The following is a 71,391-nucleotide window of genomic DNA, read 5'->3' as shown; positions in this document are numbered from 1 at the left end:
TGCGTTGCACGGTGATTATGATCATTTTTGGCACAATATGTGGGGTTTTTTTTGTTTTAAAGTCTTAACAGGTTATTTAACTTTTTCTGGTGGAGGGTCTAACAAATGCTTGTTTCATGAACATGGTTCTTGCTTTGCAGGAATGTTCCACAGCTTTTATAGCCGATATTTTGATTGAATTGTGTAGTTGCTGTGTGCCTTGCATATTGTGTTAGTTGGAAAAATGGATCCATTTGCTGTCATTTTGCGAATGTGGCTGCAAAATAAATTTCCCAAAAGTGATATTTTCCTCTCTTGTGTTTTCTCAAGATGTATTTTTGCATGTTTGGGTGTAGGTGTAGCAGTAAGAAATTTGCTGGGTTATGGTTAAAATTTTACATTAAAACATATAATATTCAGCATAGATTTTGTGTATAATTTACAGAGCAGCTCCATTTAATATGCACAGTTTCACCGTAGTTCTACCATTTTAAATTAGTTCTTTGTACGATATTTCCCTGTTAATTTTGCAGTTAATGATCCACAAAAAGCATTTATTACTTGTAAAAGATACAGGAAATAGTGTATTTATATATCACATCTATGTGTGAAATTAACTTCTTTTTCCTGTAGATTTAACAGTTTTAATCTGAGATTCATTCACTGTAAATCAATTTACAAGTTGCATCTGTAAAGCGCTTTTACAGGAAGTCCCTGGTAACCCCAGCTGCCAGGGTTTTCCTGTAAAAACAGCACTTTTTTTTTTTTTTTTTTTTTTTTTTTTTACAGTGTATCTTCCCTTTGGCTTCACCTGCAGAAGTGCCAAGGTAGGTCTCCCCTGCGTAATTGCTTTTCCCTTTGTCCGGAGCACGCGCTGGGCTGTTCAAATCACGGACAAACAGTATCCCACATTCTTGATTTTTAGTTCACAAACACTTGTTGTAATGACTAACTACTCCTGACATTTTGGAGATGTTAGCTCTTTATACAGTAAAGTTACAGTGGGATACAAATAACATCAGGCTGATCCTGCCACAATTTGTTCCCCGTTCAAATCACGGACTAACTGGATCCCACAGCTGTTTATGTTTTTGAACCCATTTTGCACAGAGGCATTTTTTGAAAAATGTATTGATAGCAATGTTGAATATTATTACACAGGGGAAAAACAACTACATGTAAAATAATCACACTGTGATGCCTCTGCCTTTCTAAATGGAGGGACAGTAACTGCGTGTGTATATGTAAGCTGTAAAACCTGCAGATAGTCAGATTAACAGTATTTTGTCTCTATCTGCCATTCTGCAATTCATCTCATGTAAACAATAACGTGACGCACAGCGTGACGTGAAAAAAGGCACATCCCTTTGATGTTGCGTGATAAACTCTGTATTCATCGTCCATGCATAAACGGTTGGAGGATGCGTTTGTGCGTGTGTGTGCGTGGGGGGGTTCTTAATGAATTTTGAAGCCTCCTCAGGTGAAGAAAATCTGTGCTTTGCTCCATTATGTTTTATTTCTAGAGTGGCAGGGTAGAGCAGGGAGTATTCCACTCCTCTTTCCCTCAACTCCAACTTGATTTGTTTAAAGGACACACGCCGGTCCATGGTTAGTCGGGAGTAATCCGAAAAAAAAACATTATCTTCGCCCCACACCATAGAATCTGGCCTTTCTCTCTGGCCACCCGAAGAATGCATTCTTAAGCACATAATTACTTCAGTAACTTGAGAGAGCTGATCTAGATACAATATTGATGTCGAGCTTGTAGTTTTGGGGTCCCATGTTGGCTGAGAGAGTCCTGTGCCTCTACCTAGTCCACAAATAGAAAAAAAAATCTCTGGTGTTTGTTCACTGAGTCCTGAAAAATCTGTGGAGGGTCTCGTAGGCTGACAGATGTTGAGGTTTCCTTTTACTATGAAAAATAAACTGAGACCTGCTTTACAGTTAGGGTTTCCAGAGAGGATCTGCACACTCTGATACAGACATGCTCTGTTGAATAAGGGGTGACACCTTGCAGTGTGGTCAGAGTCAAAGACCAGCCATCTGTGATAAATGTCTGCTAACAGAATAGGTCTGGTGACTAACTTTGCTTCTGCAGATTTGTTGTTTGTTTGTATTGTTTGCTGCCCTGATTGGGGAGTCTCTTCTAACTGAGCTGGTCACACACTAAACCAACACATCACATAATGATGGTGACTGTGAAGTTCACCATGCAAGAAACGACAGAGTTTCTATGTTCATACACAAATTTGTAGTAACCAAATCAGTTTACAATTAAATGTTTTAATTTTTTCTAACAGAAAATAAATGCAATAAGTTAAAAAGCCATAAATATTTCTTTATTCCACTAATCTGATCAGACACGTTGGTGAAGAATTACAGAATTTCCCCATGTTGTTCTTTACGTGTGAAAACACTGCACTGAAACTGATGGGAAATACAAAAGGTTTCTTCAACCTGATAGTAAAGTGTCAGACACAACAGTGTCTATGAATTCTAACACTGAAATGACATCAGGAGCTCACAAAGCTTTTAAATTAGAGTAACACTTAAGGTCAGTGGATTAGATTGAGGAGAGGAAATAATTCCACTGATCTCTGTTAGTTTCTGATCTTTCTTCTTTTTAAACTTTTTGAAAGTAGATGGTGCAAACAAACTGTATCAGGCCTACCTCATAAGAATAAGAACATGTTACCTAATTATAGCCTTACTAGATCTCGTATTGTCTTTTTAAAGCCACACTTACAAACACAAAGTAAAAGAAGGTGAAGGAATTTATAAAAACAGAATTACAGATAAACTACTTACTGTTTTGGGCTCTCTGTCCTTCCCCTGGATGATAGGTTTGTGGTAGTGAAGCATGAATCTCTCTGGGGACTTTGTGTTTGAGTAAAAATTTGCCTGTTGTTCTTATGAACCCTGTGTCACATGTGTTTAGCTGGTTTCAGCTTCATGTTTGTTTTCTTTTTTGTCCCTGTCAAGTTTGTGCATCTTAGTCTCTGTCTCAGTGTTTGTTTCCTGTTTTATTTCTGTCTTATTTTGGCCCTTTGTGCATTTAGAATAGAATAGAATAGAATACTTTTATTTGTCAATTTCTTCAAATGTACTTGCCATACAAAGGAATTGAAATTACGTTTCACACTGTCCCATGCGTAGACATTGACAACAATAAGGTGCAGATGCACAACAAAAACAGCCCTAACAATAAAGTAATAAATAGTAATATAATAATATAAATAGTGCTAAAAGAAATACTAAAAATATATATATAGTTGCAGGTGTGTGCAATTGCAATGCAAGTCAGGAATGTTTTCAGTTCTTGGTTCAGAGAGTGTTTCCTTGTTGGAGAGTGTGCGTGGGTGAGGGGGAGTAGAGTCCAATCTGTCTTCCTATACTTCTGCCAATCTGGTGATTCTGCTGGCTGGGAGCCGGGAGGGAAGAGAGTTCAGCAGTCTCACAGCCTGGTGGATGAAGCTGTTGGTGAGCCTGGTAGTGCGGGAGTGGAGACTTCTGTATCTCTTTCCAGAGGGCAGGAGGCTGAACAGACAGTGCGCGGGGTGGGTTGCATCGTTGACAATTGTGATGGCTTTGCGGGTGAGGCGAGTGGTGTAAATGTCTTGCAGGGAGGGGAGTGGTACACCAACTATCCTCTCAGCTGTTCTCACAATGCGTTGTAGAGCTTTTCTGTTATAGTCAGTGCAGCTACCGCCCCACACAGTGATGCAGCTGGAGAGGATACTTTCAATAGCGCCTCTGTAGAATGTAGTCAGGATGGGTGGTGGAGCACTTGCCCGCTTGAGTTTGCGCAGGAAGTAGAGGCGCTGTTGTGCTTTCTTGGCCAGTGATGCTGTGCTGGTGGTCCAAGAGAGGTCCTCACTGATGTGCACCCCCAGGAACTTGGTGCTGCTCACCCTCTCCACCGCAGCGCCGTCGATGGTCAATGGGGGGTGACAGGTGTGGCCTCTCTGGAAGTTGACAATAATCTCCTTGGTCTTACTGACATTTAGCAGGAGGTTGTTGTCTCTGCACCACGTGGTCAGGAGCTCAACCTCTTTCCTGTAGTGGGTCTCATCGCCCTTGGTGATGAGCCCCACCAGCGTTGTGTCGTCCGCAAACTTCACAAGGTGGTTGGAGCTGTAGGTTGGTGTGCAGTCATGTGTCAACAGGGTGAAGAGCAGAGGACTGAGCACACAGCCTTGTGGAGCCCCCGTGCTCAGGGTGATGCTGTTTGAGACCTTGTTGCCCACACGCACCGCTTGAGGCCTCTGGCTGAGGAAATCCAGCAGCCAGTTGCAGAGGGAGGTGCTGAGGCCCAGTCTGTCCAGTTTACAGATGAGTTGTTGTGGTATTATGGTGTTGAATGCTGCGCTAAAGTCTATGAACAGCATTCTCACATATGAGTCTTTCTTGTCCAGATGAGTTAGGGCTGGGTGGAGGGCAGAGCAGATTGCATCCTCTGTGGATCGTTTCGCTCTGTATGCGAACTGGTGTGGGTCCAGGGTGGGAGGTAGGGTGGATTTGATGTGTGACATGACTAGTCGTTCAAAGCACTTCATAATAATGGGTGTCAGTGCCACGGGGCGGTAGTCATTGAAACAGGCTGGGGATGGTTTCTTTGGCACAGGTATGATGGTGGCAGTCTTGAAGCATGATGGAACAGTGGCTTGCCTCAGGGAGGTGTTAAAGATGTCTGTGAAGACATTCTTCAGCTCCTCTGCGCAGTCTTTCAGCACACTACCAGGGATGTTATCTGGACCCGCTGCTTTCCGGGCGTTGATGGTGATGAGTGTCCTCTTCACGCTGGCAGCAGACAGGCACAGAGGCTGGTCGTGTGGAGGTGGTGGTGTTTTCTGTGGGCGTGTGTTGTTCTGTGCTTCAAATCATGCAAAGAAGCTGTTCAGGTTGTTGAGCAGAGTGGTGTCGCTCTCACAGCTACGCGCTACAGGCTTGTAGTCTGTAATAGCCTGGATGCCTTGCCGTAGGCTTCTTGCGTCCTTGCTATCATTGAAGTGGGAGGTTATCTTGTGTGTGTAGTCCTGTTTCGCTTTCCTGATGCCACGGGACAGGTTGGCTCTCGCTGTTCTCAGGCCTATTTCATCCCCAGCTCTGAAGGCCTTGTCTCTGGCCTTCAGCAGCCTGTGGACATCTCCTGTTAGCCATGGCTTCCGGTTGGCTCGAGTTGTGATACTTTTCACTTGTGTTACATCATCAATGCATTTGGTGATGTATGAGCTCACCGTGTCTGTGTACTCCTCGATGTCTATGATGTTATTGTAGGTGGCTGCTTCCTTGAATATGTCCCAATCAGTTGACCCAAAGCAGTCTTGAAGAGCAGAGGTGGCCTCCTGTGGCCACACTCTTATCTCTTTCATAACAGGTTTGATGACCTTCACTCTCTGTCTGTATGCTGGCATTAGCATAACAGTGAGGTGATCAGAGGTGCCGATGTGGGGGAGGGGGATGGCTTTGTATGCTCCTTTTTCCTGTGTGTAGACCAAGTCCAATATGTTGTCTCCCCTTGTTGGAAAATGTACATGCTGATGAAACTTTGGGAGAACAGTTTTAAGATCAGCATGATTAAAGTCTCCTGCGAGGATGACGAAACCGTCTGGGTGTGCTGTTTGTTGCTCACTGATGGCCTGATACAGTTCGTTCAGCGCCGCATTTCTATCGCTGTTGTTGCTAGATGGAGGTATATAGGTAGCGACCAACAAGATCGAACTTACCTCCCTGGGCAAATAGAAAGGGCGACACTTCACGATCATGAACTCCGCCAGTGATGAGCAGTGTTTGCGTACTACAGTGGCATCACGACACCACTCGTCACGGATTTAAACACAGACCCCGCCACCTCGGGTCTTGCCTCCGTCTACGAGAGCCCTGTCGGCTCGGTAGCATGCTAGCTGCTCCAGTTGTATGGCCGAGTCCGGAATGTTGTCATTAAGCCATGTCTCGGTGAAAACTAGCACACAACAGTCACTTACTTTGCGATTCGCTGATCTCAGAAGTCGTATGTTGTCCATTTTATTGTCCAGAGATTGTACGTTGGCTAAGAGGATCGATGGTATGGCTGGGCGAGTTGGCTTAGCCTCAAGCCTGACTCGGACACCTCCGCGCTTGCCCCGCTTCCTTGTCCTAGCGCACCGCTTTCGACACCTCCTTGCCCGGGGAGGGTTAGCAGGCGAGTCCGGTGAGTTGCTAGGCCAGCTAGCAGGCTGTCGCAGAAATCCTATCTCCCTTAGCATCTCAACGTTAGTGTTCAAAACTTGGCAAATCTTGCTTCTCTGAATGTGTAAGAGAGCCTGACGACTGTACACATATTCCGACGTGGACTGGCGAGAAACACTTGCAGAAAGACACTTACTTGACGAACAAAACATCGCATTTTCAGGAGAGCGTGAGGTCGCTGCATTTACACGCGCCGCCATAAATGTGGATTTTCTGCTTCAGAAGATAAAGGTCAGTTTTGCGATTTATGAAGTTTGCCCTTTAATCTGGATTTTGGCTCAGCTTCCAGCTACACTGTGACATAACTATAGCAATGATGAGATACAGATCTCCAGTGAAGGTGTCACCATGATGAGCAAAGCAAGGCTTCATGAAAGATTTGAAGTGTTTGTGCCCCTCCCTTCCTTTCCTCCCCATCTCCAGCTGCCTCCCCCTTCCCGCTCCACCACAACCACCCACACATGCAGGACCTTGGAGTAGGGGTATGTCACCAGGGTGCAGAGGAGGCTACCCCCCTCTGTCCCCTTCTGGCTGCCTCTGCCTCAATTTTATCCCACAACTTAGACATTCACATTACTCACACTCTCATTACACATACATATAGGATCTTGGGGGTGGGCACGATACATGGAATCCAAATTACCATCAGGGTGTACACCTCACCCCTGGCGTCGTTGCCCACCTCTCAATTTTAAATACACGTAGACATTGAGGGCTAGCAGGAGGGACTATGCATTTACCTGCTGCTCTCTGGCAGGTAGCTCCATGCCCTCCTGGGTTTTAAATGCACCTTAGAACACACATGCATCAACACCACAATGAGCGGGTGGAGGGAGGTTTGGAGTCTTCTCTCACCCCCATTCTCTGCGGCCTGCTGGAGCAGGGGGGCTAGGAGGAGGAGTTGGCCGTCCGACTGCGGTCTGGAGGGTGGGGCCTCCCTGCTGCTGCGGAGTCGGGGCGGTCTGCCTCCCCCCACCACAGGGAAAAGGGTAACACCACCTGGGTCTGGGTGTAGTTCCCCCCTCCAGGGGCAAGGGTACCTAGACCTGGTTCGTAGAGTACGCTTGGGGAGTGTGATCGTGTGTACAGCGTCTCTTTATGTCTGTCTCCACGTTGGTTGAGTGTGGAGTAAGTGCATATGAGAGCATGAGGGTGGGAATGGATGTTTGTATCTGTGTGTGCCTGTATTTCTGTGTCTATATGTCAGGTTGGGTGTCAGGCGCCACCTCTCTGGGGACATCTTAGGCCCTCCAAGGTTTGGAGGCCTTTCTCCCCCCACCACCACTTCCCCTGCCAGTGGCAGACTCCCTCAGACATCGTTGGTGGTTCTTTGTGTCCGGGGATGGGCGTCCGGGTACACACCGGCTCACTCCTTGGCGGCCGCTTATCGGGGCCTGGAGCCTGGGGCTCGCTCGGGCCACTTCGGAGGTGGGGTGCCCCCGGCCTCTCGGCCTGGGGCTCGGTCACTCAGGCACAGCTGGCTGCCGGCGGAGCTCACGGGCGCGTCACTGCAACTCCCCCTGGCTTCTGCTCCGCGGCTGCTGAGTGAGCCCTCATCTGGGACTCTCCTCAGCTCTTACTGGGACAGTGGCGCGGCTGCCCCTCTGTTGGTCTTCCTTGGTCTCTTGTGTTCTGGGGGCCTCTGGATGTCTGGAGTTTTGATCTCCTCCATACCTGCTTCATTCCCTGAAGGACGGGGCTGTGGCCCCCCCACACCCTCTAGCAGATCATTACATGAAGGAACCTTTTAAAAAAAAAAAACAAAAAAAACAAGCGCGTCCATGCTCACAGGTGTACACACGGGTGATCACACCCACAAACTACACCCTTTTTGGCTCCTACCTCAAAGCACACTGTGTTCTGTTGATCTTATGTGCTGCACAATAATGTTTAATATTTAGTATTTACTGTCATATTCCCATATATCATTGTGATGTTGTTTATTCTATTACTCTTGTTCTCTTCTGCTTGTTTTCTTTTTTCTTTCTCAGCAGGTGATCCAGGTGATCGATATATGCATTTTTTTTTCTCTTTTTTTTTCTGCCTGTTCTGTTGGTTTATGTTTTTTGCCCTTCTCCCCCGTCCCTCTTCTCAGCTGTTTCTCTTTCCCTCTTTCTTTCTCCCCTTCTTTCCCCCAGTCAAGTCTGTCTCGTATTCAGTAAGTGAAAATAAAATAAACAATAAAAGGTGAATCAAATGGACCATTACAGCAAGGCTGGGATGGTCAATTTGGTAAAGTAAATCACAACAATTCTGATGGCAAAAGAGCCAAACGGGACAGGCAAAAAAACAACAAAAAAAAACCAAAAAAACAAAAAAACATTTTAGCGTTTTAAAGAGAGAGATTAGACATGATATTATGATGAAATTCTATCATTTCCTGTACTTTCCCAGATTACTTCAGTTCAGTATGGTTTATGGAACAGTAGTGATGTTTAATACTAAGTAACATTCAGACAGGTATTGGCAATACTGATCTGATATTTTTGTATCAGTATGCACTACAATTTCAACAAATGAGACTTTGTCTTTATTCCCGTCATTTAAACACAGACACAAAAACCTAGACATAAGTCACTTTCCAAAATTCAGCACCAGTGCTACACGCAGCCAACAGCTCCACATTTCATTTGTACCTGGATAGATAGTGCCTGCCTGCAGCACCAAAGGACTCCGCGAGCTATGTTTGTCTCGCCCCAGCAGCACCTGTCCCTCTCCTCCTCTTCAGTTTGCCTCATCATAAACTCATCATCATATTCTGTGTTATAATTTACTTTTGTTTCTGTTTGACAAGGTTTGCAGTCTACAATTTTTAAGCTACATTTGTCACAAACCGCGTCTCGGCTGTTAGTGGAGCTGAAATAGCTCCACACATGACTCCACTCATCAACCTAGTGAGCGAGCACAAGTGACCTGTGACGCATTTACACAGCTGTATTTCGCAGATCACTATGACAGGCGGAAGAAGAAGTAGTTCTTACCAATCATTTAGACAATCCTTGTAATACAGCTACTGTGTTCCTGTTACTCATAAAGTACAAATTTACCACAAAGTACCAAAATATATATTTTTATGAGAATCGATTCTAAAACATAAATATCTGGTATCGGAGTAATTGATATTTTGTATTATATTTATATTTAGTATTGATCCGCACTCCACTAGTTTATGGCAGTGGTGTTCTTTCAGGGCATGCAAGGCAAGCAGTGCTTGTCTAGTGAAATCAAAAGCAGACATTAATTAAAGCAAATTAAACCATCTTGTTTCACTACACATAGCATTCTGTCATTAAATTTCTCTCATGGCTGTTTGCATTCATGCATTACTGCCATCTTGTGACCACAGATGGTTATTGTTACTAGAAACAGAATTATTTCTGCGTGGTAAGAGTATGGAGTAGGCGTTCTCAGGAAAGTGTCCATGGCTGGTTGACGACGGCTGGAATTTCTCAAGCTTAGAGCCAGCAGCTTACAGTTCTTTGTTTGGGCTTGTGCACTGGGGATAAACCTCTGGGGCCCGTTCTTCGTACGTCGCTTACTACATCCAAGATCAAATGACACATCCAAGATCAAATCATCGCGCTAACCGTGAGCTCGCTAATCCGGTTCCCCGAACACACCTGCTGTTGACGATTACTACAGCTGGACGCAGGAATGTGACATCACTGGGTGTCGTAAAAGGGGCTACACATCGATAGTAGAAACATTGATCGGCAACCCGCTGATTGGTCGGCGAAAATGTCCAAGGGGCGTGCTCGGTATTTTCCGGCAGCAGAGCAAGAACTCATGAGTGAGGGAGTTCAGGAGTTTCAGAGTTTAATTAAAACGCAAGAGAACACTGCAAAGGCTGCAAAAGCAAGGAGAGAGGGCTGGCAGAAAGTTGCTGACAAATCAAACTCGTAGGTAATTTAATAATAATAATAATAATGGATTGGATTTATATAGCGCTTTCCAAGGCACCCAAAGCGCTTTACGATACCACTATTCATTCACTCCCACATTCACACACTGGTGGAGGCAGCTACGGTTGTAGCCAGGCTGCCATATCGCGCCATCGGCCCCTCTGGCCAACACCAGTAGGCGGTAGGGTAGATCTATCATATGACACTATATTGTCCAATATCATATGGCATTATATTATATTATAATATGTTATATTATATCCCCTTTCACATTAGAGCCACAACAGGACCCACAAGAACATGGGAACAAGTAAAAGTGGAATACAGGAGTATTCTACAGAATGGTAATATTTATCTCTTAGATTGCTTTGCGTCTCTTGGCAAGGTAATACTGGCCTGTAATACTCTGTTAGTTTGTTCATAACAGCAACCAAGAAAAGGGCAGAGGAAAAAAAGACAGGTGGTGGTCCTGCACCCCCTCGTCAACAAGTTGGTTAAGTAAATAATATCCTCACGGGAAAATCGATATCTCTCTATGAGCACACTGTCGCGCTGAGCTAAAGGATCCTGTCTATCCCGCAATATACGCTGAATTCTGAGGACTCTCCTTATCAATCTTGCACCTTCCGCAATGGGTTGGTCGCGTATACGGACAGGACATGGCTGCGACAGGCTTCCCAAATCCACCTTCGCTTTTATAGCCGTGGTCTCTCATCTTGATTACACGAAGTAATTTACAATTACTACTCTGAAATATGAATTACATCTGTAATAATCACATACATGTAATAGAATGTTAATAGTTCATTTCCCTTTTTTAGGAAATGACCTGTATGTATCTGTGTGACATCAATAAAAGGATCAAGTGCTGCATTATCTTTAGTTACATTGATAATATTTATTTATGGTGAAACAGTGGAAAAATATCGCTGTTGCTTTCGTATAAATGAAGCGGACATACCTGCGTGGCCGCGATCTAATCCTGTTTACATAAAGTAAACCTGCTCCCGAGCAGGTTTACGCTTACGGCTCTGTTGCTATGACAGCAAGTCCCGGATGAGCTTCGGGGAACCGACTGATCCAGGATCACGCGAAATCGTCAACAATCTAATCCGGCTAACCTACTTAGCGAGGTACGAAGAACGGACCCCAGGTCTGATGATTAGCATGCAGGGCCAACTGCTGCTGGCTTTGCATCTACTGATCTGAGCTGTGTTTAGCGACAAAACAGAGCTGGAATTGGCAAGTAGATGGAAACTCTATTATCATGATAAAAGATGAGCTTTCTCTTACTAACCACTTTGGTCAACCTATCCAACATGTAAGAAAGTTTGAATCAATCATTCAGAACATTATAATGAAAACTATGACGATGGCGAGGGGAACTAATGCTCTGTTTGGCTTAATAAAACCACCAGGTGAATAGGTGCAGGTTCCCCCAGCATTTCATTACTTTATGTAGAATTTCAGATTAACTTGTCTGAGGAATCACTTGGTTTACCAAATTTACAAAGTTCAGCTGGTTTGCTAATACACCACCTTCGTTTTTCATTCAGTTTTTTCCCCACTATAGATATTGACAGCTATGTCACACAGTGCTCAAGCGATGAGCACTGTGCACTGAACAGAATATGAATTATTTAAAACAAGCTCAATGCTCAGCAATAGTAATGCTAGTAATACTGTAGGAATACAGTAACACAGTAAACCATATAACACCAATGTGGAACGTTTTTCTGCAGGAGAAGTACTTTCATTTCATTATCTTACATAATGTTTGCCAGTAATACAGTTCTGAAGTATGTATAGAAGTATGTATATGTAGAATATGGCATGTGTAGTCAAGTATTTTTATAGTGTTCTGTTGTTTGTTTTGCTTAAGTATTGCTTACAGTTCTATAGAGTGCAGAGACATGAAGGGGGGGTTACATCCGCTAATTTTCTGTACATGCTACTGGTTTATGGTATATAAGTATTTAATTTCAACTTAAGTGGTTAAATGCTGCAATTCGGGCATGTTAAAGCAATGGATAACATATACCACATGGATGCAGCAAGCTTTGGCAGCTGTGATGTTTTTTTGTTTTTTTAATTACATTATGTTATTATGTAGTTTGATTAGCGAGCTGAAGTCATAAAATACATGTAAGCTAAATAGTGCTAACTAACAGACTCATAAAATTATAGAGTTCCACTGTGTAATTTGTATCACACATCGAGCCATGTTCTTGGTGAGACAGTTTTTATTAGCATGCTTCAAATTGCACCAAACTTGGTGGAGAGGTGAAGTTTAGTGATGATAATGAGCAAGTAACTAATTATCATCAGTAGTTGTTTTAGCAGATCACAAACAAGTACTGGTGATGGTTTAATTAAGATTGCACGCTAATGCTGTAAAGTTGGATGTCTATTGCACTTTTGCTTTTTTATTCACCTCTCGCTCTTGTGTGGAAATTATTGGTTTGGAACATTTAGGCAATTTCTAAATTTAGCATCACAATACATGTAGCATGTGCAACATTTCCCCAAAATTGTTTTGTCACTGCTTCCCAAAGTGCAAGAATCCAGTATGACAAGATAATGTACTCCACGTTGAATTGTGTCATTTCAGCCTCACAAAACTACCCTGTTAGATATATGAGAAAAACTGATGCGAGCTGTCAAACACAGAGACGCTTAACATCCTGTAAGGGGAAATTCTTGGTGGAAACAGAGAGTTCTGGTCACACTTTTTGCTTCATCTCAACTTGAAAAGTTTTGGCTGACGGCAGTTTGAAACCCGAAATAGACGTGGAGCTCTTAGCTGAAACAGATGCACATGTTGTGAGACAAAAAGAAGAAGAAAGAAAAAAAAAATAAGGAAGTGTTTGTGCTTGTATTGACGATTCAAAACAATCTGAAACCATCTCCACAGTGGCACCTGCTGGACAATTTGGCTATTGTCATCTCTTGATCATATTCTCTGAAATGGTGACACAGACAAGTTCTGCACAACTCCAAACAAAACCACTTATCATACCAGACCATCCATAACTCTGATCATCACATTTTGGAGAAATCCTCAAAGAAACAAGGCACCTTGCCTTTTATTGGATAGTAATAGTGAAAATGAAGAGTAAAGTGCAGAGGAAGAGGGAGACGGGGAAGACATGCAGCAAAGGGCCGCAGGTTGGACTCGAACTCAATTCGCTGTTTTCCACTGAGCTAAACTGGCCCCCGTGTTTGGTTGACTTTTAGGTTTTCTAGCACTTCTAGTTTTACTAAACTGAAAAGTAACTGAAAACGGCTAAATCACCAAAACACACACTTCACAGAGGAGGAGCAAGCAGCCACCAGACAAAGCTCACCAAGGTGGGAGAGTTGACAGGACACACCCACACAAGGTCATTAAAAATTCCCCTCTCGCCCCTGCGGGCGGTCTATCGTTTAAGGTCCTCTACCAGAGGCCTGGGAGCTTGAGGGTCCTGCGCAGTATCTTAGCTGTTCCTAGGGCTGTGCTCTTCTAGAAAGATCTCAGATGTTGATCCTGGGATCTGCTGGAGCCACTCGTCTAGCTTGGGAGTCACTGCACAAAGCACTCTGATTACCACTGGGACCACTGTTATTTTCACCCTCCACATCTTCTCTGAGCCCTTGGTATTTCTCCAGCTTTTCGTGTTCCTTCTTCCTGATGTTGCTGTCATTCAGAAGTCCCACAGGATCTTAGCTCGGTCATTCTCAACTACCTTCAACTCTCCCAGTTTGACTTCCAGGCCACACTCAGCACAGATGTTTCTGTATACTAAGCCGGCCACTTGGTTATGGCGTACCGTGTAGATGCCTGCTAGCACCTTGCACCCTGCTGTTATGTGCTGCATTTGTCATGAACAGGCTGTGTGCTGGCATTGGAGGACCCAAATGCAGACTTTGGCTACGTTCACACTGCAGGGGAAAGCGCATCAAATCTGACTTTTTTGACCCTATGCGACCCATATCCGATCATGGTATGACAGTGTGAACAGCACAAATCCAATATTTTCAAATCCGACCCAGGTCACTTTCGTATGTGGTACTGAATTCGATACATATCTAATGTTTTAGAAAGCGACTGCTGTTTGAATGGCCATGTCACCTTAAATCCATCTTCTACTTCACTGACACAAGACAGACGCCAATTATCAGCGCCGGAGAAGAGCCCGAGAAGACATCGTGAACGCTTCCTGGCCATCCAGTGTAGATGTCAGTGAAACTGTTGGGAAGACAATGTTGGAGAAACATGAACATTTTATTTGTACTGTATAATCTGCAGATTCTGACAGAAATCTGCAACTTTCCTTTGAAGCACTGCTCCTCTAAAACAGCAATAAGGATAATTATTAGGCCATATGTAAATAACAAAATAACTTTAAAACTTAAAGAAAAATTGGGAAACGTAAAGTCCGAAACAAGTCTTTATATTAAGGGCCATCATTCAAACAATACGAGTTTGGTCTGAGTCTAAACAGAGCGCGTTGTTTTATTTGTAGTGTGAACAAGCAGACAAAGAAATCGGATTTGATCAAAAAATCGGAATTAAACATTAAGACCTGCAGTGTGAACGTAGCCTAACAGAGGCGAAGAGTAAACAAAAAAACCCCACAGCTTTATTTGCTGGATGAGAGCTACACTAGGAAATAATATAACCTAACACACAGCAAGGGAAACATGGGGCTTAAATATACTGAGGGATAATGAGGGAATGAGACACTGGAGGAGAGCACAGCTGGGAGAAATGAAACGTGACGGGACCAAGGGGAAGCAAAACTTGAAACACTGGCATGAGACAAGGGAACGTCAAAGTAAAACAGGAAGTATAACACAAAGATGTGGACTTGACATTGAACAAAGGGAACACGGAGCACAGAGACAGGAGTGAAAGAAGACATGACTGATTGGGGAACAAGATAATAAACATGAAGACTGAACTAAACCTACCTAACTGAGAACTGTTTCAGGCAAAACCCAGCAGACTACTGTGTTTATACCAAGGAGGCAGGACATGGCAAGGTGATCACCTGGGTGGATAATTGCAGCTGGCAATGAAAAGGTAATGAAGGATGTGAAAGAAATGCTTTCAGTCCGATTTAAAATGAAAGACTTGGGCAGACTTCAGCATTTTCTGGGTATTGATTTCACTCAGTCTGAGGGATGTATAACAATGTCACAAGAAACATATGTCAATAAGATACTGATGAGGTTTAACATGCAGAACTGTAAACCCAGAGTAACTCCCTGTGATCAAAGGTGAGAGATGTGAGGACGTATAGAGAGGCTGTAGGCAGTCTTATATACCTCACATCAGGTACCCGTCCCACCTGTCAGTATATTTGTATTTGTATCTATTATTGCTCTTAATTGGTTCTGTGAAGCACTTTGGCATACCTCTGGTTTTTAAATGTGCTATATAAATAAAGTTTTATTGTATTGTGTTGTAGAGCACAAACTAAGTATTTAAATCAGAATAAAAACAAAATGCTGAAGTATCCATTTTTAAACTAATTTTAAAACCAGCATTTATTTATTTTTTCACATTTTTAAATGCCAACATCAAGCCATGTGACAAAATATTTCAAAATATATCTAAAAATTCACAATACATTTAAGCTTCATGTGTAACAATTAAAGCTCTCAAAGTGCGGCCCTGCAGGCTGATGGTGGCCCTCGACTGTAACCAGAGACATTTCATTGATCAACAGTTCAAGTTAAACTGTGACTCAGTGCAGAACAACATTTCTATTTAACCTCTTCCGTTGCAGCAGTCAGGTCAGTGTCGACCTTCCTCACAGTGTCAGAAAGCTGCTGTCAGCTCACACCTTACTGATGGCTGACTGCAAAACTACAAACCAAAGGGAAAATGAAAAATCAGCAACATAAACCAATATCATGTGAACACAAACATTTAAAACATTAATAGTTACTGAGTTTTTGTGAGTTTTTTTCTTCCTGTGACGCTTTTAATCACATGCTGGCACCTTTAACAAAATCCTTTCTCAGCATAACCCACTTTTTAGTTCGTCTCACACAAAGAGAAATTTGTTTGACTCTTTCTGCTCTTTGGCCTGAACAGTTATTCTGACAAAGAGAAGCATCAGCGTTTGCAGTGGATTAGATGCAGTGAAATAAAAGGGTAAGTGTGCTGTCGCAAAAGGCAGGCTTCACAACACCCACTGCCAAATTCAAACATACAAAGGTCTCAAAGTGCATTAAATACTATCCCTAGCTTTCGTTTTTGAAATAATTTTGTGCTTCACGAACTTGGTGCAAAGCTGGATTATTCAAAATGAGGTGTCAGCCAGGGGCAGGGATAGCTCAGTAGGTAAAGTGATCGGAAGGTCAGCGGTTCGAATCCACTTAACGGCTACCCTGAGGTACCCCTGAGCAAGGTACCGTCCCTACACACTGCTCCCCGGGCGCCTGCTTAGTGGGCTGCCCACTGCTTCACTGAGTGAATGGGTCAAATGCAGAGAAAAACAAGTAATTTCCCCATGGGGATCAATAAAGTATCCATTATTATTATTATACCTATGACAAGCTATGACACATTCTTTATTTATTTCTAACTACCGAGTTAGAATAAAGAACACAAACACAACAGCACTACATTATTGAGCTTCATACCCCTGAACATTTTTACAATTTCATGCCCCAACTTGGATTAAAAACATGGTTTTGAACCACGATTATTCACACACGTGTCCCTGATGAATGACTGCTCAGATTTTTTCAACACTTTCAATGTGGGGTGCATGGGTACACATTTGGGGTGCTGTAAACTGCACACAGATGATACCAACGCTTTGGCCTGTTATGAGCCCTTTAGTATTGCCACCATGTTCCCTCTAATTTTTCATGTGTCTGAGCGAACACACAAACTCCCTGAGCGGTCCCGTGGACCACTGTGAGCAACAGCAGACGTGTGACTGTGGTCACGCCAGCAGTGAATCCATCCAAGTTACATGGTTTATTAAAATAATCAAATTACAGCATTTACATTTATGTTAGACTACTTTTAATTAACTGCTTTAGCCCACTTACAATGAAAATTAAAAAAAAAAATAGTTCATGACCTGTGTAGTATGTTAACACTATTGGAAGTAAAAATAACTTGAACTCCAATTTTCAAAACACAACTTTCTTTTTTTTTTTTTAATAAAGCTCTGACTTGTATTATGAGTCTGTGGTGTGGTTGAGAGTCCTGTAACTCTCTGTCTGCAAATACAGTTTATAATGACCAATGTTGGGCAATTAATTACATAGTTACTTCTTCAAAAAAGTTATTGAGTTTTGCAAACAACAACGTTTTTTGCAGCTGTTTATCAAAAAATGCAGCCAAGGCATTTTTTAAATAAACATTTCAAACTATTTACAGAACAATCCGGTGTTCTGCATCAAATTTGATGCCACACAAATTATTTGTGCCACTCCAAAACAACACACTAACTTTAGACTCCAAACAAACGTCGCAAATCTCTCATATCTCAAAACACCGCTGTCACTTCTAAAACCTCCCTTCCTAAACAACTAAATGCCATGTTGCCATATCATTTTTTTGATTGGTCGACATAGTACATTTTTCCAACAATAAGAAAGGGTGGGGTTATTTTTGGTTTTGCAGGCGGAGAGAGAGCTTTCCTTATAAAACGCAGTTTTTACCGTTTCTTCCTGCAGTAAATATAAATACAATCAATGGCAGTATTCAGGAAAACAAAGAAACAAACATTGCATATATATATATTATAACTGCTCCTGAAGGTTTTTCATGTTCGAAGTAGAATAAAGGGCCATGCTCCAACTGATGTTCAGCCAGTATTTTTAATCTTCTTTTCACCAGCAAACACCGTGAAAAACTATGGTGAAATGATCAATGAAAAACACGGATATTACATCAGCAGAACAAAAATTACAACTCAAATAAAACATACACACGAAGTAAATGCACCAACATACCGTGTGCGCCTTTCTACTGAACATTCATGAGCAATTGTAGTCCATATCTTCTATATTTCCACCCTTTACACAGGCCAGCATTCTCTTTCTGGCTCGAGCCTTCAGTCTCTGGTGACACGTGCGCTTAATTGAGCCTCACCCCAAAGCATGCGCACCACAAAGCGCCACACTCAGGCCCACCAGTAGGTGGCGACAACACAACATGAATCCAGATTAAACACCAAATTTTGAACATTGCAATCACATAATAATTACATTCCAATGCGACAGCTACATATATATTTTTTTTTTATCATAACTCTGGTTTCACATGCCTATCAACACAATTTAAAAACTGTTATAAAGTCCACACATCAAGTGTACTTGACTCTGCTGTATGCTGTGTAAATGTGACTTTTGAGCTGGGTGAAATCCGTGAAGCAGAAATAATATTTTATTTTAACATTGCATTGCTAATCATCGGTTGTGGCCAATCAAATTGTATGGTCCGACTATAAATAGTAGCTGCTATTTTGATTCATTTATTTATTCATATTTATTTTTGGTTGATTAAGGCTGTTCGTACTACTGGTATATTTGTGGAGTCGGATTAACCACAGAGGACGTATTTGATTTCCCGTTTCGGGTCTATTAATAAGTTGTGTTTTTACTCTGAAGGCCTAAAGTAGAGGTGACTGGGTGCCCTGGTGGTGGGATATTCCGTGGTTCGTGATTATTTATGCATTCGCCCACTGGTAATCCAGGCTCTGAATCAGTTAACAGTACACGTGCAAATACATGATTGCATCTTCTGATGTCTGTTTTAAATAGCTGTCAATAAATTCGTTATTTTACTCCCAATCACGGCTCTGGCTCAAGTGTTACAAACCTTAGAAACTATGTAAATGAACAGGAAGGCACTAACTATAGTTATATAGTTCATTTGCATAGTACATAGTATCTATAGATACTGTCTGTGTGAAACTCCCAGGTTGGCGTAGTCGGGTTTCCCCTGTGACTGTAAAGCTTTAAGCTCCCGATCGCCACAACACCATATTTGTGTTTGCAGAATCGATGGATTCTGGTCAGCTGTACATAGATAATCCTGACAATATACAGTAAACCCGAGTCTTAAAAAAAACGGAATTAACTGAATTTGAATAAATAATAAACAAATTTATTCACCTGTGTTTGAGCCTCAGGCATGGCACCATGCCCCTCCCATGTTTTAAATGTACGTTAGAATAGCATGCATCGTCTTGATGCATTCTCAATCATCCAGGAAAGTAAATCTCCAAAAGTTGATTCTGTTCATCTGGACGTAGCGTTTTGTGGGAGAAACGTTTCGTCACTCATCCAAGTGACTTTATCAGTCTCAGCTAACTGCAGGTTTCCAATCTTATAAACAGTACATTTGCATAATGACTGAAACCAGCCCACTGAAGGAACAATGGGCTGGAAGGTCAGTTCCTTAATCATAATTATGCAAATTCTCATGACCATTGATCAACACCACTGACCAAAACCCACTGATCAAAGACCACTGATCAGTGCATGCATCAACACAATAAGTGAGCGGGAGGAGTGAGGCGTGGGGTCTTCACACACCCCCGTTCTCTGTTCGCCATCTGGGGCAGGGGCTAGCCGTTTGGTCGGTGTCTGGGCTAGTGGGCTGACAAGACTGACACACTTTGTACAGTTACATCATAGTCACTGGTTACAACACATAGTGCCCCTCCCCTGCGACCCACGCACACACACACACACAGCAGCACTAACGAAGTAAAGTCCCTTCGCATGGTGGTAAAACAGGAAACGTAAAATACGAGCTTTATCGGTTTGTTTGTTCTGTCTCCAAACAGAAACCGTGAAAATCATCAAAGCAGCATTATTAAACATGAAACCTATGACAGAAATATAGGCTACTCATGTGACTCCTCAAACAACTTACAGGTTTCTAAGACAAACCAAGATTATTATTATTAGTAGTAGTATTAGTATTATTGTATTGTATATTATTTATTGCTAGTCTCGTTTCGTTTTTGTATGGTCTGGCATAAGCATTTCACTGCATGTCGCACTATGTATGATTGTCTATGTGACAAATACAAATTGAATAAAATTTTAACTTTTAGATTTGATCTAAAATGGACCAGGAGAACAAGTTGATTTGAATAATGTGTTCATTAGTTTGTTCTGTTGCGGTGCATCATGAAGGTGAGCTGTAAATGTAGCACATAAAACACTTTTCAAAAAATAAAGAATTATTTAAAATATTGTCAAACTCTGTTGCAGATTGTTCAGTTAATATATTTAAAACAGATGACGTTCACCACGCTGTACAGATCGTGTTTGATTGTGTGTGTTGAGCATTTTGCACATTTTTGTCACAAATATAAACATTTTTTAAGGAAACAACGACGAAAAGTTTTCATGAGACGGTTGCTTTACTTGCAAAAGATAACAGTGCATATTTGCATGTGTCACGGGGTGGAAAGGGACAAGTCATCTAAGTTTTTCTACTATGCATGTTTTGCTGCATTTTACCTTTTTAATATTTTAATATTGTACACTGGTTTATTTTTATGAGTGTTACTGCATGTTTTAATGGTATTTATTTGATGACTTGTCCTGGAAAGACTCCGCCCCTACCTGATAATAAACTGATCACACCTGCGAGAGATCCCAGAGAGGCCAATAAGAGGGCCTGGCAGACCAAAGGAAGGAGTTCGACCGAGAGGCTTGAGAGACGGCCAGGAGTAAGTGGTGCCAGGCGGCAGCGCCTGCAAGCCGAAGGGGCTGGTGGAGCTGGGCGTTAGGAAGGACGGACAGCACCAGCGACTAGGGACGCGGAGCGAACAGGCGGACGGCAGTAGTAACGAGAGCCCAGCTTGTGCACTGCGGGAGAGCAGAGGCGGCGAGACAGCTGGTGCCGATTTGCAGTTTTAAAGAAGCGGCGGGTGGAGTTGAGAGCTCTGCCCACCCGGGGTAAGTCTTCGACTTAGCCCCTTTTATTGAATGAAAATTGCCGAAAAGAATAGTGACTGCCGCTCCCTCCCTTTCTTCAGCGTACCAGGACGCGGAATGCGGGGAGGAAGGCGAGGACTCCGCTGGGTTTCCCTTTTACATCACTTCGCTGGACTTTTTTAGTTCTTTGTGACTTTTATATCGTGGCTGATGCCACTGGACTTTTAATGTTGTGTTTTATTGCTTTTTATTGTGTTACCCCTTGGCCAAGGTTGTTTTAATTCATTTTGCATTTTTAACTATTTAAATATAATAAATTATATTTTAATTATACAGTTTTTTTAATCGTGTGCTTTCCCTTGGCGGCTCCACTGCTCTGTCCGTTTGGAGGAAGGTTTCCTTCCTTTAAAAAAACGACACTGTGGAAATAAAATCACCTTCGCTCCGTTACACATGTACACATATAGATGTCTTACAATTTTTCTACAATGTTTTCATCTTATCTATATTGTTTTTATTATATTATCCCTCTGTCCAGCACTTTGAACGACACTTGATGTCTTTTAACTGTGCTATAAAGATGACTTGACTTGACAATAGAGAAACGAGGAAGCGGTGTCCTTTGCGTCATTCTATTCTCATCCATAACCCGCGTATTGGGCCAAAGCCTAGCATAGCCTGTAACATTATTATGAAGGACACATTTTATGAGTGAACTTGAGTTTAAGTGACTAACAGGTTTCTTTGAAAAATACTTTAATAAATATAAATTTCGTAACTGAAGTCAGTGAATTCCATGTTGATGCCAACTGTAATTTCAGGAATAGAAACAGCATGAAGATTGAAGTGTGAGCATAAGATTCAATTTTAAAGACACTACTAACAATAAGAATAAAGGAGCGAGCTCTTGGTGTGAGTGAGTGAGGTGGCTCTGAAAAGAGCCGTTGTTGGTAGGAGAGCGTGCAGCTTAAGCTCTCTCTCCACGGATGCGGCGAGCCAGCTGGATGTAGCGAACAGAGGAGACTCGCTGCTCTTATAGTGTGTGACTGGCTGTGACGCGGTGCCGCTCCGTGATTGGTGACGGGCTCCATGTGGAGCATCGCCCCGCCTCGGTGTGTGCTGCTCATTGGAGAAAAGTGCATTGAATTTGCGCGCTGCCGCAAGCCTCTCTGCGATTGGTGCGTTACGAATCCGCCCGCGCTCTGCGGAAATATAAGCGAGGCTTTGAGCGGATCGGGCCACATTTTCTCTTACTCTCGATGCTACGAAGAAAAGAACCAAAATGAGTGGACGCGGCAAGACTCGGGACTCATCAACAGAAAGTCCGGGCATGACTCCTGTGTTGCTGCTGGCAGTGTGTTTTCTCGGTGCGTGTGCCCTTTCACCTGTGGAGGACACAAACAGGCAGGAGCAGCTCCTCCTCAGGTCCCTGGGGCTCTCTGAGAGGCCGAGGCCTGCAGGGAGCCTCCAGCCCCGGCGCCATGTCCCCTCTGCTCTCTGGAGGATGTTCCAGAGGGCCGAGAAGCTCCAGGCTCTGGAGAGCCAACCCTGCACGGTGTCAGAGTATGGAGTCCGTGGCAACATTGTCAGATACATCCAAGACCAAGGCAGGATGGTGTCTGGCTGGAGCAGCAGCTGTCAGGCTTGCCTGGAGAAGCATCTTTTCTTCAACATGTCCATCCTGCAGCCTGTGGAGATGCTATCTCTGGCTCATCTGGAAATCAAGCTCCACTGGAAGCCCCTCAGTCCCGTGCAGCTGCTGCAAGGGTCCCAGGCCATTAGTGCCTCTCTTTATAAAGTGATCCGATCGACTTTGAATGGAACTAATCCTAAGGCGAACCGCAGACTCCTGCTGTCCCAGTCGGTCCAGCTGCAGCCCGAGTCCACCTCCATCACCATGGATCTCACAGCGGTGGCAGAGAGCTGGCGCAAACCGGGGTCTAACTACGGCTTAATTTTAGAGTTGCTCCCTCTCGGACCACACCCGGAAGAGTTCTTTCTGTTTTACCCCGGTAACTCCCTCCCACTGGAACAAGACTTCACCTTCCCGTTGGTTCAGGCCTCACTAGTGGCTGTGTCCCTCAACCCAAATCGGTGTCGGTCCAGACAGAGGAGAAGCGCCATCCACATCCCCGTGACACCCAGCAATGTGTGTAAAGCTCGCCGCCTCTACATCAGTTTTAAAGATGTCGGCTGGCAGGACTGGGTAATCGCCCCGCAGGGCTTCATGGCCAACTACTGCCACGGGGAGTGTCCGTTCCCGCTCAGTGAGAGCCTGAACGGCACCAACCATGCCATCCTGCAGACCCTGGTGCATTCCTTGGATCCAGAGAACACGCCACAGCCCTGCTGCGTCCCCATCCGTCTCTCCTCGATCTCCATGCTCTACTATGACAACAATGACAATGTGGTGCTTCAGCATTACCAGGACATGGTGGTGGATGAATGCGGGTGTCGCTGAAGATGCTGGACGCTTCTGATTGGCCTCCGGTCACCAGATATTATCCTCTGATTCATTCAGCTGCTTTATCCAGTGATGCGAGTCTAGAATTGTTGTTACTACAATTTTTTTTTTTTTTTTAAAGTGATTGTTTTTCAATATGTAATGGAATATGCTTGCAGACAGTAATTTTTAAAGAATTTAACCTATTTGCTCTTATTGAAAGCTTTTGTTTGTCTTTTGTTTGAAGTCTAATGAAATAAAATTAGGAATTTAGTGTTTTTCAGTTTTAACAATGGCTTAAGTGGTCTGTTACACATCACTTGCAATACTGGGCGGCATCGATCCAATAGCATTTTCTGAGTCCAAGACCTAAAAGTGAGTTAAGTTTTGTTAACAAAAAGCAGATTTTAAGAACTATTTTGCTTTTAATTAGAGAAAAAAAAAAAAAAAAAAAAGCAAGACTCGGGGCTCGATGGCAGCGAGGAGGAGCGAGCCCGGGGAGCCGTGAAGGATGCTCCAGGGGCCGTACAGCAGCCTGGACCGGGACCGGCTCCTCATCCGGCTGCCGTTCAAAAGCTTCGCCTTGGGGACGGTTCTGCTGCCGGTGACCGGCTTCATAGCCTGCATCTTCATCTCCCTCTGGTACCACTATGAGGACGCGACGTACACGCACTGTAAGGTGTCCAACTACCTCCCGTCCATCAGCGGTGTGCCGCAGCGCTACATCTGGCGCGGCTGCATCGAGCTCCACTCGGCGCCGCGGTACCTGGTGGCCTTCGCCTACTTCAGCTTCTACCGGAGCCGCTTCGCCAACAGGCTGCCGGAGCTGCTGCTGAGCGGGCTGGCGCTCCTCTGCAGCCTCGCCGAGAACACCGGCCTGGTGATGCTCACGTACGTGTCGTCCACGGAAACCTACAGTGTTCATAAGTACGGGTTCATCACGTTCATAGGGAGCTCGCTGGTGCACATGCTCATTACATGCTGGCTGTGGTACGTCATCAAGAGACACTACGTGAGCCCAGAGGAAGTGACATCATATCACTGGAAGCTGCGTCTCTTCCTGTTCAACATCAGCTGCTGTGTGATCGCCGCCTACTTCTTCAGACGCCACAACAAATACTGTGAAGCAGGAATCTACTCCCTGTTCGCCGCCTTCGAGTACCTGGTGGTCTTCTCCAACATGGCCTTCCACATGACAGCCTTCTGAGACTTCGGGAGCAAAGAGGTGACCGTGGCCACGCCGCCGGAGGACAAACGATACTGAGCAGGAGGGGGCGGGCAGATATAGATATAAGGATAATGAAAACTGCGACTTGCCACATTACTGTTTGCTAAGTACCACCCTAAATGAACATCTAATAATATACCTGTTAAAAAGGCCATATTTATACTCCAAGCTGTAAAATGTGTGATTATACATTTTGTTTATTTGCTAAAGGAACTGAAATTTTTGTCATTATCAAAGGTAAAGAGACAAAAGTGCAACAAGTTAAAATTTCAGTCATGTATTCCCATCAGATTCATGAAAGCCGTTGTAATTTGGGGTTTTCTGTGGGTTTCAATTAGTTCTTTGAAGTGTCCTTTTTCCAGGATCGATTATTGAGCATAATCAATCATATCAGACATACAGGATGTGCCTTTAATGGCTTAAAAAAAACCCACAAGAATTGGGTGCATGAGAATTTCTAACTCTGGTTGTTTTCCTTTTAAGCATAGTCCACACATTTTCATTAGGGTCGGGGAAGGTGATTCCTGAAGCTTGCCTTATCTATTCCAAAACCAGGTTTAGTTTTTGGATTGTTGTCCTGTCCAGCTCTTGATTTGAGAAAAAGTTGACGAATTTGGAGGTAGTCCTCCTCCTTTAATATTCTGCCAGTATTGCTGGAAGCAAAGTCAAAGTCAAAGTCAAAGTCAACTTTATTTGTCAATTCTGCCACATGTACAGGACATACAGAGAATAGAAATTTCGTTACTCTCAAACCCTAGATGAAATAGCAAATGAACATTTAAATATAAGAGAGTGATTAAAAAATGCAAATAAAATAATTAAAAAGTAAAAATTTAAATAAATACAATACAAATGAACAAGAAAGCTATGCAATATACAATATACAATATTCAGGTAAGGGTAAATGACATTGAGTGTAAACCAGGCAGAGTAGTGCAAATAGGCAAATAGTGCAAATGGAGATTTAGTAATGTACGGTAAGAGATAGTATAACAACAAAGTCTTATGAGGTAATGGCAGTCCAATGCTCCACAAAGTGACTGGTAACTGGTGCAGGCCAGTGAGTGAGTCAGAGAGTGTGTGTGTGTGTGTATGTGACAGAGTTCAGTTTTGATCACAGCTATTGGAAATTATATCAATAACTTTAACTCTACAGTAAACATGAAGCCAACAAATGTAAAAAAAAAAAAAAAGAATTCCTTTTTTGTAAATGTATCAAAATTTGCGCTTAATTAGGTTAGTGGAACTTTGAATTTGAATATTAGTTGCGCAGTTAAGAAATAAACACTGACAGCAGCATGAACAGTTCTGTCAAGCATATGTGCTAACAACAAAAAAAAAAAGATTTTATAATGTGAAAAGGGTCACTGAGGGGCCAGCCTTAATCAGAAACTATCCTGTTTATCCCGCTGGAGAGTGACTGAGAGGGCACTGAGTGATGCAGGTGAGAGACAGGCGTCACCCAGCCCCTAGACCGCACCTCTCTTATCTGCCTATGGAACGGAGGAGGAAGGAGTGACAAAGGCCAGGGCCTGAGCATGATAAGGAAGGGCCTTATGTCCTGCTTCGGCCCTGGCTTGCACCGTAGCCTCCAGTGCAAGAGGCCATCCAAGGGCCAGGTGTTGACCACTGTAATGATAACAGCAAATCCTTATTTGCCTAGTATCATGTTTTATGTTGTTAATACTCCTAGACTGTAGGGGGAGCTAGAGAGCAGAGCGAGTTACCTCGGAGTAGACTGTGATGGCGAAGCTTTGTTTACATGTGAACCACAGTTCGATAAAATACCTTCTCTTCAAGTAATGGTGTCATTCTTAAGAACCCATAACAACATAAAGAAACAAGACAACCACGACCAGAATAGCCTCCCAGATCATGTTTTTCCATTTACAGGTATGACTATGAGTGACGTCAGATATATAGAGAATGCTGGTGTGCATTTACATGCGGCCGCTTTGGAGCAGTGAATGAGAGGAAGAAAGGGAGAGAGAGAGCGAGAGAATGAGGGTCAGGTGAAGTTCAGGGCAGATTTTTTGCCTGTAGTCTCACACTGCAGGAAAGCCAAATTGCTTCCGGATCTAGGTATCCACCCCTGCATAGCTCAGTGTTCGTACCCTTCCCACCTCCTTGTTGTCATCCCTCTTTGGGAGTGACAGTGAAACTGGGAGTGACAGTGAGGCAGCCGTCGGAGGAAGGGGAGGGGGAGGAGAGGGAGAGGGCTCTCTCACCTGGTCATTCACGGGGGGATCCACAACTTGAGAAGGATCCACCAAGGAAGGGAAATCCATGGTGTCAGAAAGTCGAGGTTGTTGGGAAGATTTAAGTATATTCACGTAGGACTTGGGGAATTTAAAGAAAGTGTGTCCTTTCGCACCACAGAGGGAGCACTCACTTTCGTTTTGGCAAATTTTAGCCTTGTGGCCCAACTCACCACATTTCCAACATTTGACAGTGGGGCATTCTCTCGCCTGGTGGCCTGGGCCTTGGCAGATAAAGCACCTCACCAATTGGCCAGGATAAATAATCCTGCCATTATAGGGGCCCAACGAGATGGAATTCGGGATAGAGATTATATGTCCAGCTTCATCTCTACGCATCCAAACTTTGTATTTTCGGACTCCATACCAGAATCCGAATTTATCCACCGGCTTGACTGGGGGTTGAAGAATCTCGCAGTACCTTTTAAGATATAGCTCGATATCTTGGTCTGGAATCCTTCCAGTCCAGAACTTAACAACAAGAGTCACTACCTCTACCTGGACAGAAGACTCCACTTGCCAGTCTTTCCATTTCGGAAGTGATGCGTTGGAAAGAGAGATCTCTAAGAAGCGACGTAGAGGCGCCTCTTGGGTGAAACACAGCTCAAAATCCCACTTACTGGGCAGAGCAATGAAAGAGTATATGTCCTGCACATTCAGCCATGACGTTTGCAATATCAGCTCTTCAGCAACATAATCCCCGTTTCCGATGTACTTAAGTCTCACCTATAAATTGCTGCAGTTTGAAGCAAACGATAATGGGGCATGATTACATAACTAATAACCAATTACTCCTCCGGTCTTTCCGCGCCCACTCATTTTAACAAGTTCTTTTCTTCGTAGTCCTTTACCTCCCTTTCCTCTTCCACTCATTTTGGCTGTTCAGAAACGAATGTTTCTGAACCCTTACTGAGAGCTAAAAGCTGACACCGGACATCTTTTCCTTAACCAAAAAAAAAAAAAAAAAAAAAGCAAACAGACAGGATAACAATTTCTTATAAAACACTTTTTTCAATACACCCTGTGGATTATCGTTAGAATCATTGCAACCATTTCATTTTTATTATCACATTACTCATTTAATGAACTAGATCTGTAGTCTGAGATGTAGAGAACAGGAATACAGGACATGACCAGGGCTTTGCAAAGTGCAGTCACAGCAAATAGGGATAATTAAAAAAAAAACAAAAAAACAAAACACAACACACCTAAAGCATGCAACACACAAATTTAAAAAGAATATATTAAATAATAAATCTGCATCAAATATTCCATGCATGTTGAAGCAAAGAAACCGTGCAAAAACATTGAAACCCATTTTGGACAGTCACTCCTTCCTGTGCTTAGTTTAAAGAAAACATTACTGCAAAGTACGGCTGTGAAAAAACAGAAGAAATGTGAACGATATATCAAAATCTGTACAGTCTCTTCCCTCTTTCCTCCCATTCATTCTTTCATCTGTACTTTGGTTTTATTCTTGCTTCTGATCTTTTCTCATTCGTTGTCTTTATTCTGGCTCTCAGGTGATCGGTCTTGTTGCGTGGCATGGCACAGGGTGACAATGTCTGTAGGGAAGCAGTCTTTGAGTAGGATACCTCTGTCTCTCTGGCAATCCAGGTCTCCAATAAAGCCATACCAGTAGATCACAAGGCCTGGACCAAACCTGTTCCAGTAGCTCCAGAATTGTTCATTGAGATAGGTTTGATGGCTTTGATCATCTCCAAAAGAGGCTTTGCTCTCAATCCAGTGTACAATGTGTCCTTCCACAGCAACTGGAACCTCCAGGATGATATCAGGTGTTTTGTCATAGCCCATAGTTCTCAGATGGTTTTCATCCAGAAAGGAAAGGTTCTTCTCCTTCAGTTTTTCCCGGAGCAGCACTTCATGCTCATGGCCTATGGCGTGTTTGATGCAGTCTACCTGCGGTCCATAACAGCAGTCATTTATTGTGCATTGGTAGACATTACTGGCCAAAATTTGGTCTGGAATTAAAGATGGCTCCTTCAGCATGCTGTTGAGGACTGATTTAGATGGCATTCCACCATCCTGGCCCTGAAGGAACCTGTCCAGGATGATACGAGCCATCAGCGCAGGAGACAGATCCACCTCATTGGCCAATTCAAGCAGGACAGGAGCAGTAGGCTGTGCCTTGGCTTCACTCAGATACCTTTGGTAGTAGCTTTCAATAACATCCGGCACATGGTGTCTTGAGAATGTCCTTTTGATCCATTTCTGGTACTCCAGGGAGAAGATGCTCAGAAGAGTGGACTGTGAGTGACTTGGAAACTTGTCCTTCAGTATCTTCATGCATCGGCGTGTAGGTCTCAGTTTTTCAGTCCATCGCACTCTCTCTTTATATTCTGCTCGGGACAGTCTCATCATGAGAAAGGGATCTTTACTCTTAATTCCTGCAGTCCTAGTACCGTCCCCGATAGCCTCCAGTCTTGCTTTTTTTTTTTTTTTTCTTTCCTTCATGTGGACAGAAAACACTTTATTACAAACAGAAATCATATAAAATACACATCCTCCCATTTTAAAAAAAATGGAGCAGCTTGGTGCAAACACAAACAAGATAAAACAGAATAGTCAACACCCCCCTCCCCCAGAGAACTCACACGAGTGGCTTTGAAGCCAGTGAAATGTCAGAATCGGAGAACCGCACTTTAGAAGTAGCAACAACAAATCACTCTTGTTGTGTAGGCAGAGGCAGCCATGCAGGAACGCTCCCAAATCTGAACACAGGGAGGGGAGGGAAGGGGAGGACGGGGAGGACAATGTTTTTTGTGGTTAAACTAAGTTGACAGGCATAAGAGGAGCTACTGCAGCATGAAACATCACCGAGCCAGAGGGTAAACAAAAAGATTAGGAGGAAACACAGGCGCAGGCTGTTTGAATACATTTGCATTACCTGTAAAGTAAAGTGTAAAGTGTGCGTGTTAGTCCCCATAGGGAAATAGTTCCTCTGCATCTAACCCATTCACCCAGTGAAGCAGTGGGCAGCCACCAATGCAGCGCCCGGGGAGCAGTGTGTAGGGACGGTACCTTGCTCAGGGGTACCTCTATAGCCGTTCAGTGGAGTCGAACCCCCGACCTTCCGATCATGGGGCCACCACCACTCTACCTGCTGAGCTATCCCAAATTTACTGCAACTCTGACCCTCAGCTCACGCTGCTTCTCACTTTTTAGCGCCGAACCAACAGGATGTTTTGGGGGACTAAGTGCTGGTGTTTCATGCCATAAATTAAAAACCAATTTATGCAGTAGGGTAAACCTCGATGAGGTGTTTCGTACTGCCACAGCCAGAGGTTTTTAATCTGGAACAGCAGCCGACAGGTCGGGGATGTTTGTGTTTGGCCAAGCAGAAGTTTTGTTTTCTTCCTTGAAATAACTTCAAACTTCCTAAACCTGTTAGTTCTACATCAGCAGCTCACAGAGGGATTAGAGCATGGATCTTCTCCAGATCAAACTGTTTACGGTGTCATGGATCTTCTCCAGATCAAACTGTTTACGGTGTCATAGCTGTGTAGGTCCTGATTGGCCGGCATGTAGCTGCCCTGCTGCTCCGCCTCCATCTGCTGCTGCTTCTTGAGCTCCTCCCTGTGTCGCTCAGTCTGGGCGAAGTACTGCCGGAGCTCCTTGCTGATCTCCATGTTGCTCACATCGCACTCAATCTCGCTTTCCGAGCTACTTTCCTCTGCATAGTCCTCCTTGTCTTCCCTGTTGCTCTCTGCAGAGCTCCAGTCAGCATAGCGAGGCCGGTCACAGGGCCCCTTCTCCTGGTAGCAGCAGGGGCCGTAGGCAGCCTGCAAGGCCTTTCTGTAGGCGCGCCTGTGCCTCTGATGCCACGCCATGGCCTGCCAATAGTGCTGCCAGTATCGGCTGTACACGGGGCTGGAAAACCAGGACATCACAGTGCTTTCTTCGTAGTATCGAGACTAAGAGAAAATGTGGTCCGATCAGCTCAAAGCCTCGCTTATATTTCCGCAGAGCGCGGGCGGATTCGTCACGCACCAATCGCAGAGAGGCTTGCGGCAGCGCGCAAATTCAATGCACTTTTCTCCAATGAGCAGCACACACCGAGGCGGGGCGATGCTCCACATGGAGCCCGTCACCAATCACGGAGCGGCACCGCGTCACAGCCAGTCACACACTTTAAGAGCAGCGAGTCTCCTCTGTTCGCTACATTTTCTGCTCTTATCACAGCGAAAGGAACGTGAGGAAGAATGGCACGAACCAAGCAGACTGCTCGCAAGTCTACTGGCGGTAAAGCCCCCAGGAAGCAGCTGGCTACCAAGGCCGTCCGTAAGAGCGCCCCGGCCACCGGAGGCGTCAAGAAGCCCCACCGTTATAGGCCTGGTACCGTGGCTCTGCGAGAGATCCGCCGTTACCAGAAATCCACCGAGCTGCTGATCCGCAAGCTGTCCTTCCAGCGCCTGGTGCGCGAGATCGCTCAGGACTTCAAGACCGCCCTGCGCTTCCAGAGACATCCAGCTGGCTCGCTGCATCCGCGGAGAGAGAGCTTAAGCTGCACGCTCTCCTACCAACAACGGCTCTTTTCAGAGCCACCTCACTCACTCACACCAAGAGCTCGCTCCTTTATTCTTATTCTTAGTATAGTTTTTAAAATTGAATCTTATGCTCACACTTCAATCTTCATGCTGTTTCTATTCCTGAAATTACAGTTGGCATCAACATGGAATTCACTGACTTCAGTTACGAAATTTATATTTAAAGTATTTTTCAAGGAAACCTGTAAGTCACTTAAACTCAAGTTCACTCATAAAATGTGTCCTTCATAATAACGTTACAGGCTATGCTAGGCTTTGGCCCACATCAGTCTGAAATTGTATGTAACCATAAATAACGTGTTTTGGAAACTAACTGCACAACAGGCAGCACTATTAGTTCTCTCAGTCTCCCACAGTAGCATTTCCAATTTTGATTGAAACTGTCAGAGAAAACGGCAGCCTCGAGCAGGCCAGGATATTGGTTTACAGAGGCTGTTAAAAGTATGTGTCTAACGTTAAAATGTTGGTGCCACAATAATTTCATCCTAATGGTGCTGACATATTCATAGGGTTCATTTTTGAGACAAAATATCATGAGGTAGTCATGATTTTGCAAATATTCCACCTTGGAGTGCACTTTGCACAAATTGTTTTAATAATGGTGTAGTGGTGGAGTAATGGTGATACAAGAATCACAGGTGAAGTTGGATGATGACTTGGTGGTTCATGACTGTATTTGAAGCACATGTGTGACTGTATGTATGTGGAATGGCTCACTGTTATTCATCAGGTGACAGAGGCAGCTCTGCCATGTTGTAGCTTGGACAGAGGTGAAGAGGCGAGGTCACAGGTGACTGACTGATGATTTGGTGCTATAGATTAACTAGTATTTATTATCATGACAATTGTTAGGCTGCTGATGTAAATTGTTTCATTAGTGTATATTTGACAAAGAATCTGAATTGACATGTCTCACTTTTTTTATGGCACGAATCCATGTGTTATTTTATCAGGTGGCAATATGTCCTAGTGCAGTCAGAGGGGGAAGAGCCAGGGCCAAAGGTGAGGCACATCAAGCACACAATAATTTTAATCTGAGGATAAAACGCATGTACTGAGGCTGAAAGAAGCTTCAGTGCTCTCACAAGACTAAAAAGATGGCTAAGGTCAACAATGACTCAAATGAGATTAAACAATCCTGATGTATGCCATGTCCACCAGGAGAGTCTGGACAGTATAGATGTAAAACAAATATGCCAGCAGTTTATCTCAGTTAACAAGAGGAGCAGGCATGTGTTTGGCTCCTTCACATGGACATTGAGTTGTTGTGTGGGACACCAGTAGTCCATGTCTTTTGCTGTAACAGTAGTTCATGTTGAGAATAAAACATCCCAGCTCACTGATTTGATCGGGGCAATATTGTGCCTAAAATGTTGCATCGTTTTGCCGAGAGATCTTTTGTGGTAATCGTAGCTAAGTGGTTTTATGGACAAAAACCACCAGGTTATTCAGTGTTCCCTTAGTGCTAATGTGTTAGAGATGTTGGTGCACTATAACTGAACTAATGTTGTTAAGTCCTTAAAGTCATATTCTTTTATTGTCATGACTGTATTTGAAGCTATTTTTATGTTTGTATGATACCTGATTGATATGGAATATGGCTGAAGTAAACTAAAGCCTAAAATACTTAGTCAGTCATTTGTTTAATAGTAATTTAACATTATATAATTCACATATAAAACTATGAACTGTAATTTTAAATGATTTAAAAGCATGAAGAATAGCATATGTAGGCAAGTATATTTCTCCTTTTTTTTTTCTTTTTTCTCAAGAAGCGACAAAAAGGAAAAAAGGAACAGGGCAGAGTTCAGTGGTTGAATCATCCGTCCCCACCAATGCCAAAACCAAATCTACGCCCTTGCTATGTGTTGTAACCAGTGACTATGATGTAACTGTACAAAGTGTGTCAGTCTTGTCAGCCCACTAGCCCAGACACCGACCAAACCCCTGCCCCAGATGGCGAACAGAGAACGGGGGTGTGTGAAGACCCCACGCCTCACTCCTCCCGCTCACTTATTGTTACTGCTAATGCAAATTAGTGCAAATCGAGTAATGCAAACCACTATTTATTTAGTTGTGTAGATGTTTTCTTATTCCAGCCGATTCTGCTTCAGAAATTATTTAGTGCGTTTGAAGTCTAATATGGAATCAATTCGGCGGAATGTTGTCGATGTGTTTCTGTTTTTATGCAGCAGCCCGGACCAAAACTAAAAAAATGTGAACAAACATGTCGGACCTATTTCTGATCTGAAGATGAGTGCGGGGAAAATAAGGAGATCGCATAACACTGAATGATGCAACAAACCTCTGCACAAATGTACTTACTATCGTGTCTTTCTTTCCGCAGAACCAACGCGGTATCAAATACAAAAACAAAACTTTGATCTCTCTCCCAAAGGTTTTAACCGGATATCTGCGGTAGAATCCACATTCCTGCTTCTCCAGAGCTCAGACTGCACGTCAAGTTGCACATGGCTCCAAACGCGGAAGAAACCAAAAGAACAAAAATACGCGGGTTATGGATGAGAATAGAATGACGCAAAGGACACCGCTTCCTCGTTTCTCTATTGTCAAGTCAAGTCATCTTTATAGCACAGTTAAAAGACATCAAGTGTCGTTCAAAGTGCTGGACAGAGGGATAATATAATAAAAACAATATAGATAAGATGAAAACATTGTAGAAAAATTGTAAGACATCCATATGTGTACATGCAAATATGCACTGTTATCTTTTGCAAGTAAAGCAACCGTCTCATGAAAACTTTTCGTCGTTGTTTCCTTAAAAAATGTTTATATTTGTGACAAAAATGTGCAAAATGCCCAACACACACAATCAAACACGATCTGTACAGCGTGATGAACGTCATCTGTTTTAAATATATTAACTGAACAATCTGCAACAGAGTTTGACAATATTTTAAATAATTCTTTATTTTTTGAAAAGTGTTTTATGTGCTACATTTACAGCTTACCTTTATGATGCACCGCAACAGAACAAACTAATGAACACATTATTCAAATCAACTTGTTCTCCTGGTCCATTTTAGATCAAATCTAAAAGTTAAAATTTTATTCAATTTGTATTTGTCACATAGACAATCATACATAGTGCGACATGCAGTGAAATGCTTATGCCAGACCATACAAAAACGAAACGAGACTAGCAATAAATAATATACAACACAATAATACTAATACTACTAATAATAATAATAATCTTGGTTTGTCTTAGAAACCTGTAAGTTGTTTGAGGAGTCACGTGAGTAGCCTATATTTCTGTCATAGGTTTCATGTTTAATAATGCTGCTTTGTTGATTTTCACGGTTTCTGTTTGGAGACAGAACAAACAAACCGATAAAGCTCGTATTTTACGTTTCCTGTTTTACCACCATGCGAAGGGACTTTACCTCGTTAGTGCTGCTGTGTGTGTGTGTGCGTGGGTCGCAGGGGAGGGGCACTATGTGTTGTAACCAGTGACTATGATGTAACTGTACAAAGTGTGTCAGTCTTGTCAGCCCACTAGCCCAGACACCGACCAAACGGCTAGCCCCTGCCCCAGATGGCGAACAGAGAATGGGGGTGTGTGAAGACCCCACGCCTCACTCCTCCCGCTCACTTATTGTGTTGATGCATGCACTGATCAGTGGTCTTTGATCAGTGGGTTTTGGTCAGTGGTGTTGATCAATGGTCATGAGAATTTGCATAATTATGATTAAGGAACTGACCTTCCAGCCCATTGTTCCTTCAGTGGGCTGGTTTCAGTCATTATGCAAATGTACTGTTTATAAGATTGGAAACCTGCAGTTAGCTGAGACTGATAAAGTCACTTGGATGAGTGACGAAACGTTTCTCCCACAAAACGCTACGTCCAGATGAACAGAATCAACTTTTGGAGATTTACTTTCCTGGATGATTGAGAATGCATCAAGACGATGCATGCTATTCTAACGTACATTTAAAACATGGGAGGGGCATGGTGCCATGCCTGAGGCTCAAACACAGGTGAATAAATTTGTTTATTATTTATTCAAATTCAGTTAATTCCGTTTTTTTAAGACTCGGGTTTACTGTATATTGTCAGGATTATCTATGTACAGCTGACCAGAATCCATCAGATTCTGCAAACACAAATATGGTGTTGTGGCGATCGGGAGCTTAAAGCTTTACAGTCACAGGGGAAACCCGACTACGCCAACCTGGGAGTTTCACACAGACAGTATCTATAGATACTATGTACTATGCAAATGAACTATATAACTATAGTTAGTGCCTTCCTGTTCATTTACATAGTTTCTAAGGTTTGTAACACTTGAGCCAGAGCCGTGATTGGGAGTAAAATAACGAATTTATTGACAGCTATTTAAAACAGACATCAGAAGATGCAATCATGTATTTGCACGTGTACTGTTAACTGATTCAGAGCCTGGATTACCAGTGGGCGAATGCATAAATAATCACGAACCACGGAATATCCCACCACCAGGGCACCCAGTCACCTCTACTTTAGGCCTTCAGAGTAAAAACACAACTTATTAATAGACCCGAAACGGGAAATCAAATACTCCTCTGTGGTTAATCCGACTCCACAAACATACCAGTAGTACGAACAGCCTTAATCAACCAAAAATAAATATGAATAAATAAATAAATGAATCAAAATAGCAGCTACTATTTATAGTCGGACCATACAATTTGATTGGCCACAACCGATGATTAGCAATGCAATGTTAAAATAAAATATTATTTCTGCTTCACGGATTTCACCCAGCTCAAAAGTCACATTTACACAGCATACAGCAGAGTCAAGTACACTTGATGTGTGGACTTTATAACAGTTTTTAAATTGTGTTGATAGGCATGTGAAACCAGAGTTATGATAAAAAAAATATATATATGTAGCTGTCGCATTGGAATGTAATTATTATGTGATTGCAATGTTCAAAATTTGGTGTTTAATCTGGATTCATGTTGTGTTGTCGCCACCTACTGGTGGGCCTGAGTGTGGCGCTTTGTGGTGCGCATGCTTTGGGGTGAGGCTCAATTAAGCGCACGTGTCACCAGAGACTGAAGGCTCGAGCCAGAAAGAAAATGCTGGCCTGTGTAAAGGGTGGAAATATAGAAGATATGGACTACAATTGCTCATGAATGTTCAGTAGAAAGGCGCACACGGTATGTTGGTGCATTTACTTCGTGTGTATGTTTTATTTGAGTTGTAATTTTTGTTCTGCTGATGTAATATCCGTGTTTTTCATTGATCATTTCACCATAGTTTTTCACGGTGTTTGCTGGTGAAAAGAAGATTAAAATACTGGCTGAACATCAGTTGGAGCATGGCCCTTTATTCTACTTCGAACATGAAAAACCTTCAGGAGCAGTTATAATATATATATGCAATGTTTGTTTCTTTGTTTTCCTGAATACTGCCATTGATTGTATTTATATTTACTGCAGGAAGAAACGGTAAAAACTGCGTTTTATAAGGAAAGCTCTCTCTCCGCCTGCAAAACCAAAAATAACCCCACCCTTTCTTATTGTTGGAAAAATGTACTATGTCGACCAATCAAAAAAATGATATGGCAACATGGCATTTAGTTGTTTAGGGGGAGGTTTTAGAAGTGACAGCGGTGTTTTGAGATATGAGAGATTTGCGACGTTTGTTTGGAGTCTAAAGTTAGTGTGTTGTTTTGGAGTGGCACAAATAATTTGTGTGGCATCAAATTTGATGCAGAACACCGGATTGTTCTGTAAATAGTTTGAAATGTTTATTTAAAAAATGCCTTGGCTGCATTTTTTGATAAACAGCTGCAAAAAACGTTGTTGTTTGCAAAACTCAATAACGTTTTTGAAGAAGTAACTATGTAATTAATTGCCCAACATTGGTCATTATAAACTGTATTTGCAGACAGAGAGTTACAGGACTCTCAACCACACCACAGACTCATAATACAAGTCAGAGCTTTATAAAAAAAAAAAAAAAGAAAGTTGTGTTTTGAAAATTGGAGTTCAAGTTATTTTTACTTCCAATAGTGTTAACATACTACACAGGTCATGAACTATTTTTTTTTTTAATTTTCATTGTAAGTGGGCTAAAGCAGTTAATTAAAAGTAGTCTAACATAAATGTAAATGCTGTAATTTGATTATTTTAATAAACCATGTAACTTGGATGGATTCAATGCTGGCGTGACCACAGTCACACGTCTGCTGTTGCTCACAGTGGTCCACGGGACCGCTCAGGGAGTTTGTGTGTTCGCTCAGACACATGAAAAATTAGAGGGAACATGGTGGCAATACTAAAGGGCTCATAACAGGACTCATTTTCACAAAATCTTTATTCATCTTTATTCATCTTCATTTACTCATCTTTTACTCATCTTCATTTAAGCATGCACTTCTAGAAGGGAAGACGAGGCCGGTGTCCCTCTGCAAAAATCTTCACCCCTTTGTCTGTGAAACACAGTTTTATAGAAGTGACCCCATCATAAAACCCCCCTATGGTGTGCTGCAAACTCTGTCTGTGTCTATGTGCACGAGCACATGAATGCCTACATGCTACATAGCTGTAATCTACAAACAGCATTCTCACATACGTGTCTCTCTTCTCCAGGTGTGACAGGGCAGTATGTAGTGTCAGGGCTATGGCATCATCAGTGGACCTGTTGTGGTGGTATGCGAATTGTAGAGAGTCCAGTGAGTCGGGTAGTGAAGAGCAAACAAAGTCCCTGACCAGCTTCTCGAAGCATTTGCTCACGATGGATTGTTGGATTCCCTTGTGATCACCTTTACTAAATATCTACAACCAATCTGTTTATATCCTGTTTTTTTTTTCAATGTTGAAAATGAAAATCTAGTAGCAGCCTTCTCATTTCTTTGTGTTGTTTTGTGTTGTATTTTACAGGCCCACAGAGAAGGACAGTGCCGAGGCGAACGAGGGACAGGTCCCAGGACGGTCCATCAGCAGTGGAGCTGGCCATCCTGGAGTCCCTGAAGAGGCCATGCCAGTCTCCAACGGAACATTTCCTCCTCAGCCTTGTTCCTGCTCTTGAGAGCAATGCCGACTCACACGAGACAATTGTAAAATTTCAAATTTATAAATTAGTTTTTGAAAACAGCACAGCTGTGTTAAATTTGGAAACATTGGACCCTAGTTCTAGTGGAATTATGCCTTCAAAAAGGTCGTGCAAAAGATCTGGAGGATACCCTGTGACAAAATGGAAATATTTTAATTTCCCTGTTAATGGACAACCTTTCTTCACACCACAAAAATGAACCGAGGAGGAATTTTCCTTTATGGTTTGGACATGTAGATCATAGTTCTCTTTTGTTCTTGGTGGAAAAGCTCCTGAACGAACTTCTTTTTGCTGAAAGTCTGAATGGTCTCCAAGGCAAAATCTACAGATGTAATGTCCAGAAAAGCTTTCCACGAGTCCACTAAGAGAATGAGCGCCAAGATTGTCAGCACAAACACAAAAAACAGTGCCCCTGATATATCTACCAAGCTGTGAACAAAAAATCCCGTCTCTCTCTAATGTTATGAGATCCTTTAAAAGTGGCTCGAGAACAGTTTCATAGCCAAAAGTTTTAACATCACTTGCCTTACACAGGAGAGCCAATTGAATTGATGTTAGCTGTGATCTCAGTTCAGTTGGTATATCAGCAAGTACCCAGTACACAGCTGTGACTTTGTGTTTTTTTCTTGAAGTCCCAAGTGGATTACAAATGTCAAAGTCATCCACATAGAGAACAAGGGAAATACTTAAGTCCTCAATAGCACAAAGTTGGTTTTGCTTGAAATATTGTCCATCGTGGAAAGAGGATAACTGTGAAGTGTTCAAATGTCTAGTTAATATACTGTTAACATCTTCTTTACTCAGTAACAGCTGCAAGGACTGAAGAATAGGCACATACTGAAAAGTGGAATTCTTTTCTGGATCCAAACAGTATTCTACTGGTTCAATAACACAGAAGTTTTCCTTGAAATATTTCTGTCTCTTATATCTTGAAGCAAAGGGACCATCAGGACTAAGGGCTGCACATAAAGGACTACAGTGACATATTTTTTCAGCCAATTCACTGACAAAAGACTGATCAATATTACAGTTATTCTTAATAAGAATATCACTTATTGACTTTGGAATATACTGAAGTGATAATGTGCAGATATAACTGAGCTGTTCCACCAAGTCATCCACACATTTACCAGAAACATTATAGATGCTTTCCAGTTTTAACAAGAGCACACCAATATTTTTCAAAATTTCATTTGTTGTTTCCCTTTCACAACCAAGTTCAGTGGTGACATCCAAGTCCTCGTGATCTTCTAATTCCAGTGCTGGTAAGAAGATTTCATTAGATGTACTGACAGTTTGCTTTGAAATCAAGTTAGTTTTAAAGTGCTTCCATGAACAAGATCTGTGCTTTCGACTTCTGTGAGTCGCATAAGTCCCACAAATGTTTGTCTTAAACTCACAACCATCAAAAACACACTCTATGGTTTCATGGCTTTTCAAATGGGAATTTATATGTTGAAAATAGTCTTTTGTGTTTGGGTAAAAAGAGTCACAGATTTTACATCTAATAGTTGGAAGGACCTCACACTCTTCCGTTTCATGCGAACTGTGAGACCTAGACAAGTGTGAGCGTAAGGCACCCCATGTCTTAAAAGAGCAAAATTTAGATTTGGCATTTGTATGACTAAAATAACCCACCACAAAACCAGTATAAATATTTAGGTGGTATCAGCATCCACTACTCAGCTTGTATAAAACAATATCATATCATTCCAAAATTTAACACATCAAGTCCTCTGAGTAAAATTACCTGCTTTACTTTGTAGTTGATGCAGATTTTTTTCTCCTGGTGGTGAAGATGGTGCTGAAAAAATACAAATCAAAACTTTATCATTACAAAACATGTCACTGAGTAATCTGCCATAACATCAATCTCTTATAAGAAATTTTAGCTTGGATTGAAATAAACATTTATTTATGTAAATTGGGAGTAACTATACTGGAAATGATGGTACTTTTGGCTTGACCCAAAGGACCAAAGCTTTTTTTTTTTGCATTATTTTCTGGGATCTGAAAGGAAGTAGGGCCCCGAGTCTAAATTTACTTAAGGCCCCATAGTACTTTGGACCGGCCCTGGATGAGGTAATCTGCTGACCCGGGCGGTCCTCTCAGCATTCTCTCAAAAACTGGCCATGTTCGGGACAAAGCTGAAAGCAGCGTCTTATATGCTCTGAAAGACCCCACATAGAACAAGAAAGCTAAGCAGCATGGTTGCTGCTATGAACTGTTCCGCGGGCAGGTCTTCTTAGTTACCAAAGCCATTGATGACGTCTGTTCATCTCCTCCTGAACAACCTGACAGAGTGAGTCAGGCCGCGTGACTACCGCAGCTCCCGCACCGCGACTCAACAGGGCCATTTTCTAGAAATGTCTGAGCACACCTGCTTTCACGTGGTTCCTAAAATGCCCCCGATTAAACGGTCAGGTCGCTGGTACCGGGACATTTCGGTCAAATTACCCGGAACCCAGATAGCGACTCAGAACGTAAAAGGATAAAAGGGCGTGGTTTCCCGCCGCCTTGACTGGAAGACGGGTTGAAAACTTAAATTAACGTGCACAAACACGCTGCGAAAAGTGAGCCACCATGACAAACGCTTTCTTCAGAACATGTTATAAAAGAACGGTGTGGATAAAGACAGCTAATGTAAGAATTGGTCACTTACCTGAAAACGTTACCAAGTCTGCAGTGGATGTGTGCCTGTCTCGTTCAACGTGCAGAAAATCTCCCATGAGGCCATGCTCCTCGCGTGCGGTACATGCCAAAGGTCATTAGTCTTACTCAAAGTTTTAAGTTAGTATTGGGGGACAAAATTATATTGATTTTGAACCATTAATAATTAAAGTTAAAGACAATGATAAATATGAATACCAGTGTCTCAGTTATTTTGAGTACTTTCTATGAGATATATTGAGTATATATATATGTGTATATGTATATATATACGTATATATGTATATATATATACGTATATATGTATATATGTATATATATATATATATATATATATATATAAGTATATACATTGGGTTTTGGAAGCTGTTGTATTTACATTAAAAGAAATAAACATATGATCAGATTGGGGAAACAAATGGGCTTTACAGTGAGTGGTGCCAGAACAGCAGACCAAATCCAAGATATGACCTTTAAAATGAGAAGAAAATTTTATGTATTGTAGAAGCCCAAAACTTTCCAAACAGGAAGTAAAATCTCTGGAAAGGGGGATGTTATCATTGTCCACATGAATTTTGAAGTCACGAATGGATTGCATTTGCATTTATATAAAAACTGGTATCAATTCCATTATTCATTCACTCTCACACACTGGTGGAGGAAAGCTACAGTTGTAGCCACAGCTGCTCTGGGGCAGACTGACAGAAGCGAGGCTCCCATATCGCTCCATCGGCCCCTTTGGCCAACACCAGTAGGCGGTGGGTGAAGTGTCTTGCCCAAGGACACAACGACCGAGACTGTCCAAGCTGGGGCTCGAACCGGCAACCTTCTGATTACAAGACGAGCTGCCAACTCTTGAGCCACGATCGCCCCAACAATTATCAAATTTGGGGAAAGTACACAGAAATGAGTGACAAGCGCAGCAAAGTCATTCCTTAAAAATTCCTTATTTGGCTTAGTTGGCTGAGAAACAGCACATATAATGGTGGAAGTAGATCCAAGGAGCTGTACTGCAAAGTATTCAAATGAGTGGGAGGGTGGAGCAGAGACAGGGAGAACTTTCCAGTGCTTTCAGCGAATTATGGCGAGGCCGCCGCCTCTCCCGAATTGTGAGGTTGACAGATGTAAACAAACTAAGATGGAGTAGAGTCATTGAGGGAATTCATTAGGCTGTTGCCAGGTTTCAATCAAGCAAAGAAAGTCCAAGAGATCCTGGACGAGATGCCCCTTACCAGTAAGAGAGCGGATGTTTAATAGACCGAAGTTGACGCTGGAGTTACTATGTCTGACAGTAGGCTTAGCTCACCTAACTAGGTGGGCCAGCACATTGTGGTCAACAGCCACAGTCATGCAGGGAGGACGACGAGTTCTGGACCAGATGGACACTACTGAGTTGGTGTCATTGCTATTGAAGTTTCGCCAGACCCCTCGGTGGATGTACCTGCAGCGGGGCTTGAAAGCGGTGTCTGGATAGAGGCAAAGAGCCACAGGTGGAGAGACAGCCAGGCAAACGCGGAGTCGCAAAATTTCCGTAGCAGAGTACTGAAGCAGAGCTGTCGCCAGTAGATGGGCGATGGAAAAAAACAACCCAGGTGAGCACGGACCACACAGACACCCTATGGATAATGTTTCCTCTAATTTTTCATGTGTCTGAGCGAACACACAAACTCACTGAGCAGACACTTGGAACACTGTGAGCAACAGCAGACGTGTGCACTGTGGTCACGGCAGCATAGAATCCATCCAAGTTACATGGTTTATTAAAATAATCAAATTACAGCCTTTACATTTATGTCAGACTACTTTTAATTAACTGCTTTAGCCCACTTACAATGAACATTAAAGTAAAAATAACTTGAACTCCAATTTTCAAAACACAACTTTCTTTCTTTCTTTCTTTCCTTTTTTTTTTTTTTTTTTATAAAGCTCTGACTTGTATTATGAGTCTGTGGTCTGGGAGAGAGTCCTGCAACTCTGTGTGTAAAATACAGTAAATAATGACCAATGTTGGGCTATTAATTATATAGTTACTTCTTCAAAAAAGTAACTGAGTTATGCAAACAACAAAGTTTTTTGCAGCTGTTTACCTAAAAATGCAGCCAAGGCATTTTTTAAAATAAACATTTCAAACTATTTACAGAACAATCAGCTGTTCTGCATCAAATTTGATGCCACGCAAATTATTTGTGCCACTCCAAAAAATAATTTCTGTCCACTATGAGATAAAGGAGAACAACAGGCTGATACCTGCAGGCCTGACAACAGGAGATGTATCACTGCTGCAGTGTTGCCAACTCCTCAGTAAGGAAAATCACTATTGGTTGTCCTAAAAGTTGCTAGAAGTCGCTAAATGACGTCATCACCTAATTTGCATAGTTGGTCATGCTAATGTAATTGTAACCTATGTTGTTGGAGAGAGAAATAACATCGTGGAAGAGACATAAAGTGAGTTAAAAATGTCCTAAATGCATTTAGAGTTTATTTAGAACTACAAATTAAATTTCTTTTAGCAATTATTGTTTTTTTAATGTCACAATTCCAACCCTGCTCCTTTACCCGGGCTTGGACCGGCAAAAGTGACCCGAAATAGGCACTCTGGTGAAGTTACTTTGTGTGTGTGTGTGTGTGTGTGTGTGTTTATAAGTAGTTTTAAACCTTGTGATCCACAAAACAGCACGAGTAAAAGAGTAAAAGAAGAACTGACTGCGTTACAGCACCCGCTGCTTGTTGAGAGTAAAAGCGATATGCACTTTCACGTCTTTTTTTAGCGACTTTTTTCGTCGCTATGGGGTCTGAAAACTCGCTAAATATAGCGACAAAGTTGCTAAGTTGGCAACACTGCACTGCTGTAACACCTGTAACATTCAGCAGTAGCCTCATTGTTCTGACACGCAAAACAAAACTATTGACTACACTACACGCTAACTACACAAGATTTGCACTAAATGTTGCAAATCTGTCACATCTCAAAACACCGCCGTCACTCCTAAAACTTCCCCCTTCCTAAACAACTAAATGCCATGTTGCCATATTGTTTTTTTGATTGGTCCACATGGTACATTTTTCCACCAATAGGAAAGGCTGGGGGGGTTGGGAGGGGGGCTCCTCCTCACAGGCGCAGAGTGCTTTCGAGCGTTTTCCTTATAAAATACCATTTTTACAGTTTCTTCCCACAGTAAATATAAACAACGATGGGAAAAAAACAAACATTGCAAAAAAATTTTTTCATAACTCTGGTTTTTCGTGGCCTATCAACACAATTTAAAAACTGGTATCGTTTTTAAATTGTGGTATAAAGTCCACACCTTTTTCCCTCAATTGTTCCATCTGTCCTGCTCACATCTCCAATGGTTGTACACATTGTCATTAGCGTGGCTTCATTCCACATCAGCCACGCCGCTTTGCTAGCTAAAACACCGTGTCGGCACATAAGGACGCTGTCATAGCCTGTCGACCTTAATTCGGTGTGTATATACGAATGTGAATTGCATTATTGGCTGGACTATGGGATACGTTGGCATCATTCTAATTCCATACGGGAGCAGCCAGTCATTTACTGACTAACACTGCAAAAGAGAATTGTTAAATTTTTTATTTTAATTTCAATTCAGGTTGGATTTTTTTTGTACGCAAAGCAGATTTTCTGTGTGCAGAGACCGTGCCAGCTGTGCGCAATTGTGCACGTGCGCAGCTTAGAGGAAGCATTGCCTGTGGATCCACATCTTAATCAGGGCCAGACACTAAATGTAGATGGCTGGAAAAGGCCCGATGAGGGTAAAAGATCAAACACACAGCTGAAGCACAAGCAGTAAAAACCTGCAAATGTTGCAAAAACAAATCAAAACAGGATTACGCTTTAAAAACTTGATTCAAGTTGTCGTCATTAACTTTAAAACCAAAATAAAATGAGAATAAATTGGTGAGCAGTGACAGCCAAATGCGCCAGCGTTTACTTAGCCGATTACCTGTAAATATAGAAATATCCTCCAAAGAGCTACATTTATTTTTACTTTAAATACATTTCAGACCCTTTACTTTTTAGTTTTACTTGTTTAAATAAGTTGAATTAGTATTTCAAAGTCTGAAACTGTTGCCATTGACATTTACAGCATCAGAGAAACTTCACAGTACTGATCTACAAACAGGCAGATTCATATGCAATGTTTTGTACACGCATACGTTTCATTGTCACATCATCATCCTCATTAGTGTGTGATGAATGCAACTAAAAAAAGGAAGGAAACAACTTATTGAGTAACTTCAGTTTTCTGATGATCTGACAAACACAGATGGGGTTAAGTGTCAGACGCTGTTCTTCTGAAGTTTAACAATTTTTCTGCATCAGGATCAAAGTCAGAATGAAAATCCTCCATTTTCTCTTTTTCTGCATTTTGTCAGGTGAGGACTTAATGTTGCTCTTTAATTAAAAAATATTCAACTTCATAAAATAAACTTTATACACTAAAATTCATACACTAAATAATGTTTTGATTATCTATCTTTTAATAATTTTATTTATTTAATCTTTTCATCTGACAGATCCAGCTGGGCTCGTCAAGGCAAAACCGAATATCTGGTCTGCAGCCGAACGAGCAAATGCTTCACTTAGATGCCCTTCAACTTTTTCTTTAAGCACAAAGTTCTTCTGTAAGGAAAAATGTGAGCGAGCAGAAGATATCCTCATTAAAACAGATGGAAATACAGCTCAGAGTGGGAGATATAGCATTAATTATAAAGACGGATTTCCAGGAACAGGATTCATGTCTGTGACCTTCACACGCATGATCAAGTCTGACTCAGGACTGTACAGGTGTTCTTTAGGAAGATCTTCTGTTCCAGATACATACTATGACTTTGAGGTCAGAGTTTCAAATGGTGAGTTTGTACGAAAATTCCCTGAAATAAAAAAATATGAAGAGCCCTCACTAGCTCTAATTTAGCATTATAGACCATGTTTAGATCAAGCTGTTTAATTAATTAATAAATAGAAATTAACATGATATACCATGTAGGTGTACATTTTATACAGCATGGAAAAAATTTCTTTCTTTGGCTCTCGGAGGAGGCGGAAGCACTTTTTCTCTTTTCCCTTATCTTCCCTGCTAGTTCTTATGTCCTTGTCTAGTCTCGTGTCTTTTTTGTATTACTTTCCCTGGAACACTCTCTCACAGTCTGGGTCTAAAACCTAAAAGAGAATTATGGATTTGATCAACTGGTCTCTGAATGCTATTGACACCCTTTAACGAGAAGTCTGGACTCGGGAGAACCCGAGTGCCCTGGAGGGACTTTCCCTGCCGGATACACGATGGACGGGTGGCAGAGGATCATGTGCCTGGCGGGACTGTCAATCGAGGACGCTGAAGATATCTACCTATTCGGAACCATGATAACAGGGTTCTTGCTGATCGGAGCTGGCTTGGCCCTGGCTTATTGGAGAATTAAGAAAGCAGAACCGGCTGTTCAAACCCCCACAAGGCTGCCCGCTGGGATTGGAACGACAGGTGCGACTTCTCAAAAAGGGCTCACTGAAGGCAGCAAGGTTAAGAGCTTGGAGGCGCTTACGACTGCAGTGAATGCTCAGAATAACACCTCTGAGCGTATGTATGTTGGATTACATCAGGAAAGAATCAACTCAGAACAACATCTCTGGGTGGAGCTGGATTACACCTCGGATCAGTTGGCTGCGGTCGTGAGGTCTCAGAATCTGCTATGTGAGCAAAAGAGTGACAAGACCACAGAATCGACGGCTAATAACATCATGGAGAAACTCGCAGCTGTTAACGGGAGACTGAGAGACCAGTGTCGGAGTGTTAAAAAAAGCTTGACATTCTCATGAGTTGTTTGCAAAAGAAAAATCACCATCATAATGCGTCTACCCCTTCCGCGCCAGCTGCAGGCTCAAGGCCAGAGCTGAACAAAACTCCCTGATAACGACTGTGTTGAGTCTGTTCCTTCCCATTCCCTACAAGGCCACCTGGGTTGGCTGGAAGACTCTTTACTTAGCCTGGCGGGGCGAAGGACACTGTCTCACCTGAACTATGGACACACACACACAAATACATATACTGATACTGATAAGCACTCACTGACGCATCACCTTCCCTATCCAACGCCACCTCCAACGCTTACCTCCCCTCTGATGTGGACATCGGGTCAGCTGGAGGCGCAGTCAAAGATTGCAGCGGTCCCAGATCAGATGTACACACTGGAACTCTTTCCCAAGTTGCTTGTCTGTGTTTATTGTGTTATGGTGTGTTGTTACCTGTGCATTCCTGTATTATCCTTTTGTGTTACACATTTCAATGTTTTTTTCCTCGCTACCTGGCCTGACCTGTCTTCCCAATGTGATGTTTGCATTGTATGTACGGTCGGCAAGGTCTGTCATCTCGGTTGTGGGCAAAAGACCTGCAACTGACAAATAAAGGCTATCTCATCTCATTTCAACTGTACTTTTGATAAGTTGAATTGAAATTGTAGCACCTCAGTGTAAAGCATACAACAATATGTAATGATTTATGGATTCACATTTAATTGGATAGAAATGCTGTTTTTTGTCGAACACAAATTGAGGGAGAAAACATCACGTTGGTGTGTTCCAATACTGTGTATGGACACAGGAAGTTCTTTTGTAAGAATGAGTGTAAGAATGAAGGGGAGATCCTCATTGACACAACTAATAACAAATCTGAGAGTGGCAGATACAGCATTGAATACAGACCAGGATCTACAGTTGGACTGTATATGACCATCACACAGCTGACCAAGTTAGACACAGGACGGTACAGGTGTGGTTATGGAAACCCTCTGTCTCCAGATTTGTATAAAAACAATGATGTTCATGTGATTGATGGTAAGTTTCTTTTCAAGATGGTAAAACATTTTTCATATTTTATTTTTCTTGAAATGCTACTACTACGAATAGTAGATGATCACAAAAATAAACAAAATTAGAACACAAATAAATGAAAACATGAAACTTCCCACCTTCTGATTTGAGGTGAGATTGTTGTTACTGCCAGAGATCAGCTGATTCACTGCTGAGAGATCATTGCACCTTTTAAGAACTTTCTAAACTGAAATAGAGGGTTTGACATTTTAAAAAGTATTTTCCTTTAATTTGTCCAGCTTTCTTTTTTTAAAGTCTGGATGACCAGTCTCTTTTTTTTTTTTTTTTTTTTTTTTTCTTTTTTAAATGACATCAGAAACAGCAGTATGCGACATTACGTGATGGCAGAGCTTCAGTTCATCCTTTGTCATTTTTTTTTTTTTTTTTTTTTTTTTTTTTTTAATAAATAGGACAGGGGGAATGAATGAGAGAAAGAGGGGGAGAGAAAGAAAGAAAACCAAAGGGAAGAAGAGACGGTGAGAAGGGGGGGGAAGAGAGAGAAAAAAAAAAGAACTCCTGGGTCACCTGTATGGAGAAAAAAAAAAACAAACAAAAAAAACAAACAGAGGAGACAGCAAACAACAAAGAGCAACATAATAATAGAGAAAACAAAGCACCATCACAATAAACTAGCTAGTCATAGATATCAATATTTACTAAATAATAAACGATATTGTGCAGCACGCAAGATAGACAGCGCACAGTGTGCTTTGAGGCAGCAGCCAAGAAAGCTTTAGTCCGCGTCTGTGAATACCCATGTGTGCATACCTGTGTGGATCAGCATGCTTGCATTCCAAAGGTTTCTCCATGTAATGATCTGCTAGGGAGTGTGGGGGGGCCACAGCCCCGTCCTCCAGGGTGTGAAGTGGGTATGGAGGAGATCAAAACTCCAGACATCCAGAGGCCCCCAGAACACAAGAGACCATGGAAGACCAACAGAGGGGCAGCCGCGCCACTGTTCCAGTAAGAGCTGAGGAGAGTCCCAGATGAGGGCTCACCCAGCAGCCGCGGAGCAGAAGTCAGGGGGAGTTGCAGTGACGCGCCCGTGAGCTCCGCCGGCCCCCAGCTGTGCCTGAGTGACCGAGCCCCAGGCCAAGAGGCCGGGGGCACCCCACCTCAAAAGGGGCCCGAGCGAGCCCCAGGTCCCAGGCCCCGACAAGCGGCCGCCAAGGAGTGAGCCGGTGTGTACCCGGACGCCCACCCCCAGATACAAAGAACCACCAACACACCGACACCTGAGGGAGTCCGCCACCGGCAGGGGAAGTGGTGGTGGGTGGAGATAGGCCTCCAAACCTTGGAGGGCCTGAGGTGTCCCCAGAGAGGTGGCGTCTGATACCCAACCTGGATGACCAGTCTCTGAGTATTATTTTTTTGTTGTTGTGCTGGCCAATCTAATCCACTGTTCATTCACAAATGCAAAAACTACTTCTTATGATGCTCGTATAAGCATGTACAGTAAGTTTCACAATCATATTCTCTTTTAATCAGTGCACATATTACATACAAAAAATATTTTAAAATCATTTCAAATCTAAGTGTGTGCTTTAAATGCATTGTTGGAAAATATCATGGCGGAGCTAAAACTGAGGGGACATCATCTACCATTTTTGCTAAAGCTGAGTGTTTCTACGCATGCAGGTGCATTTTGTGTTTGATAAATTTTTGTATTTGCCCGTGTGATAACATGATTATTATTTTACTTTATTACTTTATTATTTGTCTTTATCACTATTGATTATGATTTTTATGTGTGTATTTATTGTACACACCTGCTTCCACACTACAAACAACAACAGCAACACAGAGTGAAAGTGTCACTGCAGGAGTCTCTACACATTGTCTTGACTCCTCCTGGCTTCTGGTTGTGCGTGCGTCCTTGGATGGTGTTTTGCTGATGGCTGTTTTCCTCATGCTCTGCTACATTAGTAAGACAAGGAGGAACTTTGGACTGAACACCAGAGAAAATGACACAAACATAGAGGTGAGTTTGTGTCACTTGTTTTCTGTCTGTTGTTGCAGGTTTCAGTGAGTGTTGTTGATCCATGCTGTCTGTGAGACTTTCTCAGTGAAATTTAGTGAAAATAAATGATGTTACCTGTTATCAGAGTTTCTTCACCAGCAGAGGGAAGTGAAGACAAAGCAAACAACTTTTATAGCAGACAGAAACATGTTTATATAATTATGTAGATATGACAGCATACAATATATTTTACTGACCTTTCTGAGGTTATTCCACAACATCACCATTTCAGGGTGTCATATTTAAAAGTGTGAACGCACCGTTAGTCCTGTTTCCTGACACTGCAGCACATGTATGCTGTTCTGAAGGAAACCTGTTGAACTTCTTATGATATTTATAATCTTTGTTTCTCTGGAAAAAAAATGTGTTTCTTATTTTTTTATTCCCATTTGTTAAAAGCGTGATGTTGCATGAGGTTGTTTAAACTCTGTTGTACATCTCATTGTCATGGTCCTGGGTCATTTTGACTCAGGGTTCTCAGTTTTCTTGTGTTTTTGTTTTATGTTAAGTTCATTTCTTAAGAATTATTCTACGTCTCCTAGGTTATTCTGTTCAGTATTGTTTGTTAGATTTCCCCCTGTGTTGTTGCTCTCTGTGTCTTCCCCTGGTGTCAGCGTGTATACAGTGGTGTGAGTTGTCGTGCCTTGTTTTCCTCTCATGTTTTATTCCATCTTGTTTATGTCTCCCCCAGCCCATCATGTCCGCTCTCTCCCTCATGTTCCCTCATTCCCTCTCGTTTGCCTCTCCACTTCCGTATCGTGTTTCCCGTTTTATTGTGAAGGTCCCGTGTTTCTATGTTTGGTCTAGCTTCCCTGTCTCATTATGGTTAGTGATGTCAGCTGTGTTCCTCGTGTCCTCACATCCCTGTTATCCGTCTGTGTATTTAGGTCAGCGTCTCCCTCAGTTCAGTGATGTCAAAGTCAAAAGTCAAAGTCAGCTTTATTTGTCAATTCTGCCACATGTACAGGACATACAGAGAATTGAAATTTCGTTACTCTCAACCCCTAGATGAATAGCAAATAAACATTTAAATATAAGAGAGTGATTAAAAAATGCAAGTAAAATAATTAAAAAGTAGAAATTTAAATAAATACAATACAATTTTACATATAACAAGAAACTATACAATATACAATATACAATATTCAGGTAAGGGTAAATGGCATTGAGTGCAAACCAGACAGAGTAGTGCAAATAGTGCAGATGGAGATTTAGTAATGTACGATAAAAGATAGTGTGACAGACAAAGTCTTATGAGGTAATGGCAGTCCAATGCTCCACAAAGTGACTGGAGCAGGCCAGTGAGTGCGTCAGAGAGTGTGTGTGTGTGTGTGTGTGTGTGTGAGACAGAGTTCAGTGAGACCGTGGTGGAGAAGAGGGGAGAGGGGGGCAGAATCGAGAGGGAGTTAAGCTTCCTGACAGCCTGATGGATGAAGCTGTCCTTCTGCTGGTCCTGGCCTGGAGACTCCGCAGTCTCCTCCCTGACGGCAGCAGCTTGAAGAAGCTTTGCATTGGGTGCGTGGGATCGGCCGCTATGCAAAGGGCTTAGCCTCCCTCATGGCTGTGTGTCTCTCCCTGTGTTTCCCTGAGTAACTTAGCATTAGTTTTGCATTGTCTTGTATCTCCTTTTTCCCCATTCAAATGCCTGGTATGCCCGATGGTGATTTTTGTTTTAATGGGCCGATGTTTTTTTGGTTTTTTTTTTTACATTTTATAATGGTATAAACAATGAAAGCTGCTGACAGCTGCTAACGGTGCAGGGATGGGTCTAGCAAAATTCTGCCAAGGGGCCAGGTAGGGCATTAACAGGGAAAAGGGGGCACAAAGACTTTTATTTCTTATTCTCATTTAAAATGTGTAGCTTTTAATAAAGAATTATCTGAATCTTACAATCAAAGTGGTCTTCTGATGTATAATTTATAGAAATCATACATACTAACAAGACAGTGTTTGTTTTTCATTCAATGGCTTTAAGACTTTCCTGTAATCAGGGGTGCACATAAGTGGTCCACAGGTGCGCTTTCAAAATAAAAGACGCGCACCAGATAAGAAGTTGCAACGCACGTTTGCGTACATAAGATTTTCTGGAGGAGGACAGACATTTGTTTAGAACTCTTAAAGATGTCGAAGAAGCAAGCTCCTTTAAGCAATTACTTTGGTGTTCCTCCACCTCCAAAGAAATGTCAGAAGGAGTCCGAACTGTAAACAAAGCGCGTATTCTCGGAAAAGTGGTTGCAGGAGGTGAGCTGGCTTCAAACACAAAAACAGTAAGCTAGAGTGTGATTTTCACGACATATTCTGCACCACATCTCTGTGCGTCTTTTATTTTGAAAGCGCATGCGCACCTGCGGACCACTTATGTGCACCCCTGCCTATAATACCTGTTGGGCCGGTCTCTACATAAGGCTTGACATAAGGCTTATATTATAACTGGTAATTATTATGTGAATCCAGTCACATTACCAAACAATGGAAACACACTGTAACAAGTACAGTAGTGAATTAATTCTTTAAAAACGTATTACAGCACCAGCTTCATTGCACTCCCCTTATTATTACATCCACCAGTGAATTACTCAAACATGTCAGTAGATGGCACAAGGTGCTCAGAAGGAACACAAAAAATATCAGAGAGAAGTCCTGCAGGATAAATCGTGATGTTGAGCTAAACACAAGCTTCAGCTTTCTGCCTCTCTGATTGGACGGTTGAAACTAGTGTTTGTTCCTGATGCTTCACTTTTATTCTTGTTTTAAATCCAGCCTGAACTTTGAACTACATGATGACACAACTCTGAGACCTGGAACACATGATGAGACATGATGGTCCAACTCAGATTTCAAGATGCTGCCTGCAGGACACAAATCATTTGTGGAGACAGATTCTGAGTTCTCTAAAATAAATAAATGTCCTGATGTTCCTGCATGAAGATAAAAAAAATCCACAGTGTTACATGTTTTATAAAGGAGGATCAGCACAACAACAACAACTGCATCACTACATATACAAAATTTCAAGTGTTTAAGGGACATTAATTAAGGACACGAATTAAGTTTATCCTAAAGTAAAACAAAATCAAAGTAAATGTTTCCCTCTTATTAGTCAGAAGTTGGTTTAAAGTCACTGACATTAGCAGACATGACAGGTTAGCATGCTACAACCACTGACGCTCAATAAAATCTAACTGAGGGGTTTCACGAATAATATTTTTATGCAATCTACTCTTTATTGATACATAATGCAGCACTTAATGAGAAAATAAAGAAACTCATGTACCCACTCATTAACTTACAGGTTATGCTTGGTTAAACTTAAAACAAATAAAAACATAGCACCCTGACAGCTGGATAACACAGAAAACACTGACATTACAGAGACGCTTATAAATAGTAGCCATGACACACACAACTTCTATCTTAGGGGAAACTGAGAAACAGATTACAAAACTCATCGAAACAACATTAACCCCAACACTCTGTGCATGATCAGACACCAAAGGCCTTCAGCTTTGTTATGAAGTCTTCATTGAATATTTTCTTGAATTAAACTAGTTTGTCTGCTCCTCTCTCTCACTCTGTCTCATCCAGCATCACCTCCTTAAACATTTAAAGTTCACATGACACATCTGTGGTTCTTTAAAGGTGGAGAACAATGCCGAAAAAGCAGATTCAGTCAGATTAGGAGTTAGAAGTAAAAGGAGGAACTAAATTTTCTCTGAAAACAGACATCACTGTGTGTGTCTGGAGAGCTCATAAAGAAAATGTGGCAAAAAATCTGACTTTTCGGTCTAATTCATCTTTATTAGTTATTTATTTTTAATGGTGGAGAGAGTTAGTCAGCATAACTTTGCAAGGCTGTACAAATAAGTCTCATCTGAAACGTTGTCCTTGTTTTACAGAAGTTTTATTGAATCTGTTATTTCTTCCTGTTTTGATGTTTGGTTTTGTAACATAACTCTGAAGAACAAGAATTGGTTAGGACTTTTGGTAAAAACTGCCAGTAAAATCTCAGGGCATTCGTAAGATGGACTTTTGGTCATTTATAACAAACGTGCTGTGGAAGGCTCATTCTATTGTTAATTGTTTTAACCATCCACTTCACAGTGAGTTTGATTTGTTGCCCTCTGGCCGTCGTTTCAGAATACCTTTGAGGAACACCAAAAGTCTGTTCTGCTCTGAGTCACAGTTTGGTTTGATTTAAATGCCTTTGCTTACAGTCGAGGGCCACCAGTGAAGCATCAGACAGAAGATTTCTCCAACTGTGTTCAGCTTGACATCATGATTCATCCTGAAGGACTTCTGACCAGTTTTTATGTTGCACTGTAGCTGTTACACACGGAGGAGCTTTAATGTTTCTACTGTTCAGCTAAAACTGTGCAGCAGTGTAGTCATAGTTCATATCATTATTTGTTATATATTTATAGAAAGACTCCAGGTTTCCTTTATCCCCACCGCATCTCATCTCCTTAATGGCAAATAACCATCTTATGGGTTTTTATTATTGTTTTGTTTACTTGTGTTGTTGCCCTTGCTGCTAAAAGAATTTCCCCTTGTGGGACAAGAAAGTATTGAATTTAACTGAACTGAAGACTGAGACACAAATTGAACGCCTGTGTCCAACTTGTCTCTCTACTGTCCCAATCCAACACAAAACAACAGCACTGTCACATAATATTACACAGAAGCTGTCAATTTAGCTCTGCAGAGTGAGTAGTTATAATTAGAACTGGGTATTGTCACTAATTTCTCCAACTGATTCAATTCTGATTCAAAAGGTCCCGACTTGATTTGATTTGATTCAATTTGAATTTGGCTCAGTCGGACATAATTATTGTAAATTCTTTGATGTGTACTTTCAGAAAAGAACTCTAAATGAAAATATATTTATTTTCATATTAATAACAGATCCTAAAGCAGCACAATATTGGACATGTAGAGCCCCGGGGCTTTTGAGATTGACTGTTTCTCTGCAATTACAACCTCAGTGTTATCTACCTAGGCATAAAAACAAAGCTGACATTTGTGAGACTTCTTCAGAGGTGCAGCTATCACAGCAGATGTCTTTGTGTCAAAGTAACTGGCGATAAAACAGAAAAATATGAAGATTTTCCTGGCCTGGTGTTTTATAGCACATTACCACCTTGAAAATATGCTCCAGGTAGATCAAAAATGGGAGAAAACCATGAATCAACATATGAAAATTACCTGCAAAAAACTGATGCTGCTAAAGTGAAGCAGAGCAAAGAAACAGAGGTTTTATCAAAAACATAGCTAAGAGTTTTGCAATTTCAATTCGTAAAAGTTGAAATTTCTTTGGTATTGAATAACCGAGATTAGGCTTTCTTATCTGATGGCATTTTTTTTGAGATAAAAACAGCGGTCGACAACACTGTACACAACGGTAGATAACAGAGCAAATAAGGCACCATGAATTCTTGACAGGAAACTGGTCTTAAAGTATACTGAGAGCTAGAGTTGTGTGCAAAGAGCGATTTTATTGTTGTGGAAGAAAGACAGCTAAAGTAAGAGAGAATTCATGACGAATTTGTATAATGTAACAAAAATGTCAAGTGCTTGAATTTGTAATATTTTGTAATATACTGGATTATTTTGTTTTTACTTTATCTCCCCATGCCGCCACCTACAGAAGTTCTCTGACCACTCTGCCATAGTCGGCCTCATCACAGAGTACAGACAGTGGACTCTGGACTTTGTGGACTGGTGCCAGCAGAACCACCTGCTGATCAACGCCAGGAAAACCAAGGAGTTGGTGGTGGATTTCCAGAGACGCAAACCTACCACACTGACACCGGTGAACATCCAGGGAGTGGACATTGAGATAGTGGACTCGTATAGGTACCTGGGTGTTCACCTGAATAATAAATTGGACTGGAGCCACAACACTGATGCTCTTTACAGGAAGGGTCAGAGCAGACTCTACCTGCTGAGGCGGCTGAGGTCATTTGGAGTACAGGGAGCGATTTTAAAGACCTTCTATGACTCTGTGGTGGCATCTGTCATTTCTTACAGTGTTGTATGTTGTAGCAGCGGTTTATCTGCAGTTGAGAGGAAGAGGTTGGATAAACTCATCAGGAAGGCCAGCTCTGTTCTGGGATGCACCCTGGACCCAGTGCAGGTGGTGGGAGACAGAAGGACTCTGGCCAAAATAACATCTCTGATGGACAGAGTCTCCCACCCCATGCATGTAAATGTTGCTGAACTGCAGAGCTCCTTCAGTGACAGACTGCTGCATCCTAGATGCATGAAGGAGCGTTTCCGCAGGTCCTTACTCCCTGCAGCTGTCAGACTGTACAATCAAAACTGCTCCCAACAATCATAGATGTTTACATCAGCGCTGTACCTTGCACTATTTTATCAACTGATTCACTCTACAACCAGGGTTTGCCTCTTATCTGTCCATCCATCTTCATCCGCTTTATCCAAGGCCGGGTCGCGGGGGCAGCAGCCTAAGCAAAGAGGCCCTCTTATCTGTATTTAATTTTATTTAATTTAATAACAGTACAGTACTCACTTTTTAGTAACCATTGTCCTTCATGTACATATGTAAAAATTGTGTATTTTTTCTGTACTGTGTCTTGTGTACTGTTTGTTTGTATATGTGTCTGTCTTGCTGCTGTTACACCCAAATTTCAATTAAATTAAATTAAAGGATTATTCTATTCTATTCTGTTCTAACTCTCTCATTACTTTACTTTCTCTGGGATTAAAAAAGTATTATGATTCAGCTGAGGAAGAAACTGCTTTACATTTTATTTTCACCACATTATACAATCAGCATCACATTGTTTTTTTTATCATTTGACTTAGATGTTGATGTAGATGTTGTTGCTGTTTACATAACACACTCTGAGGACTGAAAACCAGGAAATTCAGTCAGACTGCTCTCAATAATCATCATAAAATAAAACAATAAGATGGTGAGCATTCAACAGCTTCAATCATGTGCTGATCTTTTTTCTTTCTTGCTTTCAAAAAGACCAGTATGTTTATATCCCTTCTCTGCTTTTACAGTTCATGGTTGTAAAGTGGAGGGAGCCTATCCCAGCTCACAACAAGAAGCATTGTTTTGTGTCCTGTGTGACTGATGATGAGAAAAGTATAAATGTAAGGTTGACTGATGTCTAATGTTGTACACTATTTAGATTTTAGACGGAATTAAAATGATGTGGGATATAACGTGCTTACATTGTGTAGACTGAAGGAACTGTGTGACCACAGAACAAGGAAATAAATGAAGGAAATAAATAAAGAGAATAAATAAAGGGAACTGCAGTAAACTTCCTGGTGCTTCATTAGCATTGTTCAGATTAGTGCAGAGTCTTTCACAGACTGTGAATCGCTGAACTCATCTATAAATGTTTAATCAAAGTTTGACTGTTTTACTCTTAAAAATTAAGTAAAAAGTAATTGTGGTGCTAAAGCAAAATTCAGTGAATATGCTATCATCTCAAACTTCAAGTAAACCAAGGCTTTAATTAATTTTGTCCTGAATCATATTTATTCTGTAGTGTTAGTGAAATACTGCGAAATGTGACCAAATTGTCCTTGATTCATTTGGATAGTTGAATGAAGAGTTTGTGAATCCTGTCTGTGATGTATTTTTAGTGTTTCTTTTTGCTCAGCAGCTTCAGGGGTATCTGAGGTGTTTTGTATGAATTTTATACAATTATATCAGACTATCATCGGTGTACAAGGCGAACGATAAAAATTTTGAACTTTTGAAATCATTCAAACATAAAGAAAACACATCAGTAAAGACAAAACTCTGGTCACAAGGATATGATAACAACAAACCAAGTTAAAACTATTGGGAAAAGAATAATTAACAACTTGTTTGACCCGTGTCACTGTTTTATCTCATTTAGTCAGAAAAAAAAAAGAATCCTCCATCTTACCACGTTTCTCAAACATTTGTCACATTCACCACCTTTGAAATAAAAACCTAACTCAACTGATTCCACTCTGCAATGACGTCCACATCAAATTGTGCTAAAACACTGTAACATGCTTACATTGTTTAGTTTCAAGGAACTGTGTAACCACAGAAAACTGAAATGAATTACAGAATGAGTATTACAGAGAAGTACTCTTTTCATTTCAGGAATCTAATTTTCAAGCAGGAACCTCAGAAAATCCATTGGGGTTCAACTGATTAAGGGAACTGCAGTCAACTTCCTGGTGCTTCATTAGCATCGTTCATGTTGTCAAACAGCTAAAAAAGAGCAGTGTGTTAACTGTAGACCCACGTATCTGTATAATGTAATGATCCTACCAGTATTGGAAAAAATAGTTGAATAGCCATGTTGTATTTTCATGGAAGCCGCTTAACAGCCTCCATGTTGCCTGCTACTGTAGAAAGTAGTTGTCACTTTTAATGCTAGTTAATACAGTCATAGGAAAATAAAGTACACTCAGTTCAATTAAGGCCAGAGAGAGTACTTTCTCTCTCTGACCTTAACTGAACCCAGTGAGGCCTGTAGGCACTTAGATGTTGTCCTGGGTTCTTTTGTAAACTCCTGGCTGAGTCATAGCTGCGCTCTTGGAGTAATTTTGGTAGGCTGGCAACTCTTGGGAAGTTCCAGCACTGTTCCAGGTTTTCTACTTAAGTGGATGATGGCTGTCATTGAGCCTTAGAAACCCTTTCAGAGTGATGGCTGTCACTAACCTCGTTTCTCAGTTGATTTTTTAGATTATGACATGATGTGCTGAGGTGTTGAGATATTTATACTGTTTCACTTTGTCAAACAGATTCTGTTTCACTAGCTGGGCCCACGTCCTCATGTTAGGTTTAATAGCGTTTTAGTAGGTTAAGGTGAATGCTTGGACATGACTTGAGTTGTGATTTGGGAACGGCCTTAAAGGGGACTGGCGATGGCTCCTGGGCCTTGCAGATCTCCATGCACTAAATAAAAGTGAAGAAGTTAAAGTATTGAAAACAAGGAGGGAGGGAGGGTGAGGCACGTAAACGAGAATGAACAGCTTGCAGAACTGGGGGAACTTATATAGATGACAACTGGAAGGAGCGTGTTTGGAGGCGTGGTCCTGCTCCTGCAATTCCGATACATAATCTCCAATTAATTGATTTCTGAATCAGTAGGTCTAGCAGTGATGAGGCCTGGGTTTAATTTAAACTGGGTTTGCATTTAAACTGAAGCTTTTTCTTAATAAATTAAATATAATTTAATAACTGCACATTTTTCTTACTAGGGTTATTTTTTAAAGTGTATATTTTTAATGATATGAAACATCTAAATGTGACAAATATGCAAAAACTAAGAAATGAGTAAGGGGCAAATACTTTTTCACATAACTCTATTACAGCATATCATTTTTCAGATGCTGCTTGTTATTAAAGAGAGGAGGCTTTCTCATGCAACCTTTCCAAAAAAGCGATGCATGTTCCATCTTTTTTTACTGTCTGAGCCTATCAATTGATCCAGAATTTCTTCCACAGTTAGCAGTGGTGAGTCATCAGGGCCTGATGTATGGAAGTAAGTGAAAAGCTAATTTGCAAAGCAAAATTCCAAGCCTTTTGCCTTGCAAATGCAGTGAAGGCTTGGGCGTTTGGCTTCATTTGCTTATCTCTATCTTTCTTTGAAATTATTTCTCTAGTCCCAGGTGGCGTTGTCCTTCGACACCTGTTCAGAATCATCTCGTCATGCCCTTCTTGATAACCTCTAATTCTGCTGACATCTGTTTATGTTAATTCCAGAAATGAACCAGTAACACCACAGTGACTACATCCATCTTTTATGTACAGTCTGTGATCTAAACACATGTTTGTTTTTACACTTAATAAAGTAAATACATTTTAATCACTATAAGAAGAAACCTGTCTTATCTCGGAGGAAAATGGGAGTCCATAAAGTTCTAAGGGGTAGGGACAGAGTAGACACATCAACATTTATTATGATGGAAGTGAGTGAAACACTTTTAATTCAGTTCTTTAATCTTAAACTACATCTCAAATTTTATACACTGATCTGTTATCTAAGTAAAGTCCTTATCTGCATATTAGCTGCACATGAATGCATGTTACCTCATGAATCACTCGTCTTTTACAAATAATCTAAGAAATGGAAAATCAGACACATCTGATTTTTTTCTGATGTGTCTGATGCTTGAGATGATTCAATCTGAAAACTCTAAATGACTTTAAACATTACAATTTAGTTTTTATTTTACAGAAATATATTTTAAAAGTTTTAGTTCAAAATTTGCAAAGTATTGTCTACATGATACAAATAAAGTCACTTTGATGTATTAGTTTTAAATTACAGAATGACTAACAAAGAACAGAAATGTTTATTTCTAAGAGGCTGTATCACATCACGAGCTGTGAGCTCTGTGATTGGCTGTGTGTGTGTTAGAGCTCACCTGCTGCTGCACTTTCTGCCAGTTCACTCAGAGACTTCATACAGTCACAGTTTAACTCTATTCGTCAGTGAGAACTGCTGATGAAGATGAAGGAGCTGCTCCTCTTCCTCTCCTATGTGCTCTGGGGCTCTGCTGATGGTGAGTTTCTCTCTTTAAACTGACAGACAGTCAGCTGCTTATTGATCAGAATATCAGCATTTAATTGCATTAATGTGTTTCAGCTCTACATACAGACATCCATGTCGTTGGCTGTTCATACATTCATGGAGGGGTCATGTTTGGACTGAATCGTGAAGAACTTTGGTACGCAGACTTTGAGAAACAGATGGATGTTTATCCTCAGCCACCTTTTGTTCAACCCATCAGCTTCGGAGATGGAGCTTATAATATCGCTGTGGCTAATTTATATGGCTGCAGACAGTTCCTGCAGCTTAGTGAGACGGCTATGAAGGACTTCCCTCCACGACGTGGTAAACACATAAAGGCACACACAAACTGATAACAACATTCAATCTACATTAATCAACTAAAATAGGGAATTAAATTTACTTTGATGTAAATGTTGTCATCAGTGTCACGTGATTAATGAGGTTAGGTTATAAATGATGTGGTGTGTGGTGGGTTTCATAAACCAGAATCAGAATACTTTATTATTCCCAGAAGAAATTACGTGGTCGCACTTTCTCCAAGACAGTGAGAACAGTAGCAGACTAAACTAAGTTAAATATTACAACATATTACAAAGTTACAAAATATAAAAATAGCTCAAGTATAAATATCCAAGTATATTACACAAATTATATATTTGGCTGACATAGGGGTGTCCATCTTACTGTATGTTCCATACTTTCCCAGTACAAACCATTACTAACTCACAAACCTCTACATTTATTTGTTTTGAAGATTTTCTTCAACACTTTCAAGTTCCAAAAGCTCAAGATTTTCATTTCAGGTTTTAGAGCAGGAGGTTCTATACGGGTCCCACTGACCATTTCACTGCCATATGACTGTTTGGTATTTTATCACATGTATATTCTCATTGAAGTTTCTTTATTGAAAACGCTGTTGTGTTTCCATGCTGATAGACCTGACAGGCTCATTGAGGGAGTAACTTATCTAAGATTAAGACAAGAGATATTCTACTCTGCGGATTCCTTGACCATCATCGAACTGACTTGTGTTTGTGTACAGATGCTCCTTCAGGTGTGACGATCTACACCAGAAACGAGGTGGAGCTCAGAGCTAAAAACACTTTGGTCTGTCATGTGACTGGTTTCTATCCTGCTCCTGTCAAAGTCTCCTGGACCAAGAATGGACAGATTACGACTGAAGGATCCAGCATCAACAATCCCTATCCCAACAAAAATGGAACCTTCACCCAGATCGCCAGACTGCAGTTCATCCCACAGCAGGGAGACGTCTACAGCTGTACAGTGGAACATCTGGGTCTGACCAAACCACTGATCAAGATCTATAGTGAGAAACACTTTTATTTAAACAGAGGAGACAGACTGAAATACAGAGACAATAGTGCATAATTATGAAGTTTCATGTCTTCGTGTTTCTGTCTGCAGATTTCACAAAGCCTTGGCTGAGTATTAACCTGAACAGCTAACTTTAGTTAATGAGCTGACAGTTTTCAGCTCATGCAGTTCACATTATTGAGCTGTAATTAATCAGAACGATTAAGTCTGAACGATTGTGTCTGTGTCATGTGTCTGTTTCTGCCTCCAGATGTGGACACACCTGAGACGCCTGAGAAACATAAGCCCAGCCTTGGACCTGCAGTGTTCTGTGGACTCGGTGTGATTATCGGCGTGCTCTGTGCTGCAGGTGGAACCTTCTTCATCCTCAAAGCAAACAAATGCATCTGATCGTCTGTGGTTGATGATGTCAACCACAGACATCATCAACCACAGTGCTTGTGTAGACAATGTCGTTTAAGGATGCTGCTCTGCTCTCTGATCTTCATTCATGTGACCCTGGCTGTGTTTACATGGAGCCTTAAGTTCACTTTATTTTCACACTGTTAAACAGATTCAGTTTAAAATGCCAGTAACATAAAAATGACAAGTAATATTAACCAATCAGAAAGCTATCCAAAAGGGACTTCATAGTCAGTCTGAAACAATCCATCTGCCTTTTTACGTTTTTTTAAACTCAGTTTTATCTGTTGACTATCTTTGCCTTCAGTTCCATCTATATGATTCAGACAGATATAAATAAACCTGAATTTGAAATAAATCCTCACCTGTAAACATGAGTCAGTTTTTTGTTTTGTTATATTTCATTAATAATCAGTATCAGCTGAATGATACATGTGTGATCTGCTGGATGAGTGCAACCTAAAAGACCAAACTATTTGTTTAGTAAAGGGTAATATGCAGCAATAAATAACACTTCTAGCAAAGAGAAATATTATCCACTTAGATTTAAGATTTATTGATCTTAGATCTCAGCTGCCTCACTCACTGTCCAGAAGTGTTATGTGTTTCACTACTGCATTGCAATGTGGGATATCTAATAGTCACCTGGAAGAACAACAGACACACATTATGCCCCTATCCTGGACTAAACCAATCAGAGATAGTCAGGGGCGGGACTTCTCTGATTGGCCGTGAAATTTAAAGTGAAACAACACAAAACACTGCAAACCACAACACAATTAAATATAAATTAAAATATGAAAACAAAAAGAAGATGCACATTCTCTGTCATATGGGCCTGCATGAATAAACCTTCTGAATCCTTCTGAATCATCTGCAACTGAAAATAGTTCTGGATTATTACCTTTCTAGTGTGACGTTGTTGTCCCTGGCTCTCTTTCTCTCTCTTTCCCTCCTGAGGGTGAGAAAAAGAAAAAAAAAGGCTCGTGTAGTTCACTTCAAAGACTCTAAGAGCCGTTTCGTTTGCAACTGACACATCACTAGAATAAGGCAATGTCGATTCATTAAATCCTGAATCGACTTTTAAACATAAACGTATTTTGCCAGAAACGCCAGATTCTCAGATTAAAGCTCACAAAACTATTTCAACAACCACCAAACAGCAAATGAGAGCAGGTACACGGATTCCACACAAAGACGTAAACACAGAGCGGACCCGACGCAACAGAATCAACTTTGTCTTTCTCGGCTTTCTCACCCGACGGCCCGTAGACGGACACGCTGTCGGAGCTCTGTGTTCACGTCTTTTTGCGCTGATTCTGAGCTTCAGCTTTTGTCTCTCTCCAACCAAAATTCACCGAGCCAGCAGCAAAAGAAGCAGCAAACTACGCTTCACATTTGATAAATGTCGTCATGAATTCCCTCTGACTTTTGCTGTTTTGCTTCCACCACGATAAAAATCACACTTCATGCACAGCTAGCTCTCTCTCTCTCTCTCTGTACTTCAAGAACAGTTTCCCGTCTCAAATCTGTTTTCTGCATTATTCATTCGCTTATTACCCACCAGTCTACCGTTGATTACAGCGCTGTCAGCCGCTGTATTTTTCTTTTCTTTTCTTTTTTTTTCACTTAAATGACCTCGGACAAGAAAGCATAGTTTCTGCTGTTCAATACTGAAGAAAAATAAACTTTTTAAAATTATGCAAAATTACAGAATATTTTTAAGGTTATCTGCTATAAAAAGCCAGGCCAGAAAAATCTCCTTCATGTTTTTCTGTGTTTTATTCTCAGTTACTTTGACACAAAAGCATCTGCTGTGATGTTCACAATTCTGATGAAGTCTCACATACATCAGTACTGATAAATGATGAGAATTATAATATTTCTGACAGTCTGAGGCTAAATTGAATCGAATCAGGACTTTGAGAACCAGAATCGAATGGATTATTGAAATCAGTGATGATACCCAGCCCTAGTGAGGCCCGACAGAAGTGGATGTAGCTGTGGGTAATAAGAAAAGATGAAAATAACTATTGATAACTTTTTTGTTAAGTTAAGGCCTGATCCATCTGAAGTTCATAGCCAGCTCTGACACAGTGCCATTAATCTTTGAATGCTGAAAAAACACAGTGTATCCAGAAAACACATTATATGCTGCAATAAATGCACTGCCCAAGTGCCCCCTCTCCCCACTGCCTTTCAGCAGCATGCAACAGCAAACAGGTCGTCAGAGGAGGCTGATGTGATGATTAAGTTTAACATTGTCTACAATATTGCCAAAGCACTTTAAGTACAAGATTGTTAGTTAATAATTTACAAATGAATATTGTCTGTATGGACTGCAATTTCCCCTCCAAAAAAGTGCACATGTAAAACTGCGGTTTTAAGCGATGCAGTTGAAATATTTGAGTGCGCCTAACTTTTGTGCCGGTGCGCCTAACTTGCACCGTTGATGTGAGTTTCTACTCAGGGTTTTTTCTTCCAGTACAGAGCAGAAATGTTTTTGTTAAGATACTGGATACTTCGTGTTTTTCTCCACAATTGTAATTATAAGCTAGATATATTTCTTCTAATGAAATTAGTTTGCTAATACCAACAGGGATGAGTCAGGGAGTCAGTTGGGCTTGTGAATCATGATTCATGCGTTTGGAGTCTTTCTTATAAGTTAATTTATGAGGCTGATACTTTTACTGTTGCTACCACTCTACATGATTTAAATAACCAGATCCTGCAATGAGTGATTTAAAGTATGTCTCTCTGAATGTAAAAGGGATAAACAATGTTAAAGTAGTGTCTGATGCCTCTGTTTTACCAGATTGAGTAAGTTTTGATAATACATGAGAAACCAGTGCTGCTCAATTTGCCATCATGTGCAGTAGCCTTTCAAAAGCATTCCTATGCCTATGAGTTGACAAAGGACAAAGCAAGATTTAGTTGTCTTTAATGTTGACAACCTGATGATGATGAACTGAATATGATGAATATAAAAAATTACACTACAGAGAAATAGAAGTGAAATATTATTACACATTAGTGTGTTATTATTAAACTGCATTTGTAGTAAAAAAACAAGCTGTGTAAAGTGTAATCTTATTTCTCCGAACATTTCATTATTCATTTCGACACCAAATTGAGAGGAGTTAAAACTAAAAAGTTAAGACTGGCCCTAGAGTAAATTTTACTCTAATTTTGAGTGGGACAAAAGGTTATTTGAAACAGAGTTGAAATCAACTCTGCAAAACTGACACTCATTTTTTTACTGTGTAGAGTCACGTGACCACAGCATCACCTGTTAACAGGAAGAACTCTCACAGAGGTTTTTTGGATAGTTTATCACACCACCCTGCCACATCCCTCGGGATGAATAAAGTACGATCAATCAATCAATCAATCAATCAATCAATCAATCAATCAATCAATCAATCAATCAATCAATCAATCAATCAATGAATCAATGAATGAGTCAATCAATCAATCAATCAATCAATCAATCAATCAATCAATCAATCAGTGAATCAATCAATGAATCAATGAATGAATGAATGAGTCAATCAATCAATCAATCAATCAATCAATCAATTAATCCCTTTCTTCTCTAGCTAATGCAGTGCCAGGTGTTAATGTGACCGAGGATTAAGCTGGTAGCATTATGTGGTCCAAAGTTTTTGGACTGTTCAAATTGAAACATATGACCCATTTGTTCAGATAAAGATAAACCAAATACAACATGATTTGGCTTCTATAAAGTGTGATATTATTTTCTGTTTTGGATGATCAGTAAAGCAGAGATACTGGAACCAGCACGTTCATCATGTTTATTGTAACAGATGACAGTAAATGTTGGACTAAGTGAAGCTGGAAGATGTGATTCACCACCAGAGATGGGCAGTAACTGTAAACCGATTACTTTTTTCAAGTAACAAGTAAAGTAAGGGATTACTATTGCAATAAAGGTAATTAGATTACTGTTACTTTCCAGTAAGCACGCTGCGTTACTGCAATGCTAAACTGTAATTTTGGCAGTCCCTCATTCCGTGTGCTTCATATTCCGGTTTGCCTGTCCTGTCTCGTCAGATAGATTCTGTTCGGCTGTGTTCCCCAGGTGTGTGCCAAGCTAAAGCTTGTCTCACGACAATGATATTAGCATGTGTGACATTCGTGGTAACAGACTTGTGCAGATCAACAATGGATTATATATCGAGTGCGGGAGAGAGTATGACTGTGCCGCCTTTAAAGCATGGAAGTACTGACCTTACTTTGAGTTTGTTTCATAAAAAGTGACAAAAACATTAGTGTCCGCTATACACTGAAAACTTCTTTCTACAGCGAAAAAAACCCATAAACTTCTGAGCAAGCACCAAGTACGCTGCCACAGGAATGTGAAATTCACAGAGAAACTCCCGGATCCTTCCACTAACATGACCGCTGCAGCACACCTGCACCAGGGCAAACCTCCGCCTACCCCACTCCTGCTATACAGGTGAAAATAGATTGAAGAGCAACAGGGCTTAGTGCCGCTGAGTCTTGGTATTTATTGATTTTCTGCTGTGTTTTACTTGCATCTATTTGAAAGAGTCAGTGTAAACGCAAAAAAAATGTTTTATTTTATATGCTGGAATGTGCAGAATATAGGTTTAAATGTTAAACAAATTTCTTCAAGTCAAAGACTGTTGCATTTAATTTCATTTTTGCTTGATGCATAAAGTTAAAAGACTAAAACTAATAAAGCAAGTTTTAAAAACAAACTTTTTCATTTGATTACATTTTATATGATGGATTATGCAGGTAATTATTGCTTTATTACCTATTCAGCTTGTGTGTCATGTTTTTAAAAAGTAACTAACTAAGCAATTAATTACTTTTGAAAACAAGTAATCAGAAAGTAACAGGATTACTTTTTTGGAACCGTAAGTAATTAGTTACTGATTTTTTTTTCACAGTCACATCATATTAATATAAAAATACAGAAAAAAAATCAGGAAGGGGGCAAACACTTTTTCACTTGTGATTTACCTTGAGGTCAGATCAAATGTCTAACCCTGTAACTGCATGAGTCTGTGGACAGTAATGAAGCTTTTACACTGTCAGTCGGCTCCTCGGAATCATTTACTGTAGAATCACTGATTAAAGATCTGTAGAACTGATCAATAATGTCTTGATACATGCTCAGTCATCCAGGTAAGAAAATTTCAAAAAGTTGATTCTGTTCATCTGGATGTGATGTTTTCAGTGGGAGAAAGATTTCATCACTCATCCATGTAATTTATTCAGTCTCAGCTGACTGCAGGTTCATTAACAGCTTAACTGATGTCCACAGGCTCATGCAGTTCCAGAGTTAGAGATGTGGTTCTGACCTCCGAGTAAATCACCATAATCAATCATGAAAATACTGTTGATGTGTTTATCACACTTAAATGTTTCAGGTCTTCAAACAAATTCAAACTTTACTTTGTCTAACACGTACTGTCATCAATAATGATACTGTATGTAGCGATAAAGTTTACTTTGACTAATGAACATGATGAACCTACTGGTTCCAGTATATTTGCTTAACAATAGATAATATCACACTTTATAAAAGCCAAATCATTTTGTATTTAGTTTATCTTTATCTGAACAAATAAGTCACAGTGTTTCCATCTGAACAGCCTCAGTCCTCAGTCGCATTAATACCTAGGACTGCATTAGCTAGAGAAAAAAGGGGTGTGGCAGGGTGGGGTTATAAACTACAGATGAAACCTTTCTGAGAGAGTTCTTCCTATTAACAGGTGATGCTGTGATCAAGTGACTATGTCATCTGGCTTTTAAAGCAGCTCTCAGTCAGCCTGAGGCAGTTTGTTAAGAGCACTCAGGAACATGGCTTCATCTTTTCTCTGCTTCACCCTCCTCTTCATCAGCATCCGCACTGCAGGTATGATCAATGCACTGATCAACACACTATTACCAATCAATACATCCATCTTTGGTCTGTATATTGTTGATCAATACATGGTTCATTGATCAATAGACTCATCAATATAACATACAGTTTATACTTTATCATCTATTATACAGGTATTATACAGGTATGATCAGTTCTCCACAGTCTGCACTTCACTGATGTTCTGTTTTGTTCTTCAGATGGATTTTTAGAGTATAGGGTGGAACGCTGTGAATTTAACTCCACTGCGCTGAAGCACATCGAGTACATCTACTCTCGCTATTACAAGAAGATAGAGTACATCAGGTTCAGCAGCAGTGTGGGGAAGTATGTTGGATTCACTGAGCATGGAGTGGAGCTGGCAATGCTCTGGAACAATAATACTGCACGGCTGAATTCAATGAGACAAATGGTAGTGCAATATTGTTACCATAACATTGATGTTCATGATCGGGCTGTTCTAGCTAAGTCAGGTGAGTGTGTAGTTGCGCAACATCATCAGGGCATCATGTTCAGCCACACAGCGACCAACACTCTGAATCACTCAGTTTAATCCTTAAACTCCTGAAGGTTTAAATTTGTTTAGAAATTTGGAGTCTACTGGAGTTCTGTTTCTTTAAAATTCAAGAAACAAAGTTTTTTAACAATGAAAAGTTTTTTATTAAATTATTTCAGGATTAATTAAAACTTTAATTAGAAGTTAAAAAGTAGAAGATGATTTAACAAATATTTGTGTAAATACAGCTTGCATTGAATGCTGGTGGCAAAACTTGAGCTTCTTCAAATCCGATTTTTTTGTCTGCTTGTTCACACTACAAATAAAATGCGACAGCAAACGCTCTCGTGTGAACCCTTAAAGAGGCCCGCATGTGCAAAAGAAGACGTCACACACAACGCGCTCTGTTTAGACCCAGAGCAACAGTATTGTTTGAATGATGGCCCTTAATATAAAGACTTCGGACTTTACGTTTCCCAATTTTTGCTTTAAGTTATTTTGTTATTTACATAATAATGTAAATAACCTAATAATTATCCTTATTGCTGTTTTAGAGAGGAGTGGTGCTTCAAAGGATAGTTGCAGATTTCTGTCAGAATCTGCAGATTATACAGTATAAATAAAATGTTCATGTTTCTCCAACGCTGTCTTCCCAACAGTTTCACTGGATGGCCAGGAAGCATTTGCTTCCTGATACTGTTAGTGTTAATTAATAATTGCAATTTGAAAAAAAGTGTCATTTTTTTTACCAGGATGTCCTTCAATACACTTATTAAACAAATATGTAGGACTGCTTTTTTCCATTTGTGCAACATCTATAAAATTAGAAATATCCTGTCTCAGAGTGACGCTGAAAAACTAGTTCATTCGAGAGAGTGATATTATGCCCCTTATGTCAAACAGAGTGATTTATGACCCCAATAAATTATTCATGAGCTTAGGGTGTAATAAAGGAAGTAGTAAAAATACGATATTAATAAAATTATGATATTAGAAATTATGAATTAGAAAGAGAAAGCATATTTCTCCTGTATTGGCTTCCCTTCAGTGGCTTCCTGTTAAATCCAGAATTTAATTTAAAATCCTGCTCCTCAATAATAACCTCATCTTATCTTAATGACTTTACAGTGCCATATCATGCCATTAGGCACTTCGCTCTCGCACTGCAGGCTTACTTGTCATTCCTAGAGTATTTAAAAGTAGAATGTGAGGGAGAGCCTTCAGTTTTCTCACCAAAACTCTTGCTCATAGGGGTCATATGATTGTTGCATTTTTTTTCTTATTTCCTTATATTAATGTAGGGATTTTACAATAAATTACATAAAATACAATTTTTACAATAGGCAACTGTTGTGATTTGAAGCAATATAAATAAAATTGATTTGAAATTTGCAATTCTAATTTATTTAATTACAAATAACCAAAATTATGCCATTATTCTGACAGCTAACACATTTTCTATAGGTAGATTACAGATGATTCTATCCCATTACACATAATATTGCCACAATGGTAATATAATGTCTGTGTGGTTTTTAGTTCGGCCCAGTGTCAGAATTAAGTCCAAGACCCCACTTTCTGGTCACCATCCTGCCATGTTGGTCTGCAGCGTCTACGACTTCTTTCCCAGTGAGATCAAAGTGAGCTGGCTCAGAGACGGACAGGAAGTCACCTCTGATGTCACTTCCACTAAGGAGATGGCAAATGGTGATTGGTACTACCAGACTCACTCCTACCTGGAGTACACACCCAGGTCAGTCCACATCAGATCCTGGTTCATTTCCGGATCCATTCTGTGAGTGGTTTGTGAATCAGTGGTCTTTGTGTTGAAGGTCTGGCGAGAACATCTCCTGTGTGGTGGAGCACGCTAGCCTGAAGGAACCTCTGATCACTGACTGGGGTAAATACCTGTCTGTCTGTCCACAGAAATATGTATTTGACTGCTAACCTGTCTGTTTGACTGTTGGCCTCTATCTGTCACCTGTCCGACTCAGAGCCGTCCTCAGACAAATCAACTCCTGAATCAACCACGCTGATTGCCATCGGAGCCTCTATACTGACCCTGGGTCTGATCTTACTTTTGGCTGGATGTTTTCTCTACAGGTGGAAAGCCCCAGGTTAGACCAGGACTCACACTCACAGACCATTTGGCAAGCGTTTATGTCAGCCTTTTTGTTAGCCTGTTTATGTTCTATATTCACTTTCAGCTAGTGAATTTAATTTCTCACAAGTTTAGACAAGTTTTAAGTCCATATTTAGGCCCCAGTCTAATTTCACTGATGCGTTCAAATGTGGTGGATCCCAGCTATCCCTGAATAAGAGGTCTGGATTGGCTCTCCATCTAAAGGGCCTGAGTCTGAGCTTTTATTACAATTTTTTATTCTAATATTGCATTGGAAGCTAAATTACCAATTAACACAATCACATGTGTATTTTTGAACTCTATATTTTATCTGCTGTCCTCTGATTAGATATTAGTCCCTTATTTAGACAACCTCAGCTGCTTCAGGCCTCAGGCATCTCCCTCTCAGA

General features: G+C 41.2%; 4 protein-coding genes and 4 pseudogenes across 4 annotated transcripts in view; 6 read left to right on the top strand and 2 right to left on the bottom strand.

The window, feature by feature from the left end:
* Positions 1 to 22,241: 22,241 nt before the first annotated feature.
* Positions 22,242 to 23,679, top strand: LOC147334996 (protein DVR-1 pseudogene; annotated as a pseudogene).
* Positions 23,680 to 23,817: 138 nt separating this feature from the next.
* LOC147334995 (acyltransferase PGAP2-like) lies at positions 23,818 to 25,331 on the top strand (annotated as a pseudogene).
* A 2,609-nt stretch (positions 25,332 to 27,940) lies between these two features.
* LOC147334994 (CDAN1-interacting nuclease 1 pseudogene) lies at positions 27,941 to 29,379 on the bottom strand (annotated as a pseudogene).
* A 1,040-nt stretch (positions 29,380 to 30,419) lies between these two features.
* On the bottom strand, positions 30,420 to 30,860 carry LOC147334993 (gem-associated protein 8 pseudogene; annotated as a pseudogene).
* A 312-nt stretch (positions 30,861 to 31,172) lies between these two features.
* LOC147334992 (uncharacterized) lies at positions 31,173 to 42,822 on the top strand. The gene is made up of 2 exons (XM_086286035.1): positions 31,173 to 31,443; positions 42,671 to 42,822. The coding sequence occupies exons 1-2, from the start codon at positions 31,173 to 31,175 to the stop codon at positions 42,820 to 42,822; spliced, it is 423 nt and encodes a 140-aa protein (XP_086142161.1).
* Positions 42,823 to 45,614: 2,792 nt separating this feature from the next.
* Positions 45,615 to 59,917, top strand: LOC147334991 (polymeric immunoglobulin receptor-like). Its single transcript, XM_086286033.1, has 6 exons — positions 45,615 to 45,654; positions 45,796 to 46,131; positions 47,786 to 48,106; positions 49,939 to 50,123; positions 55,807 to 56,009; positions 59,893 to 59,917. Exons 1-6 carry the CDS (start codon positions 45,615 to 45,617, stop codon positions 59,915 to 59,917), a joined length of 1,110 nt encoding a protein of 369 aa, XP_086142159.1.
* Positions 59,918 to 60,581: 664 nt separating this feature from the next.
* Positions 60,582 to 62,802, top strand: LOC147334990 (HLA class II histocompatibility antigen, DP alpha 1 chain-like). The gene is made up of 4 exons (XM_086286974.1): positions 60,582 to 60,695; positions 60,779 to 61,027; positions 61,749 to 62,033; positions 62,292 to 62,802. The coding sequence occupies exons 1-4, from the start codon at positions 60,638 to 60,640 to the stop codon at positions 62,429 to 62,431; spliced, it is 732 nt and encodes a 243-aa protein (XP_086143100.1). The 5' UTR covers positions 60,582 to 60,637; the 3' UTR covers positions 62,432 to 62,802.
* Positions 62,803 to 68,217: 5,415 nt separating this feature from the next.
* The window catches only part of LOC147334989 (H-2 class II histocompatibility antigen, E-S beta chain-like), a 3,539-nt gene continuing 365 nt past the window's right edge, over positions 68,218 to 71,391 (top strand). Inside the window, exons 1-5 of the mRNA XM_086286973.1 lie at positions 68,218 to 68,354; positions 68,564 to 68,836; positions 70,399 to 70,612; positions 70,692 to 70,759; positions 70,854 to 70,976. Of these exons, the coding sequence (XP_086143099.1) occupies positions 68,300 to 68,354; positions 68,564 to 68,836; positions 70,399 to 70,612; positions 70,692 to 70,759; positions 70,854 to 70,976 (733 nt within the window). The 5' untranslated portion in view covers positions 68,218 to 68,299. The remainder of the gene's footprint in view (positions 68,355 to 68,563; positions 68,837 to 70,398; positions 70,613 to 70,691; positions 70,760 to 70,853; positions 70,977 to 71,391) is intronic.

Source organism: Aulonocara sp. 'chitande type north' Nkhata Bay, linkage group LG3 (genome assembly GCF_057382095.1).
Source record: "Aulonocara sp. 'chitande type north' Nkhata Bay isolate Kocher_YH1m ecotype deep benthic linkage group LG3, A_spYH_male_GT1.1, whole genome shotgun sequence".
Taxonomy (NCBI): domain Eukaryota; kingdom Metazoa; phylum Chordata; class Actinopteri; order Cichliformes; family Cichlidae; genus Aulonocara; species Aulonocara sp. 'chitande type north' Nkhata Bay.
The sequence above is the reverse complement of the archived record's forward strand: the minus strand, read 5'-3'. Positions and strand labels throughout refer to the sequence as shown.

What these genes read in the sequence shown, in the direction of transcription:
- LOC147334992 (XM_086286035.1), top strand. Translation starts at nt 31,173, where the DNA reads ATGGCACGAACCAAGCAGACTGCTCGCAAGTCTACTGGCGGTAAAGCC. An exon ending in CTTCCAGAGACATCCAGCTG is followed by an intron (nt 31,444 to 42,670) that starts GCTCGCTGCATC and finishes TTGCTATTGAAG; the next exon opens with TTTCGCCAGACCCCTCGGTG.
- LOC147334991 (XM_086286033.1), top strand. Translation starts at nt 45,615, where the DNA reads ATGAAAATCCTCCATTTTCTCTTTTTCTGCATTTTGTCAG. An exon ending in CTTTTTCTGCATTTTGTCAG is followed by an intron (nt 45,655 to 45,795) that starts GTGAGGACTTAA and finishes TTCATCTGACAG; the next exon opens with ATCCAGCTGGGCTCGTCAAG. An exon ending in AAAATGACACAAACATAGAG is followed by an intron (nt 50,124 to 55,806) that starts GTGAGTTTGTGT and finishes CGCCACCTACAG; the next exon opens with AAGTTCTCTGACCACTCTGC.
- LOC147334990 (XM_086286974.1), top strand. Translation starts at nt 60,638, where the DNA reads ATGAAGATGAAGGAGCTGCTCCTCTTCCTCTCCTATGTGCTCTGGGGC. An exon ending in GCTCTGGGGCTCTGCTGATG is followed by an intron (nt 60,696 to 60,778) that starts GTGAGTTTCTCT and finishes AATGTGTTTCAG; the next exon opens with CTCTACATACAGACATCCAT. An exon ending in GGACTTCCCTCCACGACGTG is followed by an intron (nt 61,028 to 61,748) that starts GTAAACACATAA and finishes GTTTGTGTACAG; the next exon opens with ATGCTCCTTCAGGTGTGACG.